This window comes from Adiantum capillus-veneris, chromosome 24 (assembly GCF_014529385.1).
Source record: "Adiantum capillus-veneris isolate H3 chromosome 24, ASM1452938v2, whole genome shotgun sequence".
NCBI classification, from domain to species: Eukaryota; Viridiplantae; Streptophyta; class Polypodiopsida; order Polypodiales; family Pteridaceae; genus Adiantum; species Adiantum capillus-veneris.
The window spans coordinates 112,678,468-112,750,556 of NC_140954.1; positions in this window are offsets into that span (position 1 = coordinate 112,678,468).

Here is a 72,089-nt window from a genome sequence, read left to right on the forward strand (position 1 = left end):
CTCAAAGGCATATGGCATCATGCAAGTATTTGACATGAGCAAACTAAAATGGCTATTCAAGGGCTCTTTTAAAAAAAATCTTTTTGTTTGAAAAATGTTTTGGTCAACATGTACACCATATTTAAATGTAGCCTTTTGGAATGCACTTATGTGGCCTTTGGCACCCCCATTCTTAGGGGTTCTTGCTCTTTGGGGTCACTTTCCAAGGAGGCAAATTTACTATATTTACATTAAACTTAGATTTTCTTCGAGCACTCAAGTACACAATGCTTCTTTCAAAATTCTGGAAAAACTACCTATGAGAATTTTTAGAGGCAAATTTATTGTATTCGATGGTTTTAACACTAAATTTTTCTAAACTTTGTAGGAGTTCTTACCTTCAAATCTATTATCTAGAGGTAAATCTCAAAATTTGTAGGTTAGATTAGACTGAATGTAGGTTTTTTTTTAGCATTGAGATACACAATACTTTCTCCCAAAAACTTGGAAAACCTATATATGAGAATTTTTAGAGGCAAATTTACTATATTTGTAGGTTAGATTGCACTGAATGTAGGCTTTTTTTCAGCATTGAGATACAAAATACTTTCTCCCAAAAACTTGGAAAACCTACGTATAAGAAATTTTAGAGTCAAATTTACTATATTTGAAGGTTTTATTTTGCAGGTTGGATCACATTAAACGTAGGTTTCTTTTTAGCACTTAAATACACAATATTTTTCCCAAAAAACTTGAAAAACCTACATACGATTACAGTAAGCGTATACTCAAATACATTTCTAGGTGGGATTGCACTAAACCTAGCCCTTTTTAGATTTTTAGTAGGGAGAGGAAGGTGTTTCAATGTCTTATGCATTATTTGTTGAAGGTGTCATTGATCCAACATCTAATGATGATGGTGAAGAGGGAGAGGGAGATTATCCCTCATCTAGACCTTGCAAGATGTCTAACACATTAATACTTTCTTGAAGTGTTGGTTTGCGTGAATGTGGGATGTGTATGGAGATGATCCATTGAAGGATAGCGGCCCAACAACATGCTTTGATGTCCATAAACCATTCTTCATCTCTTTCTACATCAAGTTAGGGGCCAATCCCATGGACTCGAGAATGTCGAGTCTAATGTATAAGTCATCCAATGAGCAAACATGAGCTATGCTTCTATTCACCTCTTCTAAAGGCTTGGAACTATCCATCTTTAGCATACCAGCTCCATGTGAGTGCAACCAAGTGGTGATGGTACTCCTTGTTGGGGTATAGATGCCTGTGCCTTGCCCGGCCGCCCAGAGTCTGGGCGCCCACTGACTTGTATACCTTATACATAGCATAAGTGTATAGGGGGTTGCTCACTCTTTTGAGTCTCCCCACCCATATCTGTGTCGTGTGTCTCCTTCTCTCTCTCACTCTCCGTCTGTGGTGCTCCCCGATCCCCTTCAATTGGTATCGGAGCGATAGGTGTGAGAGCGTAGATGGACGGCTTCGCGATGAACTCGTCAGCTATGGCGGAGAGGTCACAGATCTGAGCAAAGAAATAGAGGAGGTTTGTGGACAGCCATACAGAGGCTTGCAGGAGAGCTCTCAGGAGCTTCCTAGTGCTCACAGATCAGAGTTCCTCTACAGATCAGCCCACAGTGTACATCATTTTCCCTCTTCGGGCAAGCTTTGCAACGGCTACATCGGCGACAGGTTGGATCTTGGAGCTTCCATAGACATGGAAGCATTGTGAGATTGATGCATTCAGCTCACACATCGAGGTGGGAAGTGAGTTTGAGCCTTTCTATGAGCTCAAAGAAGCACAAAAGAAAGTCGTTCAGTTTTTTGGCAGTTTGACAGCAGTCTACTGTTTTGCTCATAACTTGAGCTACAAAGCTCCGTTTCCAAAACTTTTTGGTTCAAAACGGAGCTGGCTTTGAGCTCTACGACTTTGTAGAAGGAATTGTTTTCTGATTCGGAGTGCAGGTGGGTCTGAAATTAAAAACACAGAGACTGTTTTTCATGACAGTTTTGGGCTCTGTTGTTTTCTTTGCTGCAAACAGCTTACCCGTGTACACTGCAGGTAGCAGGCACATATGAGGTGTTACAAGATCGGGTTTGACTCCCAGGTACAAGTTGAGTCTAGTACTCCCACAGGTGTTGCCAGTTGCAGTTGAGTGGTTCTTCTGTAGTGTTGTGGCTTGCATACATGGTGTTTGAGCGGGTAATGCTCTATGTATGCTTATGTGGTGAGCAGTAGATCTTGTGAGCAAGTGCAGAGGTTGGTTATGGATGACATGTATGATCACCTGTGGTACTCTTTGTGAGCATTTGTTGGACACAGGTTTGCAGAGCTTATGCATGTATGTTGAGTGTAGTTTGATGCGCATTGATTGCTCATTGTATTGAGCTTGCAGGACAATGGTTATTTTGTGTTGATAGCCATTGTGCGTCGAAACTCTGGCAAAATTTTCCCAGGAGTTTTATGCGCATCATTTTTGCGATCTAGGTAGAGATTGCGGGTTGCACTCAGCATTTGTGTGCGGTGTTCTCTACAGGTGGGAGATTTGTGCGTGTGTATGCATCGATACCGCACAGTGTGGGCTTGGTGATTAGCTCACGGGTTTGACAGGCGTACATTTATCTTGGCACACTCACAGGAGTGAGTATTGTGATGTATGCTTGTGTGGCTACGAGCTAGGTAGCCAGATTCGAGCACTAATGGCTTGAGGTTTTTCAGCAGGTTTCAGCTACAGGTTTACAAGTTTACAGGCAGGTTTGAGGGCTTATTTGGGTGCTAAATTTTCAGCCATTGTTTCCTCTTTGCAGGTGTCCATGTATGGCTCAGTTGTAGGCTGATCTGGGACACGTTTGTGACTTGTTTATGCAGCTGTTTAAGAGCTGAATTTTGGGGCTGATTTGCAGCCATATTTGCAGACTTTTGTTGATGCGATTCGAGCCAGTTTAGGGCTGATTTGGTTGACATTTGGTACTCATTGTTGGTTGCTCTTTTGCGAGCATTATGGCTGATTTTTCATTTGACTTCCAGCGTTATGGTCTGACACAGTTTGATGGTGTAGATTTTGTTGCTTGGAAGGAACATATGCTTGTTGCATTGACGGATTTGGGGCAGGATAAACCCTTGCGTGGTTTATCGGCAAAGCCCAATTCTATGCGTGATGATGATTGGCAGGATCTTGATGAGTTAGCCATGTCTACGATTTGTTTGCATCTGGTTGAGTCTGTTTACTGGCAGGTCTCGAGGGAGACTACAACTCATGCTTTATGGCAGAGTTTACATGCTATGTACGCGACATCCATGTCTACAGGGAAGTCTAGTCCCACTTCTATGTCCATGGGAGAGATTGATCCCACATGCAAGTCTCGACGGCTTAGAGACTTGGCATGCTGGCATTGTGGACATAGAGGGCACATTAGGCGTCGATGTTTCAGGCGTTTGAGACTACGGAGGCGACAGATGCGTGATGCAGATTTGGGCATGACAGATGCTAGTGAGATCAGTATGGTGGTTACTGAGTATGCTTGTGACGGCGATGTCACATTTACATCTAGCTTGTCTTCAGACGATCTTATGTCTACGGATTACATATCGGATTGCACATTGTCTTCACATTGGTTACTAGATTCAGATGCTACTTTCCATGTCACGTCGCATCGTGAGTGGTTTAGCACGTTTTCTAGTGGGAGACTTGGTTGTGTGCACATGGCTGATAGTGTTGTGTATGACATTGAGGGTGCAGGAGACGTATGTTTGTCCTTGCCCATTGGTATGAGATTTACCCTGCGTCATGTGCGTTATGTGCCAGATCTGAGACGGGATTTGATCTCAGTCACACAGTCACGGGATAGTGGATGTCAGATTTCGCTACGAGAGCAAGATTTTGTGATGCATTTGGGTTCGCTAGTGATTGCGAGAGGTGCCAGGAGTGGTACAGACTGAGACGTCAGCGATTATGCAGTCATTCCTTTCTATGCTCGACAGTGAGCATGGGGATATAGTTGTGCAGGATATGTCTTCCAGCAGACATCTAGAGCAGCTGGTTTGCTCTGAGGTTGCACGACAGGTTGATGCGTCTTTTGCGAACAGTCAGGAGATGCATGTGGCTGACACGCCTTGTTAGTCAGAGATGCCTATTGCCAGGGATATATATGTTGATGCATGCTCCGTAGAGCTAGCAGGGCCCGCTAGCATTGCATCGGCATTCGGTGGTCTCATGTATGAGATGTTGATCTTGAGATCGGATATCGCAGCTGCAGTGGGAGCATTTGCAGTTGGGGTTGTCAGTCGTTTGTTGACTGATGATGGCATAGTGCACGAGGGAGATATGCAGGTATTGCGTACATACTTGCAGTACGTGTGCGGTATGTCTGGTGGTGTATGGACTTACATGGGAGCAGGACAGCCGGATGCACACGATCACAGCCAGCCAGTGGGCATCGGTTGAGAGCGGTTTTCTCTCACCTTTTGTAGTCTTTAGACTAGGTTCCCTTGCTTAAAGGCACAGTCGCCTTTAAGTGGGAGGTTGTTGGGGTATAGACGCCTATGCCTTGCCCGGCCGCCCAGAGTCTTGGCGCCCACTGATTTATATACCTTATACATAGCATAAGTGTATAGGGGGCTGCTCACTCTTTTGAGTCTCTCCACCCATATCTGTGTCGTGTGTCTCCTTCTCTCTCTCACTCTCCGTCTGTCGTGCTCCCTGATCCCCTTCACTCCTCACAAGATGGGCTCATTGGGTGGCAATGACACTATACATATTCTTCACTTCCATGGCCAGCTGCATCTCTCAGACGTGGTACACATAGGTATGATCATCTTCCATCTTGACCAAAAATGTGCAGCAGCTCCTTTGAGCTAATTAAGGTTAAATTCTCCGTCATCATGGAGATAGCAGGCCTTGTGTAGCTCTCTTTTTTCTTAGACAACTATACTCTCTCTCTCTCTCTCTCTCTCTCTCTCTCTCTCTCTCTCTCTCTCTCTCTCTCTCTCTCTCTCTCTCTCTCTCTTTGTGTGTGTGTGTGTAGCATGCTGCTTAACAAGAAGCGACTTCTATTGTATGACGAACACCAAAAGTTGGAGACTTCATGAATTGGGAGAAAAGCTCAAGAAAAAAGTGTAATGGCACTTACAAATTTTGAAACGTTACCTCTAAATTTTAAATTAGAAAGTAAGAAAACCTTCAAAATATGAAGGAATTTAGTATTTAAAGTTTTTCTGGGCACTGGGGAGGGATAGAAAATTAAGCAACTACCACCAACCCAGAGAACTATCCAATTAAACAAAGAGAAGGGAGGAGGAGGAGGAGAATAGAAATATTAATCTTTGTGTATGTGTGTGTGTGTGTGTGTGTGTGTGTGTGTGTGTGTGTTCTCTTCAATAGCAACAAAGAACTTAAATCCATTGAATAAGGGCTAGAAAATCCTATGTAATGTGTGAGAACCTACCAAGCTTGGTATTAAACGAATATTTGTTGCCTCTTACATGTATATTTTTATTTGAGAATCCATAGAGAGATGTCGTGAATCAGAAATGACTATCTTCCAGCCCAAGTCTCAGAAATGGCTGGGACTGCCAAATACAACCAAGTATGGCTCCACAAATGCGTACAATGGCAGTTTCCACAAGTAACGTACAACCCAGTAGACAATGCGCTCAAGCAGGCGCTAAATGATGCATACCCACAACTGCAAGTGACATCATTGCTAGTATATCACTGTACTCCAGCTACCTGTACCTATGTGAATCACCTGTACCTCTACCTGTGTGAATCACCTATACCTGTACCTGTCCCTGTAACCTCTAACCTGTAACTTGTAACCTGTAATCTGCCACCTGCAACCTGTAATCCCGAATCTCGAAGCTTGAAGCTCGAAGCAGAAGGTACTCGAAGAAGATCCTCCGTGGGGGCACCAAAAGAATGTGGGCGGGATGGAAACACACAGAACGCCTCTATAACGACCCGACACACACTCTTGGAAGGATACACACACACACTATGGGGCACCACTCGGCTTACACAACACACCTGGCCGAGACAGGGAACACACCTCTGGAGTGAGAGGAGAGAGACTATCCACTTGCCCACTCCACACAAACACACACACACACACACCCAAAAAAATCAGCTCAAAAGAGGAGAATTTCTGATGTTTAGATACAAATGAGCTTGGGCCAACACCAATGGGGCAAACAGCTCACACAATATGGGTAAAAGATACCAGATATAATCACAAACTGGAGCAGAAACTTCGCTCATAGGAGAAACTTACACAGCCAAAACAGCAGAAAAAGAGGGAGGAATTTGGCAATATAGACAGCGCCATCGCGTCCGGAATGGCCCAAAACCCCAGTCTACAATGTCAAAGTGCTCAAATCCGATCTCGGATGAGCAGTTTACGGCCAAAACAGGCTCCAAAATGAGCAAAAACACAGCTGCGGCTGTTCCTCCTCTCTTCTCCACATTTTTTCTGGTCTTCTCTCAGTTTTTTTCAGTTCCCACACTTAGCTTTATTAGTTGGGCACCCTTGGCCTTTTAGATGACCTCAAACGGACCCCGAACAGGCCAAAAACTGACCTCGCAGTGCATAGTTGTCACCTTTTTGCATCATCCGCACACCTGGCACTCATTTCTTTTCAATAATGCGTCTCGAAACCACGTGAAGTGGCCCCAAAAAGTGGTCCTAATGCTGACCTTTCTGCATAACTCTCACAAGAAAACACCCACATTGTGTTCGTCCTCATCCACGTGCAAATATTGACCTCGTTCGCCCTCCTGACGCCACTAGATGCCATCTGACGCACCTGCTTACCTCATGTCGTCGGCCCGTAGATAGCTTCCTCGAGAAGTTTTACGCGCTACCAAGTCCTCCTTATTGTAGAAAAAACGCAGTGGTACTGGTAATAGTGAAAATCGATGCACTATGTACACCCTGTCCTACCTGTACACATGTGGGCCCCACGTAACCACCTGGCTCTGAAAAATGGGCAATTATTTATTTGATGCACCATACATGTATATGTACATATGCGCAATCCCTTGCTCCAAAAAGCTCCTGAGAGCGTTACATAAACTTCCTCAAATATGTCACCATTCCAGAAAGCAGTACAACGTCTGATTGATGGACATACCAACCAAAATGAGTTGCCAATCTACATAGAAAATTCACAGTAGTCATACGACAAGTGGGAGCAAAAGTCTCTTCCTAATATATGCCTTTTTGTTGTTCATAACCCTTTGCAACAAGTTGAGCCTTGTAGCAATCAATCTCACCATCCGGCTTGTGTTTCAACTTGTAAACCCACTTCATACCAATGGCCTTTTTTCTAGGAGGCAAATCAAATTAAAGTCCATGTTTCATTTTCTATAAGTGCATCATATTTTGATTGCATGGCAGCCATCCAATTTTTTGAATTATGTGTTTCATCAAAAGACAAAGGTTCCTTGACATCATGTGAGCTAGACACAGCCAAAGCATAACAATCTGATGCATAAGATGCATGGCAAGATCCTGAACGAGTGCGACTAGACAAAGATGCATCCAATTTACTGTCACGCAATGTATGCACCATCCATTTGGCATACCTCTAGCCTGCTCATTTTCAGTCTTTTCCTCATCACGTACATCATGTACATCTGCATCAGTAATAGGCTAATCTGTAACATTTTCAAAAACCCCCATAGGTTGTACATTTTCCTTAATGGAAATTACATTTGAACTTCCACCATTGAAAAGAGGCAACAAAGTGTCATAAATGTCATGTGAGCTTACATTACTGTCTCTAGTACATGACAACAAGGCTGATCTGTAACATTTTCAAAAACCCCCATAGGTTGTACATTTTCCTTAAAATAGAATTTACATTTGAACTTCCACCACTGAAAAGAGACAACAAAGTGTCATAAATGTCATGTGAGTTGACATTACTGTCTCTAGTACATGACAGCAAGGGCTAAATAGAATCCACAAACACAACATCTCATGAGACCACGATATGCTTTTTTTGCGGATGACACAACCTATAACCTTTTCTTTCAACACTATAACCGACAAAAATACATCTGACAGCCTTATCATCCATTTTTTTGCGTTGTTTTTGTGGCACCAAAGCATATGCCAAACAACCAAAAACACGCATGTGCTCAATAGAAGGCTTTCTATCATGCCATGCTTCATATGGAGTAATAGACTGCAAAGATTTAGTAGGACACCTGTTTAGTACATAAGTGGCATACATGATGGCCTCAAGCCAAAATGAATGCGGCAAAGGTTGACTTTTGACCATTTGTCGTGCCATTTCCGTAAGTGATCTATTTTTCCTCTCAGCAACACCATTTTACTGAGGCGTATAAGCCACTATACATTGGTGTTTTATCCCACGACTAGCCAAAAATGCATTAAATTCATGAGACATATATCCCCCCCCCCGATCGAAATAAAGGGTGCCCATAGTACATTTCGAGACATTTTCAACCATGGCAAAAAATTGTTAGAAGCACATAAAAACTTCGTACTTTGCTTTAAGCTGATACACCCATGCATGCCTGGAGTAATCGTCAATGAAAGTCACAAAGTAAAGGTAATTGCCCAAGGACGGAGTTTGCATGGGTCCTCAAACATCACTATGCACAAGCTACAACCTGCATGTAGTCCTAACTGAACCATCCTTTGGAAACTTCAAACACTGCATCTTACTCAAAATACCACCTTCACAAACATGTTTGATAGGTGCTTCAAGAGGCAGCAAAGAAGCAACCATATGAGTTTTTTGCAAACGCTGCAAACTGGCAAAATTCAGATGTCCAAATGTGCATGCCAAAGTTTTGGATCTCAAATAGCCTTCGAGTCCACAACCGTACATTTGCAAAATTCTGCCCACATTTATCATACAAAGTGAGATTATACAGCCCGTGGCATAAAATGCCAGATGCAACAGAAAAACCGAGATCATGTACTGTACATCTGTCATCCACAAATTTGACTACAGGACCAAGTCTAGCAAGTGCAGATACAGACAAAAGATTTTTCTTGATCCCAGGTACATAAAGTGCATCAACGAGTGTGAAAGAACTGCCATTTTAAGCACAATATTTCCATCTCCTTGAACCAGATAAGAGGCATTGTTGGCACAAGTAACTGAATTCCCATGAATGACAAACTCAAGAGAGGTGAACAAATCATGATGTGAGGTAATGTGCTTTGTAGCACCACTTTCAAAATTCTACACATGTGAATCTACAACAGTTGACATACATGCATCATAGGCAACACGATTACAGGTACACTCTGCACTAAAAGCCCATTCTGCATCAATGTCAGCATCACAATCTCCTTTCATAGAAGAGTCAACAATAGCTGCATTTGTAGTGGAACCAACACTTGCAATGGAACCACCCTCTTTCTTCTTAGCCTCTTTGGCCTTCAACTTAGGACACTGCTTGATCAAGTGATCATTAGCTTTACAATAATGGCAACGCATCTTCTTTTTTCCCTTATCACCAGAATTTCCATACCAATTGCTGCCAGAAAAAGCATTAGGAACATGTAATTTTCCACTCGCAGAAGAACCATGAGAAGTGGCTACATTACTGTTACCACCTTTTCTTTGAGCATCAATAAAGACATGTTCACGTGCAGTCTAGTCCTGTTTTTTTTATAAAAGAGACTCTTGCAATAGCAATGTTTGTAATTGCATCAAACTTGACAACTTCAATATTTCCTTGGGTCATAAGTCTCCAAGTACTAGCAAAAATTTGGTAAGAATATAGCAAGGCATCAAGAACATTTTGCACAAGGAAACTTTCTAAAACGATTTCACCTGTAGAAATAAGTTGCTCATTGATATCCTTGACAACAAGGAAAGTTTCCATATCATCTTTCTCATGCATAATCTTTGACTCCAACTCTTTACGCAGCAATGCAATTTTTGCATCATTTCAACTTGCATAAAGACCAGCCAGAATATCCCAAGCCTGTTTTGCAGATTTCGCTGAATGAATGTGAGGAGTAATAGTGCGCTTCACAGACAACGCAATCAATGCATGAGCCTGTGAATCTTTTACATCCTAAAGAGTTCTGTCGTAGGCAAAATAACTCTAACAGCATCAATCCTTGCAGCAAGACCTTCAACATCCTCAACATCGCCTACATCCTCCAAACGAGGACATACATCAATGCCTTGCACAATATTCCTGACACCCTTTGACACAAGAACATGTTGCATCATGTAAGCCCAAGGGTAATTGTCCCTATCCAGGTTGTTCTTAGCAGCAAACATCTTGAACACATCTGTGTTGTTGTCGGCCATGGCAAATGCCTGCAGCTGATGTGAAAACTGCCCCAAAAGAGGAGAAAGAAAGCGGGAATAGCACGAACTGTAGAAGACTATAAGCGACATGTTATGCAAAAAATGGCACTGCCAAAAATTTTGAACAAAATGACGAAATAGCCTACGCAGCACTGCTTGTAGTGGAAATAGAGGCCGAAATGAGCCCAAACCAGAAATATCAGCAGACTGGGTTCTTCTTGTTCATCTAGAATATTTATCTACCTGCGAACGCTCGCCAAAGCTCACAGAAATCACAGAAAGTGAGGAGGCATGTGCTAGAGCTGCTGGCGACTAAGCCCGGTAGGATGCAATGTGCTTTGATACCAATTGTTGGAAGTAGGGTTGCAAGAAAACACAGACATCTTGGAGAAGACGAAGGAAGCTCAAGGCACATAACAGATAGTTTATTACTTAGGGTGCAATGGAAAGACTAGTTAGCCCTAGAGTGATCGGCGTATATACAATGCACGGGGAAAAAAACTCCTAGTGAGGGAAAAAATGCCCCGGGCGTGGTCCTGAGTGTGTTCACACACATCGCTAACACATGTATATGGTAACATTCCACATAGTTGTCATTGTCATAAACTTAAGTGTCACACCAGGAAAAGTAATGCCTTTTCATTGTGAGCGCATTTGGGGATTTGGAATGTAAGGTTTCTCTTCTCCAAAGTTTTCTCCTGTAGCTTGGTATCCACCTGGTCACAAATCATAACCTCCTTTACCTCCTCTAATCTTTCTCCTTTGTTGCTCTTTACCTAATTCACATTCCCTTTCATTGTGGTTTCCTTACCATGGACATGGTTTCCGTTCCCTTCATGTTGGACTTGTGTTGTAGGATCAGTATTCACTTTAGCTTTCATGGGGTAATCCTTGGCAAATTTTTTATACTCAAAACGGGCCCAAAGTAGGTCCTAAAATTGAGGGGAATACTTATCAGCCTAGCTTCGACATTGATCACCATGCTCGAAGGTGGTGTCTTAGAGACATTCCATCCTATACAAACCCAGTTAGAGGAACAAAAACAAGGGGGTGCCCAATTGGCTGGCAAGAATCCTGATATTATCCCAAAGCTAGCTCGACAATCCCACAAATGCGGCCTAGATTGGATGAAACCCTTGGAGGGATTCTACCAAGTCAAACACGGGCTCCCATGGCACCACAGAGACAATAGTCCTGTTAAAAAAGAGGGGGCCTTTATCCAGGAACTTTAAGATCCAAGAACTTCAAGACATCGGAGATTTCTTTGAATCTAATTGAACAAAAACCCTTGGCTGGGTACGAGATATATTCAATTTCACCTCCATGTCCAAGAATTTGCGGTCCCTGAAGCCACTGAGTCAGTTCATACCTGTTTGGGACTCTCCCGATGAATCCAAATACTAGTGTAAGCTTCCCGATGAATCCAAATACTAGTGTAAGCTTAGCTTGCATGGCCAGCTTCTTTTTAATTAGAGTTGGTGGAATCGCCATCATAATAGCATCTGCGACCTCAACCTGTTGTGGCAAAAAAAAAAAAAAATCCATAAAGGCCCTATCCCCCAGTCCATCTTCAAAAACTCCACTACTTTTTTGCATGTGAGCAGGTTCTTTTGTTGCCATTAGGGGCGATCTCAATTTGTCTAATTAACTTCTTTGAGTTGTTCAAGTTGAGCCTTTCCATTCTATAGTTTTTCAAGGTCTCCCTCACTTCATGACTAAACTAATGTGATTTTGTCGCCGTCCTTCAAGACAGTACCCTTCAGAATGTTGGCGAATGAAACTATTTGCTTGCGAGCAGATGCACTTGCCATATTGTTACCATTTACACAAATTGCATATTGGGGTTCGTTGAACTTAAGGGTCTTTACCTCAAAGTTGGTCCCTTGAGTAGACCAATCGAACGGTTTTTCTTTATCATCAGCAAAGGGAGCCTTTTCAGGCAACACAGTTTTGTTATCCCCCATGAGTGGATTAGTAGGCGAAGCAACAACCGTCATCACAACATCGTTCGATGGTCGCAAGTCCGACCATCCCTTTCTTCCATCAGAACCATTGCTTCATGCAAAGATAGTTTTCTATTCGTGAGTATTTGCGAGAACATGAAGATATCCTCCTCCATTAGTAGAAACTCAATTTCCATGCTAAAGCCACGTAGGATGCAACCTTTGCGACAAGGGGAGTGGTGGCAAAAGGAGAGGAAAGTGGGGCTTGATCGATGGGGCAAAAGCTTAAGACAAAAGGTTATTGCAAGAGAAAGTTAATAAACCAAAGCTATTAATTGTTTAAATAGGATAAGCTGTGGAGGGAGGAGGAGTAAAGCTTAGCTTTTATGATAATAATTTTTTAAAAAAGATTAATAGACACGATCAAAATGGATGCAGTAGGTGATACAATCTTTAAAAAAGAAAAGAATGGCGAATCAAGGTAGATGCCTCAGTCGCGCCCGGAGAGAGAGAGAGAGAGAGAGAGAGAGAGAGTGCTTCCATGGCGTCATCGCTTGGAGTCCATGGCAGATGCGCAGACTCAGCAAGTGGCAGGCTACAGCGTAGAAGGGAGGGGATGCAGCATGCAGAGCCGACGAAAGCAGGATTTGTTTTTTTTTTTTAATTATACTCCAGGCTCTCTGGAGCAGGGAAGTCGGGCGTTGAAGTGGCTACGGGAACAACAGTAGGGTATTTGGTATATTCGTGGGGGTTCAAAACCGAAAAACCCTTTTGTAAGGCTAGTGAAGCTTTCACTTGAGAGGAGCGAGTAGGGAATCTCAGAGAGCATCTCAGCAGTAATGAATAAAATAAAATATGGTGTGGGTGCAACGAAACCACAAACGCGATTCTGATGAGGAGGTAGGCAGACCTGACGCAAGTGAGAGAAGTACAGTAAGGCTAACAAAAAATAACGTGCAAAGCAAGGGATGCAAGGCTCTGGGTAGCCGATGCTAGCCGTTGCTGGGAGCAAAGGGGGACTGATCGAGCGACAGCTTATTGCAAGTAGCAAGTAGTGGAGCAGACGCAGGAGAAATCGACAGGCTTTCAGACAATCTACACTCAACTTTACTTCAAGAAGAAGAAAAAAAGACAACGAAAGCTGGAAAGATAGACCATGAGCATGCACAAGGGTGGCAACCCCTCGTTATTAAATGACACTTCCTTTTGGGAGGTGGGATCAATGGCTCACGATCACCGATTGAATGTGATCGTTGGATTGCCTATGTAATGCAAAAGATTTCCGCTTTTTTGGATCCGGGACTTGAACCCACTACCCTCTCCCCCACGGAATTGACTCTAACCACTAAGTTAGCGCGAGCTCGTTGAAAGGTGCGTGTGTGGTAAGTTTATAGATCACGACGTCGTAGACACGTTTACACCTGGTTCGCACCGAGTTCGCATTGAATTCACACCAAATTTGGTGTGGTGTGCAGACCCTCTGCAGTTCATACTTAGCTCACACCATGTTCACGTTGAGTCCCCACCGAGTTCACACCAGATTTGGTGTGGTGCACATACCTCCGAGTTCACTCTTAGTTTACACTTAGTTCAAATGTTGATCGGACGGCCTAGATTGCACCCGCCTTGCGATGCCTATTGTGGGCCATTGATCCCACCTCCCTAGGGAGGTGTCAATTAGTGACGAGGGTCACAACCTCCATATTAGAAAATATAAAGCCTTTTGACTTTTCCATAACCTTAAGTCTTTTGAATTTCTAATACCTTATGACTTATCGTCTCTTCACCATCACCTTCCAAATTTGCATGTAGTTTGATATGTCACAAGCTTTTTCATTAAATTTTCAGAACGGGATTGCTCCGAGATGGATTCATTTCATTAAATTGTTTTAGAATGATGGTGTGACCCTTATATGTATCTTTTTGTCCTGCAAAAGGCCATCTAGGAGGATGGTGGAGCAAATGGTGCAATGTTTTATCCACTGAGATAGAGCTTGCTGATGGTGGACAAATGCCCTCTTTGGTTAGAAATGAAGGATTTCTAGGAAATAAAGTGTGCATTTGTTGGGATATTCGCAAACCTCCTCTTGAAAGCATGGTGATCAATGTAGAGGCAGGCCTGAAAGTGATCTCTCTTAGGTTTGATACATTTTTTGGAGCATGTTTCAAGTGCAATGGGTTTGGTCACTTTGTTAAATACTGCCACTTGAATGTCTCTAGAGACGGCAAAGAGGACAAAACAGTACAAGCACAAGCGATCGCACTCAAAGAAGCGACAATTTCCAACATGGATGTTGAAGCTATAAAGCAAGGGGATGATGAGAGCAATAAGGGTAATAGGTGCTCGAGTCCGACAAGATGGCCACCCATAAGGATACCCTGCTTAAGCATTTGCTGGTTGAACTAGGTATCAAAAACCAAGCCTCACCAAGCTACTTCCCATAAAGCCGCGTCAAAAAATTGTCTTGCCCACAGCCCCCCGGAAGAAGGCTGGCAGTATCGTCATCAAGTGCAAGCAAATGAAAACATTGGCACGAAGCAACTTCCAACGCAAGGAGAATCCCTCAGATCATCAAGAAGCCCCCATCAATCTAGTCAACGTCTTTGAGGTGCCTCAAGATGGGAACCTGGAGGGGTTTCTTACCTCGGAGATGTCCGCCAGTTAAATGGGGCAGAGGAAGACAACGTAGGGGAGGCGACAAAGCATGTTCTTTAGACGTGGAGCAGTTTGTCCCACTATCCCCCTGATGGAAGATTTACATATTCAGTCCTAGAATGTGAAAGGCATAAAGTCTGCGAAAAAAAATCACTCTATTCTGGAAGGAAGTTAGAAAAGAAGCTATGAACTGTTGGCTTATTTAGGATCACCACCTTGACGCTTCTTGCTCTAGGTAGTAGGTTGTAGGTAGTAAGCTGGTTTCTATGGAGATGGCGCTTCAAGGTTTAGTGGGGTGCTCTCCATTTTTTACAGGGAATTAGAGTCGTAGTTTGTGCTTAATCATGCCTCAGGTAGAGTCCTTGGGGTAAGGATCAAGTGGGCAGGCCAGCCCGTCACCATCATAGACGTCTATGCTCCCTGTGATGCTAAGGGGAGAGCCAAAATCTGGTTGGACCTCAGGGATCACCCTATCAAAGGTGATTGGTGCATCATGGGAGACTTCAACATGGTTGAAGCTCGCAAGGACAAGATGGGATTGGCTAGTATCTAGGCTAGTTCTAAAAAACTCCAAATGGCAGGCACTATGCGAGAAATGGGCACTACTTGATTTTTGGAATGCAGATTTGTGGAGTAGCTCTCTTGGCATGACATACACAAGCCTTCAATATGCCAACACAGTATCTCAGTTGGACAGATGTTACGTCTCCCAACAAGATGATTGTTGGCTTCCCTTGTCTGCGATGCTATGTGTCGATACCTCCAAAAGCATCTCGGATCACTTTCCTCGTAAGCTACACATAGCAAGGGCCAGTAAAGACGCATGTTCCTCAGAGGGGAAGAAGAAAAATTTAGTATCAAGGAATCATCTCTTTAAGGACCCCCTCTTTAGGTCGTTAGCTAAGACGGCCCTTTATAAATTAAGGCAAAATTTGGGGGCCATTGACCCTAGAGCCTGGGGATAAAACAAGCAGGGCCCAAAGTGAAAAAGGCTCAAGAGGATGCAAATAGGGAGCTGAAGAAAGAGGTGGAAGAACTAGCCAAAAGAAAGGAAGAAGGAAGAGTTCTTCAGGAAGAGCACAAAAGATGGCTGGAGGCAAAAGCAAGTCTGGCTAATCTGCAACTGAGGAGATTAACAAGACCCGACTACTAGCCAAAGAGCTTGCCTTCAAACCCAAGCTCAATACTAGGCACATTTCTTTAGAGATCTCAAAGTCAGAAGAAGAAGGGACACTATTACTGCAATTAGTAACGAGAGGGGGAATGTTGTAAGAGACCAGAATGCTATGGCCAAGCTTATGCTCAACCATCCCATTCAAATTATTGATCAACCAGAAGACTGCACTCAGGTGATCGGGGAGGCTAGAGCCGTGCTGCTTGGTATGGTCAATTATGACCTACTACCTTACTACTGAAGAAAAAACATTGGAGAGTCATATCGATGTCGATGAATGATGGATTGCCTTACAAGCTATGGGGAAAGAAAAGTCCCTTGGGTGGGATGGGCTAACTGTCGAATTTTTCTTAGAGTTCTGGGAGGATATTAAAATCTCGATAGCGAAACTAGCCAACAGGGCTCTACTCGAGGGGCATTTGGATGCAAGCCTAAAAAGAGGGTTGATCAAACCTATCCCCAAGTTGGTTTGCTGCTCTTTGTTGAAGCATGGCGGCCTATCTCTATGATGACAGTTGTGTACAAGATCATTGCTAAAGTGATTGCTCTATGGCTGGCTCCAACTTTGAATAGAATCATCACACCCCACCAGCATGGATTCATAAAAGGTAGGTCAATCTATGACAACATCTTGGCTACCATGGTTGGTATTGAATGTGCTTCTTTCACCAAGCAAGGCTTACAATAGAATATCATGGTTTTACATTGAGGCAGTAGTGAAGGCTCTGGCCTTTGTACCTAGAATGTGTGCGATTGTCCGAACGTTGGGGGAAGGAAGTTACTGTGAGCTCCGCTTCAACAAGATAGTGGGAGGGTTTGAGGTCAAGCGCTCAATCAAGCAAGGCTGCCCCGCTGCTTTTTTATATTGACTCTCACCGGTTGGTGATTGCGTTGAGGACAGTGCGACGAAAGGGGAAATTCAAGGTCTTTCACTAATTGGAGGAAAGAAACTAAGAGCCCTTCAGATTGCCCAAATTTTTTCCACTACCTCCGGCTCAATGTGCAGTATTGAGAAATCAGAACTGATATCTCTCTCAAAAAGCGACACCTTCGACATCGCGGAATGGTCCAGAGAGGTAATAGGCAAGGGCAGTGTGTTCAAGCACCTAGGTGCTCCACTTGGAGTGGGTATTATAGATAAATAGAGAGTTGACTGGACCTTGACTAAACTTAACAACAAAATGAGAAGATGGAAATTTGTGCTCCTTCCTTTCCATAGTAGAATCACGGTGATCAATGCTTTCATGATGCCATACATTTCATTTGTATCGATGTTGCTTAAAATGAGAAAATCCAACTGGGAAGAATTTGTTAAGCCTATCAAACGGGTTTTATGGAAAAGTAACATGAAAGCCACAACCCCTTACCAATGGGGGAGATGGAAATGGGTAGCAAGAGCTACAAATCAGGCTGGCATTGGGATTATTGACCCTATGGTACATGCAGAAGCTTTGTGTGACAAACTCATGGTTTCTTTGACGGACCATAAAAAGGAGTGCGCTATTATAGCCTATGATATGATGGACAACACAAAGTTTGCCACAAGAGGGGGCATATGGAAGATGGCCACGGTGTCGGACAAGATTCTTGCACCTTGCTGGACATCCCTCAAGCTTGGTGGCTACACAGGGGAACTAGCGTGGAACTGAAACAAAGGAGCCTCGAAACTAGAATGGGGAGAGAATTTTAGGTACTTCGAGGATTCCTCCCGCAATTGGTCCCCATGGCTCTCCAAACTTGAAAGGGGCTCCTTGGACCCTTTTTGGAGGGAAGTTGCACAGCAAGTGAGCAATAAAGGAATCTATAATCTTTCGCAGCTTTGGGATGACAAAGGTTATTTTTGTAAGGATGGGGATCTCATGGTGATGGAACATAAACTGGGGATCTATGAAAGGATTTTGATTAGTAGACTCTTGGAAGTGCTAGCATTCGCATGTCCTTCTGTTTGCAGATCAGAAATATATTGGAGAGCTTGGCATTGGCCGAAAGACAAAGTGTTATTGCTTTCCAAGACACGGAGTACATATAATGTGTTGGTGTACCAAGCTAATTGGTTTGCCCCACTCAAAAAAATCTGGAAGAAAAATTGGGCAGATGAACGCTGGCAAAAGAGGGTTACTACCATCTAGGAGACTAAAGGGCCGGACTACATAACGGTATTCATTTGGAAGGTGATTTGGGCAGCTTTGCCCATTGGGGTTAAGGTTCAAGCTAGAGGTTTCAGCTCAGGCACTTGCTCAGGCTGTAAGACAGCCTTGAAAGACCCCCTTCATCTGTTTTGTAAGTGCCCTACTTCGTGGGTCTAGCCGCCAGAGTGTGCAAGCCGGTAAGAAGGACTTGGAATATCACCTCTTTTATGGATGACCTGATCTTGGGAGGCCATGGTATCCAAATCTAGGTCATTACGGTAAGCACTCAAATGATCAGATTCTACTACCTAAACCAAGTATGGAATTCCAAGAACCTTTGAGTCTTTGAGGGCAAAGTGGAGGTAGCTCTCTTGATGATATTGTGTGATTAAGCATTGAACTCATTCACATAGTAGGAGCAAGAAGAGGGGGATGGATGCATACTTTGAGCTATTTAGAACACCCAAGAGGATAGGAGTAACACATCTCGTAGGTTTTCTCTGTGTACAAGTCTCTGATCGAACACTAGCCCCCTCAAGGCACATGTAGTTCTTCAAGGATGCTGTATTCTTATCGGATTAATATAAATTCTCTCAACTCACAATTGTGAGTATGGCCAAGAAAAAATTGAAGGATTTCTAAAAATTACATTTTCCTTTTATATTGTAAATGGGTATTTCCACCATTGTAACTTGGTCTCTTTGTTTAAGACTCATTGAAATGCGCCCTCTTCTGGAAGGAAGTTAGAAAGTATAAGGAAGTTAATTGTTGGACCATCCAATATTTGGATGCTCGCAGCAAAATAAAACAAAGAAGTTGGTCAAGCCCTCGGATGAAAAAGGTTTGGGAAGCAGCTTCTCTAACTTTAATAAAAGCTAATGGGATGGCCTTCGAAGAAGAACACAAAAGGTGGTTGGAAGCTAAAGCCAAGCTAGCAATGGAGTCGCGGATATGTCCACTCACTCACAAATGAGAATGGGAATGCTACGCAATACCAAGATGAAATGGCTAGGATGATGCTTGATCATCGAAGCCAAATCATTGGACAACTTGAGACCCACTCTTGAGAAGTGGAGGAAGCCACATTGAACTTGCTCAAGTGTAACATTTAATGGCCTAATAACTTGTGTGTAGCGGAAACGAGCATGAACATAGTGGGCATTTCATTAGAATAGATTCCTAATGAGAATTACAAGAGTGCTTGGGTGGAGGGAGCAACAAAAATCATAACACCTAGTTAGATAGCATCGGCAATACTTTCAAAAGAGAGAGAAATTAAGCTAATGACAACAGTTGAGGACCGGATTTGCATGGAGCCGGTCCCCCCTCCAAAAGGCTTTGTATTATGGTTTCTCCCATCAAGAGAGACATTGTACAATACAATTCTTTGTGTTCCTTCAAGACTAGCTAGTGCATTAATGAAGATGAAAGCTTCATGCACTAAGCAAACACTTAGCAAACACAACTTGAATTATCCCCGTTCTCAGACCCAAGACCTCACACACCTTCGAAGATGGTGAGAGCTAGTAGGGTATGAGAGTAGATTGAGAGGAAGAAGGAGTATCTTACGAGAAAGATGTACATCTCCTCACATAATCACTCATATTAACATATCTTAGCTTAGTAATTAGCTTGGTAGAGGAGATGAGCATGCATTGAAGCTTGGCTCTTGGTTGGATTTGCATCCACATGCCAAGAGAGTGTTGATGTAGGCTTCTATCTCACAAGCTTGGAGTAGGTGATGAGTTTTCCATTAAAGCTTGGGAAGAGATAGTCTTCTCTTTCTTCACACATGAGCTTGTGTGAGTGTGTGTGTGTGATAATGCCTTGCAAAAATCAGCCCCCTCTCTCTCTTGGGCGAGCCCTCTTGCTATTTGCTCTTGCTGAGCCCTTATTGGCTCTCCCCAAGTCAAGCCAATGACAATTAAGCAGCATAAGTGATAGCCTTCTGACATGTGTCCCCTTTCCCCTTTTGTGAGAGCTTTAGGTAATTAAATAATTAAACTAAACTCTCATTGGACCCCTTTGCCTCCTGGCCAATAGGAATCAGGCAAGCCATTGGGCTCCTGAACGCTCATTGGACCCCTTGGGAGACTGCCCAATAGTCTTCTAGGAGACTTAATTCTCATTGGTTTCTTTTATTAAATGTTTTTAAATTAATTAAACTAGATTTACTCTAGCTTAATTCTCATTGGTCCACTTCAAGGGTCATCCAATAGAAACTGGGCACACCTTGTGGGCATCTGGCCTAGGGAGCTGACATGAGTCCCTCATTCCCTTTGTGTAAAGGGAGCCTGTGTGTGTGTGTGTGTGTGTGTGTGACTTTCTCTCTCATCCCCTAGAAGAAGGGCTCGCCCCCTCCCATGTAGGGATATGCATTGACTTTGGAGAGCACACAAAGCATCCAATTCCCCTTAAGCTTTAACCCTTTGGACACAACCTTTGAATTTTGGAACCTTAGCATTTTGGAAGTCTTAATGGGCTGAACCTTAGGGTCTTTTTAGCCCATTGTTGCACATGGCTCTTTTGCAGATGGCCCCCCTTTGGATCCCTATTTTCCCTCCTTTTGATCCCTACTGTGGCCGTTCTGCTAGCTTAACCAATATTCTAGCTTTTTCTCCCCTGGCACTTCCCCACATTAAATGATCAGTTTAATATGAGAAAATCATTTAGGAGAATTAGATATTGATTATTATGACATTACCTCTCTCTTGAAATCATAGTCGTCCTCGACTATGGTGTAGAGAAGATAAAGCATATTCATGAGTCCTTTTCTTAGCGGGTAGAGGATCCCTATGTTACCCTACGACATCATTCCACAATGGATGACTAGTCCATTTGGCGCTTGAGAGCCTGAGGCTGCCGTAAGCATGTCTGTACATTAGTCCTATCAGTCTTCCATAGTAGAGTGACAAGCTCTACTTGGTTTTTGGGAGACGTCGTCTCCACAAACTTGATCTAAGAATGCATACTACTTCATTTTTGTGCACAATAAAGAAAAAGAGAGTCTTATCAGACAAAAACTTTGTTCATTTTTAACATTTTGTACATTTGCTTATTCTTGGGAAGCATTGTAAGCATTGACAAGGTTTAGGTTATCCTTTAATTGTATGCCTTGCATCCATCTAGCATCTTCAAAAGGATAATTCTTAAACTTAATAAGATATCATCGCATAGTCTTACCGCCTCTTAGTACCTTGTCTTCATGTCGGAGAATGGACTCGGGCTGCAGCACCTCCTCTTGGTCCTCGATCTCCGGTGGGTCTTCAATAGTTGGTTCTTGAGGTGGCTCTCCTTTGTAAGGCTTTAATAGGCTCACATGAAAAGCATTGTGTATGAGCCAATGATTGGGCAACTTGAGTTGATAGGCCATCTCATTGATTGGCCTAAGAATCTGAAAGGGACAATAGTACCTTTTTTCTAGTTTAGCATAGTACTTTTGGTGGCCCGTAGGATTCTTGCCCGTCGTGTGCCTTAATCGAGCCTTGGGAAACTTTAACAAGACCCAATCATTTTCTTTAAAGGCTTGGGCTCTTCTGTGCTTGTCAACAGTAGCCTTTTGCCTTTGCTGTGAGATAGAGATAGCATCCTTAATCTTTTGGAAAGATTCTTGTAGGTCTCGGCTATACTCATCTGCAGCGAAGATCTTTCCATGTACCTTAAGTAGCAAGGGACTTTTTGATCTTCCCTCAATTACCTTGAAAGGTGCTTTTCCCCTGGAAGTATGTACAGTCTTATTGTAAGCATACTCCACTAAGGGTAAGTACTTCTCCCATTGGGATCTTTGATCTACTTCCGTTACATAGGTTTTTAGTAGATCGAGAATTGTTAGGTTAGCTATTTCACTTTGGCCATCCGTTTGTGGATGATAGGCTGAAGAGAAGTTTAGCCTTGTCCCTAAATTCTCAAAGAGACCCTTCCAGAAATTACTGGTCATTCTAGGATCTCTATCCGACACTATGGACATTGGCGAGCCATGGTACTTGAAAATTTGTGAAATGAAGAGGGTTGCCATTTGATGGGCTTTGATAGTCTTTTTGACAGGTATAAAATGAGCTTGTTTACTGAACCTGTCTACTATCGTCCATATTCCCGTATTCCCATGGATAGACTTAGGCAATCCAAAGATAAAATCCATGGATATGCTCTCCCATGGTGAATTAGGGATTGGCAAAGGTTGAAGCAATCCAAGTTGCTTCCCTCTATCAAATTTTGTCTTTTGGCATACCACACATTTAGAAACATACTCTTGTATGTTCACTTTCATGGTAGGCCAATAGAAATATGTTTCAATTCCCTTTAAGGTAGACTGAATCCCTCTATGCCCCACATAAGGTGGAGCATGAGATTCATACATTACTTTCTCACGTAGTGAGTTAGTAACGCATAGTCTATTGCCATAGAGGAGATAACCATCTTGTAGGGTAAATGGTTCTTCTTTCTTCCCTAATGCAAGGGCTGAAATCACATCTCTAAAATCGGGATCAATAGCATACTCATCTATCATTGAAGATAGATCATTGTGAGTTGCTATGGAAACCGCATTCACTCTCGGCCATCTTGAGAGTGCATCAGCTACTTGATTATGCTTGCCAGCAATGGGAGCAATATGAAAATGAAATTGCAAAAGGAAATTTGCCCACCTCATTTGTTTGTCGGAGAGATTGGTCTGCGTCATGAAGTACTTAAGACTTTGATGATCCGTTCGTAGAATGAAAGGAGTCCCCAATAAATAGTGCTTCCATGAGTCTAAGGCCTTTTTAAGAGGATTTCTCGCTTGTGCTGCAATCTGAATCCAATCGTCTGGAGGTGGCCTTTTTTTAAGAGGATTTCTCGCTTGTGCCGCAAGCTCTTGGCAAGGAGAAGTCCCCTGGATGGGAAGGTCTAACCACTAAATTCTTTAGGGAGTTGTGGGATGATCTAAGGTCTCAGTCACGTATATGGATAACCAATATTTTGTAAAGGGGTCTTTGGATCCAAATGTGAAAAGAGGGCTGGTCAAGTATATCTCAAAATAGGTTTTCTGCTTGCATCTTAAGCATTAGCTTCCCATAACTATGATGTCTGTGGCATACAAAATCATTTCCAAGGCAGTCGCACTTAGAATTTCCCCCCTCTTGGATAGAGTCATGTGACGATATCTTGGCAGCAATGGTGGGCATTGAGTATGCAACAAGAATGCATTTTTCTGCAGCTAGACTAGACAAGGCGTATGATAGGATTATGTGGTCCTTCATTGAAGATGTCATGAAATCAATGGGCTTTGGGCCTTGCCTTTGCCGACTTATACACACTCTGGGTGCAGATAATCAATCTGAGCTCTTGTTCAATGATAGAATTGTGGGCTTTTTTGAAGCCAAAAGATCTATTAAGCAAGAATCCCCCCTAGCCCTTCTTCTCTTTGCCATTGGGTTGCATCCTCTAAAAATAATGCTCAAAGCTGTTGTGTGGGGTAAAATTCAAGGTTTTTGCCCGACAATGAACAACTCTTGGTCAAGATGTTCGTGGATGACTCCTTCCTATTCTTGAAAGCCTGTCCTTAGGTACTCAAGAAGGCACTAGAGTTTGTGCGAACATTTGTTGTGGCTTCAAGATCAAAGTGTAGTATTTAGAAGTCTAAACCGATTTCCGTAACAAAAATGACTCATTTGACCCATTAGTCTGATCCGAGGAGATTGTGTCTAAAGGATGGATTTTTCAATATTTTTTGTGACTTCAAGGTTGAAGTGTAGTATTGAGAAGGTCAGAGTATGTGTTGCTTCCCTTCCCGAGTCTGATCAAAGTAATCAATTCATTTATGCTTCCTTATCTTTCTTTCACTAGCCCGCTCCTCAAAAGAGCCAAATGTAACTAGAAGGAGTTTTTGAAACCTGTTGAAAGATTCTTATGGAGGAACAACAATAAAGCCTTGTCACCATGGCAATGGGCTAAGTGGGAAATTATCGCTTGGCCAATGGTCCAAGGTGGCCTCAGAATTCTCAACCTTGCTGTTCATGTAGAGGCCTTGGGTGCCAAGTTTGTGGTCTCAATCGCAAAACAAGACCATGCTTGGGCTATCATGACCAAGGATATGATAGACAAGGAAAAACATTTCTTTGAAGGTGGTCAGTGGAAAGGGATCAAGGTGCACGACAAGCTATTAACCCCGAGGTGGTCTAGCTTGAGACTGGGTGGCATCACGGGAGAGCTGGTCCAAAAGTGCAATAGAGTGATATGGGTACTCAAATGGAGGGAATTAACTAGATACTTCTAGAACTCCCATCTTGCATTGGTCCCCTTGACTGTCTTAAGCTGCAGGTGTGATTCTAAACCCTTATTGGGAAGAAATTGCAAGAAGGATAACCAATACAGGACTCCAGGGGTTGATCCACTTCTAGGATGGAACCAGTAAGTGTTGGAAATCCTCTGAATAGTTGGCTACCTAGTTTCAACTCAATGACACTTAGAATCTACCTATGAATAGGGCTATAGAAGGCCAAGACAATCTTCTAGAATCTACCTTTGAGTGGAAAGCTTGGAAATGACCCATGAGTAGACAAATTTTCAAACCTCATACCAAGGGCATCTACCAAGTGCTAATGCACGACAGGAGTTGGTTCACCCCTTTGAACAAACAATGTTGAAAGCTCGATGGGTTGAGGTTACAAAGAACATTTGGAATCCACAGTGACTTTATTTTATGAAGGTATTTTTGTGGAAGGTGTTGTAGGGGGCTTTGCCTATAGGCGTCAAGATTTAGGCACGTAGTCAACTTCGATAGATGTTCAAGGTGCACATTGGAAAGCAAAGACCGCGCCCACCTTTTTATGGAATGCGTGTCTATTAGAGTCCTGCTAGCGAAGGTGTGCAAATGGATACAAAGAACATGGAAGATTAGGTTTTTCAAAAAGGATATGTGCCTTGGTGGAAAATAGTTTTGAGGTCCTACAATTCTAAGCCCAAGTTTTCATATATTGTTTCTTCAAAATATTTGGAAGGCTAGGAACTACCGTGTATTTGATAGTGACCTCTCTGTGACCAGCTTCTTAGAGATTGTACAAGAAAGTAAGGAAATAATTTATGTAATAGGTAAAAGGAAAAACTCGGATGATTGGCTTACGGAGACCCTCACCATCTGATCAAGACTTGCTATGTAAATTACTAGGCTTTTGGTAATATTTTGTTACTCGATACTTTTGTTGTAACCATCTGCCCCTCAAGGCTCGGATGAGCTTGAGGCTAATCTATAGTTTTCTTGGTGGCATTCTAATACAATCACTCACAATTGTTAGTTTTTAAAAATAAAAGGCTCATTTGGCTTCCTTTTTGGCCTGCTAAATGCCTTAGTATCCATATGGGTTAAAGTCGTTCAATTCTTTGTCTTTTTTTTTGCAAAACTCACAATGTTGAGTAGATTAACTATCATAACCAAAAAATTACAAATTCTTGCCATGCTCGTGACAAGCTATGACATCTTCAAAGGATCATAGATACATCAGTTGACAAGGGAGCCACCCCATAACAATGGATGAGCCCACACCTTTACCCATGCCACACCAGTCATGGTCATGGTCATGTTCCACTCATTTGAGTTCATCTATTTCCCAATGGCGATGATTGCCCCCTGCTTTCCTAAACTATCTCCATGAACTTAGCTGTATCCATGGTTTTCTCAAAGATCCGATAATTCCTTACCTTCCATACATGTTTAAAGTACAAAATTTCAAGATTTGTGCTGCAATGAGCAATGCTTGGCTCTTGAGCACCTTTCCTCCTAGGAAGAGATCATTACCTTGAAGAATCCTTTTTTCCAGGTCTTCTCAAAAAAGCCTTAAAAGTTTTAAGGAGAAAGAAATCATGTACTTTCAAATGCTATTATGCATCCATTAAAAAAGCTTTAGAGAATAAAGGATTAAAGAACAAAAATTTGGTTCGATTGATGCTTGGGGTGTAGGATAGCTAGCCAGCATCTATCCCACCTATTCATGGAATTCCAGTCGATCAGGGGCCTGGTAGGAGAAAATAGTTTTGAAGTCTTACAATTCTAAGCCCAAGTTGTCATATATTGTTTCTTCAGTAATATTTGGAAGGCTAGGAACTACCGTGTATTTGATAGTGACCTCTTTATGGCTAGCTTCTTAGAGATTACAAGAAAGTTAGGAAATAATTTATGTAATAGGTAAAAGGAAAAACTCAGATGATTGGCTTACAGAGTCCCTCACCATCCGATCAAGACTTTCTATGTAAATTACTGGGCTTTTGGTAATATTTTGTTACTCTCGATACTTTTGTTGTAACCATCTGCCCCTCAAGGCTTGGATGAGCTTGAGATTAATCTATAATTTTCTTGGTGGCATTCTAATACAATCACTCACAATTGTTAGTTTTTAAAAATAAAAGGCTCATTTGGCTTCCTTTTTGGCCTGCTAAATGCCTTAGTATCCATATGGGTTAATGTCTTTCAATTCTTTGTCTTTTTTTTTTTGCAAAACTCACAATGTTGAGTAGATTAACTATCATAACCAAAAAATTACAAATTCTTGCCATGCTCGTGACAAGCTATGACATCTTCAAAGGATCATAGATACATCAACTGACAAGGGAGCCACCCCATAACAATGGATGAGCCCACACCTTTACCCATGCCACACCAGTCATGGTCATGTTCCACTCATTTGAGTTCATCTATTTCCCAATGGCGATGATCGCCCCCTGCTTTCCTAAACTATCTCCATGAACTTAGCTGTATCCATGGTATTCTCAAAGATCTGATAGTTCCTTACCTTCCAAACATGTTTAAAGTAACAAAATCTCAAGATTTGTGTTGCAATGAGCAATGCTTGGCTCTTGAGCACCTTTCCTCCAAGGAAGAGATCATTACCTTGAAGAATCCTTTTTTCCAGGTCTTCTCAAAAAAGCCTTAAAAATTTTAAGGAGAAAGAAATCTTGTACTTTCAAATGCTATTTTCCAAAGATGCATCCATTAAGAAAGCTTTAGAGAATAAAGGATTAAAGAACAAAAATTTGGTTCGATTGATGCTTGGGGTGTAGGATAGCTAGTGAGCATCTATCCCACCTATTCATGGAATTCCAGTCAATCATAGGCCTGGTAGGAGAAAATAGTTTTGAAGTCCTACAATTCTAAGCCCAAGTTGTCATATATTCTTTCTTCAATAATGTCTGGAAGGCTAGGAACTACCTACCGTGTATTTGATAGTGACCTCTCTGTGGCTAGCTTCTTAGAAATTGTACAATAAAGTAAGGAAATAATTTATGTAATAGGTAAAAGGAAAAACTCAGATGATTGGCTTACGGAGACCCTCACCATCCGATCAAGACTTTCTATGTAAATTACTGGGCTTTTGGTAATATTTTGTTACTCGATACTTTTGTTGTAACCATCTACCCCTCAAGGCTCGGATGAGCTTGAGGCTAATCTATAATTTTCTTGGTGGCATTCTAATACAATCACTCACAATTGTTAGTTTTTAAAAATAAAAGGCTTACTTGGCTTCCTTTTTGGCCTGCTAAATGCCTTAGTATCCATATGGGTTAAGGTCGTCCAATTCTTTGTCTTTTATGAATGCAAAACTCACAATATTGAGTAGATGTATCATAACCAAAAAATTACAAATTCTTGCCATGCTCGTGACAAGCTATGACATCTTCAAAGGATCATAGATACATCAGCTGATAAGGGAGCCTCCCATAACAATGGATGAGCCCACACCTTTACCCATGCCACACTAATCATGGTCATGTTCCACTCATCTGAATTCATCTGTTTCCCAATGGCAATGATCGCCCCCTGCTTTCCTAAACTATCTCCGTGAACTTAGCTGCATCCATGGTATTCTCAAAGATCGGATAGTTCCTTACCTTTTAGACATGTTTAAAGTAACAAAATCTCAAGATTTGTGCTGCAATGAGCAATGCTTGGCTCTTGAGCACCTTTCCTCCTAGGACGAGATCATTATCTTGAAGAATCCTTTTTTCCAAGTCTTCTCAAAAAATCCTTAAAAGTTTTAAGGAGAAAGAAATCATGTACTTTCAGATGCTATTTTCCAAATATGCATCCATTAAAAAAGCTTTAGAGAATAAAGGATTAAAGAAAAAAAAAATTGGTTCGATTGATGCTTGGGGTGCAGGATAACTAGTGAGGATCTATCCCACCTATTCATGGATTTCCAGTCGATCGGAGGCCTAGTAGGAGAAATTTTCAAGTGGGTCCAAAGGTCATGGCATATCACTTTCTTCAAGACTGATTTGTTCCTTGGTAGCAAGAAGTTGGGAAGTCCTGCTCTTCTCATCTACACTCAAACTTTCAGGTACATCTTCTTTCACCATATATGGTAGCCAATAAACCACCGTGTGTTTGAAGGAGATCTTGATGTGGCAAGATTCTCAAAGATTATACAAGAGAGCAGAGTGGTGGTCTATATGCTTGAAATCAAGCAAGACATGGAAGACTCATCTAGGGTTATACATGTCGTGTTGTCAACCTGAGATAAGTAAAAGCTTAGTACTATAGGTCACCTACTTTGATAAGTTGGTGATGATAAGCCTTGTTGAGCTTGAGGTGGTTTTATAACTTTATACTGTGCTTAATACAATTCACTCAAATTGTGAGTTTTGATTTTTTTTAAAAAGAATAAAGGATTAAAGAGTGTATTCATTGGATTTTTATTAAAGGAAGGTCAATCTATGACAGCATTCATCCAACAATGGTCGGAAATGATTATGTAGCCTTCAACAAGCAAGAGTGCATCCTCCAACTTTACATGGACAAAGCCTCTGACCATATCACATGGTCCTTTATAGAATATGTCATGAATTTGGTAGGCTTTGGCCCATGAATATGTCGGTTGGTTCTCACCCTTCGTGTTGGAAGCCATTTTGAGCTTCTCTTCAATAGTAGAATTGTGGGTGATTTGTAGTCAAAAGATCAATCGAGCAAGGTTGCATGTCAGCCGTGCTACTATTCACCATTGACTCTCACCCTCTGGTTACAATGCTTGAATCTAGTGCTACAAGGGGAAATTCAAGGCTTTCCCTTACCCAATAATGACCAAGTCCTAGTGAAGCTCCTCGCAAACGACTCCCTACTATTTTTGAAAGCCTGTCGTTAGGTGATCAGGAAGGCCCTAGAAATTTTGCAAACTATTTCCACTACCTTGGGATTGAAGTGTAGCATTGATATGTCAAGAATGATCTCACTTTTAAAAAATAATGCATTTGATCCGTTTATGTGGACAAGAGAAAGGGTGAAAAAAGGAAACATCTTTCAACACTTGGAAGCCCCACTGGGGTTGATGTAATGCACACAAAAAAAGTTTTCATTGGGTCTTAGACAGAGTAAGGGGCAAGATGCAAAGGAGGGAGTATGTGCTACTTTCCTTTTCGAGTAGGGTTAAAGTGATCAATTTGTTCATGCTCCTGTATATCGCCTCCATTGGGCCAATCCTAAAGATGGCCAAGTGCAACTGGAAAGAATTCTTGAAACTAGTAAAAAGGCTCTTTTGGAAAAAGAACACTAAGGATTCTTTGCCCTGGTAGTGGGCCAAAGGGGAGTTTCTTGCTAGCCCAATGGAGCAAGGAGGTATCAGGATACTCAATCGTGTTATTCATGCACAATCCTAGTGGCAAATTTGTGGTATCAATCACCAAGCAAGACCAGACATGTGCTATTATGACAAAGGATATGATGGACAAAACTAAGCTTGTCTCCCAAGGAGGGCAGTGGAAAGGGATAGAAACTCATGAAAAAACATTTCCCTCTAAATGGTCCACCTTGTGACTAGGTGGCACACTAGGGGAGCTAATGTGTAAATGTAACAAAGCAATGGATTCCATGGAATGGGGAGGGTTAACTAAATACTTCCAAAATTCCATTAAAAAATGGTCCCCTTGTCTATCTAGAGTAGGTGTTGCACTCTTGAACTCATATTGGAGAGAAATAATCGGAAAGATGAATAGAAAATATCTCAATGGTTGGCCCGTTTTTGGGATGTCAATAATAAGTGTTAGATAGAAGCATACCAACTAGCTATTCAATTTCACTTAAATGACAATTAAAGACTATTAGTGAACATGATTGTTGAAGGTTTGGGAAATCATATGATGTAAGAAGGCAAGTAAGGACCTCTCTCACTTATTTAGGGGATGCTTGGCAATCTGTGGCCTTGCAGGAGAGTTATGTAAATGGGTCCAACGGACCTAGAAGATAGGGTTCTGCAAAGAACAATCTGTTTTTCAAGATGGTGATATAAACAAACGATACTAATCTACAAATAAACAGTTAGATTTTGCTATTTTCATCATATTTGGAAGGCCTCTCTCTCTCTCTCTCTCTCTCTCGTAACCTAGCCTCGCGCCTTGTCTTCTTCTCGCCAAAACACCTGCATGTCTCCCCTGGGTGAGGGCGGCCTTGTGGGGGGCGTTAAGCCACAAGCCCTGCAACTTTTACCAAGCACGGTGTCCGACTTGCCATCACCCGTGACCTGCAGCTTGTCCATAGATCGCCCACAACCTGCAGCTCGTCAACATACAGGAGGTTCAAGAGACTCTCTCTCTCCCCCTCTCTCTCAGCCCGTAGAGACCAAGCATCTGCTCGCTTTATTTCTCTCTACTCGCTTCTTTTCTCTCTGCTCGCTTCATTTCTCGGCTATCTCACCGACACAGGACATGGCAATGCTTTCACCCCAAAAAATTTAAATCAAACAAGAACCTGATCCCACGCTGTGTGTTTCGACAAGAATCCTCCCTTTTGCAGCCTGATGTCGTCGTCCTTTGGTACTCCTACTGCACGCAAGAGCTTTCTTGCGGTGGCAGCGGCACCGAGAAAGGACCCCACCGCCCGCCAAGAAGCACGAATCACAGCTCTTGAGGCTCATATTCAAGACCTCATCAGGAAGAATGAGAGACTCAAAGATTGCTTACGAAATCTTGAAGATGCAAAGGAAGTAGAGAGCCAAGCTCTGTTTGAAAAAGAACACGCATTCGAAGCCTCACTCATCAAAATTGTCATGGCTGCACAGAAAGAAGCACATGCAACAACAGATAAAAATATTGACACCAAGATACAGATGACCTTACAAGAATCTCTTGGCCTCAAGGTCAGGATTGGGGGACTATACTCACCGTGGTGTACCTTGGAGGACACCCTTGAGGAAGCAATCATCAAGCTCACTGACATTCTTCAACCTATCTACATCAAGCCCAAAGATGTTGCTTGGATCAACGATACACATATAAGATATGTGCCACCCAAGCATTGCATACTCACTTTCAAGGACAAAGATGAGCGTATGAAGCTACTATCTCAATCTCGACTTCTTAAGGGCAAAAAGCTTTGAATTGCAGAAGAACTGACCATGAATCAACTCAAGAGTAAAGCGAGCGAGCTCAAGAAGATGTATGAAGCACGTCAACAAGGTAAATGGACAGTCTACCAAGGTGGCAAAGCGATCATACAGTCTCCCCTCAGTCGGTGACCCTTAGGTCTTTGTTCTCTCTTTTTTCCTACCCTACCCTCTTGATGGACCCTAGTCCTTAACTGATATGTATCAGCCCGCACTGAGAATGCATCGTTATGATGTTGTGCTTTTGGTCCCATAGGTCATATATGACCTCCGTGGATGATAATTCAATATATCAATCTCTCTCTCTCTCTCTCTCTCTCTCTCTCTCTCTCTCTCTCTCTCTCTCTCTCTCTTCCATTGAAGATCCATTTCATTCTGTGATGACCATCCCAGTCCAACAAACTCGCAATTCACTATGCAAGCCCTCCGCTCCCATTCCCAATGTTGCCATTGCTATCATCTGGCACCCATATGTTATCTTTCCATTTGTCCATGCATCATGTTACTCTCCCTTGTGTAGACAGTTGGCTTTCCTAGGCTCTAGTACCCCTGTTTCTTCCATCTGGCTAAGTTCCCTTTCAAAATCAAGGGATCTAATCAGATTCACTTCAATTTGCATCGCCATGGAGGCAGGCAGAGAGAGAGAGAGAGAGAGAGAGACAGAGAGAGAGAGAGAGAGAGAGATTTTATTATCGTCCGTGGAGGTCAAATATGACCTACGGGACCAAAGTTACATGTGATGTAGTATGTATATGGCTGATGAGTGACTCTTGATGCTCCAAAATTGTGGTGATGAGAGTCGCAATGGAGAGCCCACATTGTGGCTTGGAGAGGAAAGTGTATAGGTCTAAGTCATGGCTGAAAATGTAAGATAAGCAAGTTTGGATGTGACCAAAAGCTGAGCATTCTAGTAGTGTGTGGTACTCAGACTCTCAAACTTGTAGTGAGCATAATGTGCACAATCGATTTGACTCTTCTCCATTGCCCCAACTCCTTGTCTTGCATCAAAGGAAATGGGAGCTAAGCCAAATGGTTGTGATAGTGCGTATTCCTCTTTTAGTGAAGAACATGGTTTTGCAGTTGGGGGAAATATGGGTGGTGTAATGTATGAAGCGTGACCCACCGGATTTCTCCTAAGCCGTAATACATTGGCATTGTAGAAAAGATTCATTCACTTGGGAGTCAATTGAAGCATCATGTAGCAAGTGTAATGCATCCCATCTCCCAAACCACTTCTTTATATCTTGCATCCATCCCATGCTCAAGATTTTGCTTTTATGCGTCTTTTGAACTTTTTTGCTTGCTTTCCATGCAATTGTAGGAAGTGGATGTGAGGCGTTTTGACACATCTTTATCTTGTACTCCACAACCCTTTCCATCCCCATAACCTCAATTGTAAGAGATCCCGACTCAACAAGTAGGAGCATATATGGTGCTTGTGTCTTAACTTGGAGAAAGTTTGTAATAATAAAATGCTTTTGGACATTCTCAAACTCTTTCTAAGTAGACTTTGAGAAGCTCCTGCCCCACACTTCAACTCCATAAAGAAGAACCGGTATCACCAATGCATCAAAAAGATACTTCTTGAGAACCCAACACTTGATGTTTCCCACATTACACATGTTCTCAAATGCATAATATGCTCTCTTTCCTTCTTCCAAACGACACATAGCACATTCATGCCACTTGTGATCGGACGGAACCTAAAGGTCTAGGTACTTAAAGCCTTCAACAACTTCAAGCATCTCATTGTTGTACACAATGCATGGCTTCTCCTTATGGTTGGTTTTCACAAGCATAACCTTTGTTTTGGATTCATTCACAATCAGCCCACTATGCAAGAAAAAGTTATCAAGGACAACCATAAGCTTTTGTGCATCTTCTAAATGTGTGCTAGAAGCACTACATCATTCGCATACAACAAAAGCATGATTACCGCATTGCAAATAGTGACCTCTTCAATGCCTTCTTCTTGCATAAAGTCATTGTTCCAATTGATCGATGCATAGACCAAAGAGAGTTGGTCACAACGGACATCCTTGTTTAACCCTTATATTGCTTACAATTTTTTTGAAATTTCTCTTCACATATGAAATTGACAAAATCACCTTCTCATAGATTTGAGAAACCGCAAGCATAAACTCGCTTGGCACTTGTAGTTCTTCCATCCTTCTCCACAAATTGTTACATGGAATCATATCAAAGGCTTTCTCAAAGTTTACAAAAACCAACAATACAATCGCTTGCCTTTCAACCGACTTTCCTCCATGAGAACACGAAGTGGCATTGACGAAAACCAGCTTGTCCATTTGCACGCTTGTCATTCTCTTCAACCCAATCATATAATTTCATCTCCATTATGCACCCAAACAACTTTGCCATAAGAGACCCAATCATTATAGTCCGCTAGTTGTTTACATTCTTTACATCCCCTCCTTTATGCAAAGGCTTAACCCAATTAGTACTCCAATCATAAGGTATACCATGTTGAAGTGCAAGGTTGAACATATCACACATCCACTCATGGGTAAAATCTCATGTCCATTTGATCATCTCCGGCTTGATACCTTGAAGATCTCCCACTTTGCAAGTGGGCAACTTTTCAAGGCCACCGCATACATCCTCAATAGTAAAAAAAGAAGGCGTCCATTGGCCAAACATAAAACTCTTTATGCGATACATGATGGCTTTGGAGAATAGCATATAGTCAATCACACTGTCCCCATTATGTTTCCTACATGTAAGTCCATTTGTTCCACTCCACAAAGATACATTAATGGACGGCTTTTCAAAGCCAAGGCCGCGGAAACAAACCATGTTTGGGGAGCTTATAATAAACAAAACAAAGAAAAAAAACATTTTTTATTGTTGCACATGCCATCGCCACCCCTCCCATGCTCATACGCTCATAGTGGGCCGCCCCCCTTGGCACCACTCTCTCCTCTCCTCCATTATCAACCTCCCTCTCTCTATCCTCCATGATCACCAGCTACCAAAGGCCCTCTCTCTCTCTCCTTCGTCAACAAAAGAGGGCCGCCATCTCTCTCTCTCTCCCTCTCATCCATTATCGACAACAGGCAGCCCAACATATTTCTCTCTCTCTCTAAACACACAACACACATAGTCTCCATCTCTCTCTCTCTCTCTCACACACACACACACACATTTCCCTACAGACACCCACACACTCTCTCTCAACCTCTCTCTCCCCATCTCTCACACCTCCCTCTCTCTCTTTGTCCCTCGTTTAGCCTCCCTCTCTCTCTCCCTCATTCCTGTCGCGACAGCGAGTTCAGAAAACGTCTCTCTCTCTCTCATTATTTACACACACATACACACTTACCTACACACACTCTCACCCTCAGACCTCCTCTCTCTCTCTCTCTCTCTCTCTCTCTCTCTCTCTCTCTCTCTCTCTAGATGGCCTTGGCCATCCCGACATCTCTCTCTCTCGTTCCCACACTCTCCATACACACACACATACACACCACTCCCTCACCCGCTCTCTCACACAATCTCTCTCTCTCTCTCTCTCTCTCTCTCTCTCTCTCTCTCACACACACACACACACATTCAGCACCCCCTCTCTCATTCTCTATGTAATAAATCACTCTCTCTCTCTCTCTCTCTCTCTCTCTCTCTCTCTCTCTCTCTCTCTCTCTCTCTCTCTCTCTCTCTCTCTCTCTCTCTCTACACACACACACTCTTACCATACACTCACATACACACATTTACGCTACACACTCACAAGCACGCACACATTCAAACAAGCACAAGCACGCCATATGCACACACAAGAAGAAAAAAATGAAGGAACTCAACATCAATGCCCAGAGCAACGAAAGAGGACGATCAAATCACGCGATGGTGACAACCAATCACGAGATGATGCTGAAGGCATGCCCCAGCTTTCGGGCCCGAAAGTGACAAATGTGCTACATCGACGCACCAGCAAGGCCCGCAATTCACCGCGTATCTCGTCCACGATGCATCTCCACAGTAAACATTCGTAGGGTAATCTATTTTTTTGTTTCAAGCCAAAACCTTGTATAAAAACCCATTGTATATTGCCACCTCTCTATAGGTGATGGTCACAAAGGCCCACCTAGGAGGATACCATTTTAAAATTCTCCTAAAACAAAGCAAGGGTCAACCATTTGGGACCCGGATCCTTGCTTTGTCTCTCCTGATTAGGGGCCTAACCTAATCAGATTATCCTAAATTAATGCAGCCTGCACCTATAAAAGAACACTGAGAGGTCACTATCAGGGCAGTGATAGTCAGAAATGACATGCCATATGGGGTGGCCTCTACACCACACATAGCATGAACATCCCCAAGCATCATCTCGGGATAGGAGTTATCCTATAACTATAGAGGGGAACCACCTAGCATAAGTGCGGCTAGGACATAGACATAGATGACCAAGGGTAGCAAAAGTGAGATTCCATCTAGGTGGCCAACATGAAATGATGATGTAGCAAACGTTTGGATATATAAAATGCCTAGTCAACAGTCAGGAGAGTGTGTACGAGAGAGATATGTGACAAGGTCAAAATGGAGCAGGACTAATTTGTGATGGCACACATGATGAAGCACAAGAAAAGTGATATATAAGAGACGAATCATCCCACGGATATGGGGAAAACAAAGCTAAGGAGAAGAGAGGATGGACTTAAAGATCATGATAGCATTGCACACTTTTATTGATGATGATGATACTTACAAACGGTGGTCTTGGCTGTTACCAACCTTGCTTTTGGCACCGGGGATACATGATGGAATGCGAGCACCATATGGTGCATGGCGAACATTTGGAGCTAGCGGGGTTAGCACGTTAGCGGGAGATTAGTTCATGAAAACATCAAGATGATGCAGCCACCAACAACGTCCATCACTAGCACCAAAGTGACCCGGGGTAGCATGGTGTCGATGAACTCAATCCTAGCATGCTTATGTTGCCTTGCGGGGTGATAGGGAGTGCCTTATGTGCATGGGGTGGTCATGACTAGTAACTTAACCATGGCATGGGTGGAGATTGGTGATGATGGTGATGTTGCTAATGCTAAAATTCCCATGCTTGCAACAAAGCATGATACCATGAGCTCCCTAACTTGGGAGGTGCATTATGTGCTTAATGGTGCACATGGAATGTAGAGTGCATGGAGCCTCGATGGTGCCTCTAGTGTCTTCCCCTCTTATATCTCCCATTTGTGCTTAGTGGAGTCCTCTTTATATAGGCAAGAGAGGTGGTCCTTACCTAATGGTCCTTGCAAATATCCATTGGTCACTGTAGAGAGTCTAGATGCCTCTCTAGTGAGAGAGAGAGAGAGAGAGAGAGGGAGAGAAGGTAGAGATAGAGCGAAGGGAGGTAGGAGTGGGGTGGGGAGTTTTTTTACAATCCACTAGCCATTGGCTAGGTTATTAGAGAATATTGGAGATTATAGCATTTACAATGGGTTTTGTTGACGGTTCAGGTGCCCGATGGGAGGTTAATGTTAGGAAATATGACAAAGCTAAATAGATATTTGAGTAGATTTCTTAATGGAGAGAGATAGATTTCACACACAAGAGATTATAGAGCAAAGAGAGAGAGAGAGAGAGAGAGAGAGAGAGAGAGAGAGTACACACAATATACATGGTTCACCCAATGTGGGCTATGTCCACGGGAAAGCAGCCACTCAATGGCTTTAGTACTTCAAAACAAGAAGTAGTTTACAAAGGTATTATACCCTTAATAGAGCTCTCGCCTTGCTTCACTCTCACCACCTCACACCCACCTTGTTGCATCAACTTCACACTATGAAATTTGAGTAGAAATGGCCTCGTTTTATAGGCCAAAAGGGCTGCCCTCTCTCATGAGAGGCAGCCATGTGTAGCCGCCCTTGTGTAGATAAGTCCAAATTGGACCCTCCAATCCGCCCATGTGTGGCCGCCCTTGTGTAGACAAGTACGCTTTTGAATTGGGCCACCGACCCACCGGCCATTGACTTCCGACCACCGGTCGTTTTCCGACCACTTTCTGGCCGCCGTCCAGCCATAATATTCCGACAAAAAGGAATATTCCGGCTTTCGGCGAGTTATTTTTCTTCAAGCACGATGGCTTCTCCTCATATGGGGGCCTACCAAATGTGCATTTTTACCATAGAAATTTACAAGGGGTAAATCACGCTCCATAGTTAACAGTTAATATTGCCAGATTGGTGTTTTTTTGTGTGATGCCGAGATGCTACACGTTTGTCCGTTTCTGGGCCAATCGGGGCATGCCTTCGGTGTCACTTCTTAATCCGGTGTTGCCTTCTTGTGCTTTTGGTGTTTCTTCTTTATCGATGTTGTGGCGCTCATTTCCTTTTTTTTTACTTTTTGTGTGTGCGTATGATGTGCGTGCATTTGTGTGAATGGGTGCATGCGAGTGTAATGTACTCGTGTATGTGTAAGTGCTTGTGAATGTGTGTGTGTATGTATATGGGGTTGTGTGTGTGTATGTAGGTGAGTGTGTGTGTGAAAACTGTGTGTCGATAAGTGTGTGTGTGTGTGTGTGTGTGTGTGTGTGTGTGAGTGAGAATGTGTGTGTGGGAACAAGAGTGTAATAAGATTATATATAACTATATTTTATATTCTTTAATCTTTTTCCTGGCTTGCCGGCTTGCCGACTACACAGAATGAGGGAGAGAGTGAGAGAACGTGAGTGAGCTAGGGTAAGAGTGGGAGGGAGAGGGTGAGACAGTGAGTGGATGTGTGTGTGTGTGTTTGTGTGTGTGTGTATGTACATGACAAGAGAGAGAGAGAGAGGTAGGCTTCTACACTGCTGCGGGTTGGTGACTACCGACAAAGGTAGGACAAGAGAGAGAGAGAGAGAGAGAGAGAGAGAGAGAGAGAGAGCGTGAGTGAATGGGTATGTGGGAGGGTGGGTGTGTGTGTTTGTGCATATGTAGGTGGGTGTGTGTATAGAGAGGGAGAGAGAGGTTTTTTCACTGCTACTCGCATGGAGGCCCGCCCTGTACACGGGAGAACAAGAGAGAGAGAGGGCTGTTGGAACGAGGCTATGGGGGATGCAGCCTAAGGGAAGCCATGGCGTGGAGGAAGCACAGCAGAAGGCGAGAGAGAGAGAGAGAGAGAGAGAGAGAGAGAGAGAGAGAGAGAGAGTCGACACGCTGAGACAAGAAAAATACACACCATTCTCTTTTGTGAATCCTTACATATATAGGAGTCTAGATTGATTTTGACCATCCCTTATACATGCAATGTCCAGTAGCCTTTTCATGCTTTAAGAGTATGTTCCCATTTGGGCTTGACACCCAACAATCCCCCCCTCAAGCCCAAACTAGACAGACCGTCTCATGATACCTTGAGTTTTTGGTGTACTCGTCAACCGTGAGTTTTAGGTTTTCTCACAACCAAGGATTTTTGGTTTATCCATAACCTGGTGCTAGGTCAGTAACCCCCCCTTGAACAGATAGGGTGTAGGTCAAAACATTAGCTACCAAAAGTATTGGAGTTTTTGGTTCACTGCCAAACCTTGGGTTTATGGTGTACCCAGTAACCTCATGAGCGTGCAAAAATGGGCTGAGAACTGATAAAATGGGAGGTCTTACCATTTATGGATGGCAGTGTCTATATCCCGTACAAATTTTTATCATGGCATGACTGACAACAGATAAACTAAAAGAGGCTTTGACTGAAAATATGTTATTGTGTTGACAATTGAAAAACTTATGACATTGAATTGGTAAAAACAATTGTGATCCTATTGTTCAAAGAGTTGCCATATTCATCAGTTCTGGCATTGGTGCTATTTTCCATGCACTGATCAAGTAGGTACCTATAAAGCTTGGTTGCATCGAGCTTGACCCCAAAAATGTTGCACCTAATGTCGGCATCACAACCCAAAACTTGCATCTCTATGGTTGAGAATTTTGGAGACCAAGTATTTGGTACAAAGTTTCCAAATATCAATAAAGCGTAGCTGCTCTGCTTGTGTATTTGATCTTGATGTACCACACAACCCACAAAGTTGGCTTTGAAGGTGAGAAGCACCTCTTGCATAGGGGGGCATCCAAGAGCAGAATGGGCGGACATGCTCAAAATAAGCCTTAGGTATGAATGCTCATGCAAAGAAACACTCACAAAAAACAAGTTCATCAGTTGTGCCTGAGTTGCTTGATTGATAGCGAGTTGTAGAAAAGAATCTAGGCTGTGTTTTGTGATGAAAAAATGCTCCACACGCCACCACAGTAGTCTAGGACAGCGTTTTAAAAGTCTTTGTCTTGATCTAATTAGCTTATTCACAGCCACAGCTTTTGATCATAGCCTTGCTTCAGCTTTGTGAGCGTGTTGATAGGCTTGCTGGCTGCGCTATATCTTCAACGCCCTAGCCGACCTCCTGAGCTCTGCAATTTCGCCGCCTCTAGCTGGATATGAAGGCAGAACGGGGGGTGGTGTCTGTGTCAAGGACTGCTTAGAGCCAAGCCAGGCGTTGCCCGTGATGCAGATGTTGCTTGATATTGAGCAGGTTGGCGATATTTTTCTCTCAATTGCAAGCGCTGGTTCTTGCAATTATCTTCGACCGCAAGCCCTCGTGGCTCTGATACCAGTTGTTGGAACGAGGCTATGGGGGATGCAGCCTAAGGGAAGCCATGGCATGGAGGAAGCACAGCAGAAGGCGAGAGAGAGAGAGAGAGAGAGAGAGAGAGAGAGAGAGAGAGAGAGAGAGAGAGAGAGAGAGAGAGAGAGAGAGAGAGAGAGAGAGAGAGAGAGTCGACACGCTGAGACAAGAAAAATACACACCATTCTCTTTTGTGAATCCTTACATATATAGGAGTCTAGATTGATTTTGACCATCCCTTATACATGCAATGTCCAGTAGCCTTTGCATGCTTTAAGAGTATGTTCCCATTTGGGCTTGACACCCAACAATGGCAAGTATGAGTGAAGTGGGGGAGGGGGGGAAGAGAGGGTGAGAGAGGGTGTATGTGAGGGTGTGAGTGTGGTGGGGGTTAAGAGAGAGAGGGCTTTATCTGTGCTGCTACAGGCTAGTGACTCCAACAAAGGCAGGACGAGAGATCGGAGAGCAATATAGTCAATGGGAGCAAGAGAGAGAGGGAGGGTATGGACGAGAGGGGGAAAGAGAGCTATAGCGGGTCAGGGAGAGAGGCTGAGTGGGTAAGGGAGAGGCTGAGGTGGTGGGAGTATGTGTGGGTGTGAGTGGAGAGAGAGGGGCTTAGCCTACACAGAAAACGAGAGAGTGTGTGTGTGTGTGTGTGTGTGTGTGTGTGTGTGTGTGTGAGAGAGAGAGAGAGAGAGAGAGAGAGAGGAGTGAGAGAGAGCTAAATAATAGATGAGAGGGAGAGAGAAAGAGGGTGGCGAAGGGAGTGGGTGAGGGAGTGGGGTGGCGATAATGGAGGGGAGAGAGGGAGTGGTGCCAAAAGGAGGCGTGGCGGCCCATTGCACACACGCAAGCAAGGTGAAGGTGGTTTTGGCAGTAGTAATAAACAAACACTTTTTTTGTTTTTGTTTTTACCTCCTGCTCCCCAACTGGGGTTGATTCCCGCGGCCACGGCTCCAAAAGCCGATCGAGTTCAGTTTTCTCCCGGTGGCTAGAGGGCGGTGTGGCGAATACGGTAACAATAGCCCTCCCCCTAAGGTTAGGGGCATTTATGCCTCTAACTCATTTGTTTGATCATTGTCATTGAAGGCGGAGGTTGATGGTGTATCTTTATCAGGAATGTCGATAGGTGGAATTTGATCAAATTGTAGAGAATAAGGTTTAAACTGCCAGCCATTGACTCTAGTCTTATGAAGCTTACCATCAGCTTCCATGAGCTGGTAACTACCATTGGCATATTTCTTTCTGATGATGAAAGGGCCTTCCCATTGGAGTAGGATCTTCTTATCTTTGCGTGTGTCGAAGAGATTGTCATAGCAGAGCACCAACATGCCCTTCTTTAAATCTTTGCACCGAAGATGTTGATTGAAACTAAGTCGTCTGTGTTCTACCTATGCTGCATAATAATTGATGCCTTCTTCTATATCCAATTGTAGTCATTCCAAGTCACATTAGGAAAATTTTGAACTCATTTTTGGGCCTTTTAAGAGTGCCACATCATCAAAGTTGTACAAAAGAAAGCAACCCGGTAGACCCCTCTAAATATTGCTTAGAACCCCATGATATGACCTATCATTGGAAAGTTCTTGAAAAATGGATTCTAAAGAGCCAAGGTCCGAAAAGTTTGGATGACTTCTATGAAATTTATGCCATTTTTTTTCAATCAGCCAGGTTTTGTTACCATTACGGTAATCTAGAATCACCTTTTTCTAGATCTACATGAAGGAAATGTCCGATACATGCATGCTATATATCAATAGATAGCATTTGAAGATTAGATTCTAAATATCCAACCTCCGACAAGTTTGGATCTTATTTGCAAAAAAATTTGTCGATCCCCACTTTTTGAAAGCTATGCCACATCAACAATTCTTACAAGGCCCATTTTTGAGTCCAAACTTTTCCTAATGAGGATGTGATCTCTCAGATGCATGTTGGGTTGTTGAAAATGGCTTGCCATCACTGTGAGACTTTCTAGTTGCACCTCAATAGATAAGATTGTCTCTTTGCCAAATACCAAATGATATGGGGTGAACCCAAAAGATGTACGGAATGAGGTTCGGTAGGCCCACAAAGCTGGGAGTAGATACTTATCCCAATCCCCAGGATGATTGTTAATCTTCTTGGTGATAATTTTGCAAACCATTCCATTCACTATTTCAACTAAGCCATTACATTTGAGGGTAATATGGTGAGGGGTATCTCCTTGTAATGCCTAGTTTTTGCATTAACTCTCCTACCAAGTCTGCTCTGAAACCTGGCCCTCTATCAGAGATGATTTCTAATGGTGTGCCAAACATGCAACATATGTGCTCATAGATAAACTTAGCTACTTCCACAGTTGTGATCCTAGTTGTGGTTGTAGCTTCCACCCATCTAGCCATATAGTCGACTCCCATGATGATATAGAACCTCCCTGAGCTGGACCTAGGCAATGGTCCTATGGCATCAATACCCCATTTTTCAAATGGTCCATATGAAAGGATAGGTGTCTGTGGTTCAAGCATGAGTGACCTAGTGCTAGCCTTTTGACACGACTTACATGTCTTACACCAGTGGTTTACATCACGATTGAGGCTAGGCCATACAAAACCAGCCTACAATATTTTCCTACTTGTTATATCTAGGGCAAAGTGACCACCACAAACACCATCATGACAACTGGAAATTACCCCCATAATTTCATTAGAGAGAGGGACCTTCCTGAGCATTTGATCCTTACCCTTACCGTACAAACCTTCATTGATACCTTGTGGCCTTTCTGATAAGCCATTGCTTCTGCCCTTTGGTTAGGTCTGGTGGGCATTCCCCTATTGCCAAGAAATGCATGATGTTGGGTAAGGTGTCACTACCTTGAAATAGAGGAAGCTTTAGCTTTATAGCCCCAACCACCACTTCTTGCAGTCTTTTGCTTGCTAATGCATCGGCTTCATGGTTTTGAGCCCTTGGGATGTGGTGTAGTTGAACTGCTTCAAATTTACCCATCAAAGTTTTTACACAGCTTAAGTGAGTCCTCAAGCTAGGATTCTTCGATGTCCATACTCCATTTACTTGCCTTACAAAAGTAGAGCATCCCCAAACACATTAAAGCATTTTACCCCTTGTGAGATGCACCATTGTAACCCCTTGGTTAGTGTTGCATACTCAGCTTCATTGTTAGAATGTGATTCTAACAAATGGCCAAGCGAAAATACCTTGATGCCTTTGTCATCAAAGACCACTATGCCTGCAGAAGCTGCTTTGTCAGATGCTCGCTTGTAGGCTCCATCAAAGTAGAGAGAGTGTGCTTTTTTTACCATTGGTGGCTCTAGAATTGGTTGAATTCCTTCCCCTTTAGATTGCTTTACCTTCTTCTCAAAGTTTTGGTAAGTCATGAGTCCCCCCAAGCTTGCCCTTGTCGTGCTTTCCACCTGTTCAAACTCTTGCAGACAAACTAGCCATTTAGTAATCCTAGCAGAAACATCCATGTGTTGTCCCACATAGGGAAACATTCCATCCATGGTTAAGATTAAAAATTGCCTAGGCAGCAAATATGACCAAAAATTTGTAGTTTCAAATTTAAGAGCTAGTATTAGGTGCTCCACATGGGTGAAACCTTTCTCTGCCGCTGTCATCATTCGCCTGGAGAACTATATTGGCCTCATGAAGGATCTCATTGCATCTTTTTGGAGTAGTACAACCCACAAGGATTCATGACCCACGCTTGAGGTGACATATAACTTTTCATCCCACTTAGGCGGTGAGATAGTTGGTAGGGTGGCTAAGACCTCCTTTACCTTGTTGTAGTGATGTTCGCTCTCCTCATCCCATGTGAAATTTGTAGTGGTAGAAAAAGTTGTAATAGTAGATGTATGAATCTACTCAAGTATCTCACCTTTTGTAGAAAAGAGACTAGTTGACGTGCGGTTGTTGGTGAAGGTAGTGAAATGAGTGCGGGCACCTTACTTGGGTCGGCATTGATACCTTTAGCTGAAATTTCATAGCCTAAAAGAATGACCCTACTTTCCCCAATGTGGCACTTGTCTACATTTAATTTCGTACCTAGGCTTTGTAACCTTTCCAAGCCCTCAGTCACCTTTTCTAAGTGTGAAATGCGAGGGCTATATATACAAAAATCATCCATGAACACACTTATAGATGTTTCAAAGAACGGTTGGAAGACATATGTGACATATCTTTGGAATGTGGCAGGTGAATTTGTGATACCAAATGGCTTAACTCTGTACGCAAAATAACCCCATGGCGTAATGAAAGTGGTTTTTAGCTGATCTTCCAAGGCTATGCGTATTTCAAAGTACCCGGAATACCCATATCACACAGTGTAGCATTTGAAACCAGCTACTTCATTCAGAATTTCATCCAAGAAAGGGAGAGGGAAGTGGTCTCTCTTTGTGGCTGCATTTAGTGGTTTGTAGTCGACGCAGACCCTCCACTTACCATTCTTCTTAGGCGTCACTACTACGGGTGACACCCACCCTGAGTTTTCCACAGGATAGATGAACCCTACTTCCAGTAGCTTCCTTACCTTGGCAAGGAGTGCCTTTTCTTGTATAAACCCCAGCCGTCGTAGCTTTTGCACCACTAGTTTTACCCCTTCCTTCAGCTTAACATGATGCTCCACTACTGTAATACTTGTGATTATTTCATAATTGTCAATGAAAAGGTCAAGAAATCCCATCAACATTTGCAAAAATTTATCTTTCTCTTTAATTGTTAACTCCATAGACAGCATACTCTTCAACCTACTTTCTCCCAAGCCATGTGATTTACTTTCCTCTTCATTGTTTTTCCCTTCTAAAGATGGGTTGCCAGTGGTGCTTACCCTTAGTGGAACCTTCATGATGATACCCATCACATTGATGGAACTGTCACTTTCATCGGTGGAAGTGGTCTCTTCCTCAGAAGTGGAAGACTCACTAGTGGTCTCATCTGCTAATGTCTCTAGGTCCATTTGTTTCTCGTTGCCGGTCCTCGTGCCGTAGTGGATTGTTTCCCCTTTCTTACCACTCATGCAAAGAAGACCAGTGCCCCAATCCTGCTTTGTCTTCATGGCCATCAACCATGGCCTTCACAAGATTAATGGGTAGCCCTCCCCTTTAGTTGGCATTACAAAAACATCTACTTCTACCTCAGTGGCTTTTACCTTCACAGCACTTACCACACCCACACATTTTACTTTTGTGTTGTTTTCCATCTTTGCCTTGCATGGAGGAGGCTTGTAAACCTCAAGCCCTAGCCGAAGCATCATAGCTTCACTCATCACACAAATTTGTGCTCCACCATCAATGTAAGTGTTTCCAACTCTCTTACCCTTATGTTTGTTAGGAAATAATTGAGTAGATTACTTAATGGAGAGAGACAGATTTACATACACGAGATTATAGAGTAGAGAGAGAGAGAGAGAGAGAGAGAGAGAGAGTACACACGATATACGTGGTTCACCCAATGTGGGCTACGTCCATGGGAAAGCAGCCACTCAATGGCTTTAGTACTTCAAAACAAGAAGTAGTTTACAAAGGGATTATACCCTTAATGGAGCTCCCGCCTTGCTTCACTCTCACCACCTCACACTCACCTTGTTGCATCAACTTCACACTATGAAATGTGTGTAGAAATGGCCTTCTTTTATAGGCCAAAAGGGATGCCCTCTCTTATGAGAGGCAGCCATGTGTAGCCGCCCTTGTGTGAATAAGTCCAAATCGGACCCTCCAATCCGCCCATGTGTGGCCGCCCTTGAGAAGACAAGTTCGCTTTTGAATTCGGCCACCGGCCATTGAATTCGGCCATCGGCCACCGGCCATTGACTTCCGACCACCGGCCACCGGCCAACCAACGGTTGTTTTTCGACCACTTTCCGGCCACCGTCCTGCCATAATATTCTGGCGAAAAGGAATATTTCGACGAGGAAAAAAAAGTCTCGGGGGCTTCCGCCCCCGAGGCCCCTAAAGTTGCCCCTGATTTTTTGTCGTGAAAATTTTGGTTTCCGGCGAGTGATTTTCCTTCACGCACAATGGCTTCTCCTCATAATGGGGGCCTTACAAATGTGCGTTTTTACCACAGAAAATTACAAGGGTAAATCAGGCTCCATACTTAACAATCTCCCACTTGGAGACTGATCTCCAAACCAAACCTAGGTCTTTGATGTCCTGCATGTTAGCACTTGCAATCAACATGTCATCAACATACAACATTAGGATTATGAATTTCCCATCTCCCAAATTCTTCGTGTAGACGCAGTTATCCGAGTTGCATCTTGTGAATCCATGATCCAACATCCATCGATCAAACTTCAAGTACCATTGTCTTGATGCTTGCTTTAAACCATACAAGCTCTTCTTTAATCTGCAAACCATTTTCTCCTTACCTTTTACTTCATTCCCCTTTGGTTGAAGCATGTAGATTTCCTCCTCTAAGTCACCGTGAGGGAATGCCGTATTTACATCCATTTGCTTGAGATTTAGATCATGAGCAGCCACAAGGCTTAAAACAAGCCTAATTGAGTGCATTTTTACAACAAGAGAAAATATTTCATTGAAGTCAATACCTTTCTTTTGAGAAAAACCTTTTACCACAAGCCTAGACTTGTACCTTTTCTTCCCACCTTCTTCTTCCTTCACTTTGTACACCCATTTGTTTTGAAGTGCCCGTTTACCTTTAGGCAACTCAACCAACTCCCATGTTTGGTTGCGATGTAGTGGGTCCATCTCCACTTGCATGCTCTTCGTCCATTCTTCTTTGGATTCATGTTGCATAGCTTCTTCATATGATTGCGGCTCTCCAGAATCTGAGATCAAGAGATGGTTGAAGGAAGGAACAAACCTTTCTAGAGGTCTACTTGCTCTTGTAGATCTTCGGGGAATAGGTTGAGGCTCCTCATTTGGTTGACGTTGTTGCACATTGTCACCGTTTGTAGTCCTTGAGTCTTCACCGTCCTCAAGATCCATGTACTCATCACCTGTTTCTTTTGTTTGTTTTCTTTCCAAGTAATCTTTGTACATATTTTGTTCGTTAAAAATTACATCCCTACTCCTTAAGATTTTACCATCTTCAGGATTCCATAGGCGATACCCAAAGTCACCTTCTCCATAGCCAATGAAGAAACACTATTTGAACTTTGCATCTAGCTTTGATCTTAGGCTTCTATCTATGTGCATGAAAGCCTCACACCCAAACACTTTGAGAAATGCATAATTCACCGATTTACCTGTCCATGCCTCTTCTGGAACTCCCCCATCCAATGCCGTTGAGGGTGATCGGTTGATTAAGTACACAGACGTACTTACAGCTTTCGCCCAAAGCTCAAGCGGTAGGCCTGCATGTAGCCGCATGCTTCGTACTCGCTCCATGATTGTCCTGTTCATCCTTTCCGAAATCCCATTTTGTTGAGGTGTCCTTGGGGTTTTCCTTTGCCTCCGAATGCCATTGCTAGCACAAAAGCTTTCAAAAGCTTGGCTGCAATATTCACCTCCATTGTCGGATCTGAGGCATTTAACCTTGGTACCTGTTTCATTCTCCACAAAGGCTTTTCACCTTTGAAATATGGAAAATACATCGAATTTATTCTTCATGACATAAACCCATGTTTTTATAGTCACATCGTCTATGAATGTTACATAGTACAATGAGCCACCAAGTGATGGTGTACTTGCAGGACCCCAAACATCAGAATGAACCAACTCAAGTTTTTTATTTTTTCTTTCATTTCCTGATTTTTGAAATTTTACCCTCTTTTGTTTACCATAAACACAATCTTCACAGAACTCTAAGTCCACTTCTTTCAAACCTGGTAAAAGCTTCTTTGTTTGAAGGATTTACATTCCTTTGGCACTCATATGCCCAAGCCGGTAGTGCCACACTGCACTATCAACTTCTGTAGTTGCTGCACAAGCTGAAGGTTGCATGCTAACAGTACACAAGTAAAGTGTACCGACCTTTTCTCCCTTGGAAACCACCAAAGATCCCTTTGAGATCTTCCACCGTTTGCTTCCGAATGCAATGTTGTGACCTTCATCGTCCAATTGTTATGTCGAGATTAAATTTTTGCGAAGAGAAGGAACATGCCTAACATCTTTAAGCTTCCATTCATTTCCGTTAGCAGTTTTGACAGAAACTGTACCTTTGCCGACAATCTCACAAGCTTCATCATCTCCCAAGTATACATACCCAAAATTACCTTTGGTGTAGTCTTGGAAATGTTGCTTGTGTGGTGTCACATGGAATGAAGCCCCGGAATCTACTATCCAGGAATTAGAGAATTAGAGCATCTTGCTCTACTTTACCTGCCACATTGGCCTCTGATGTTGGCTTGTTGTCTTGAGATTCAGTCTCCTTCTTCTTGGACCAGCAATCCTTCTTGACATGGCCCTTCTTGCCGCAGTTCCAACATTCAAGAACTGACTTTGTGCATGACTTGCTCCGTCTTGAGCGATCACGACCCTTTTGGTTTTTGAACCTCTCCTTAGGCCTTCCTCTTGTTTCCACTGACAGTGCAGCACTTGATGATTCTCCTGTGCTTCTCCTTCGTATTTCCTCGCTTAGGAGAACACCCACAACATCATCAAACTTAAGAGTATTTGTGCCAGAAATAGAATTACTTATAGCCATGACAAGGCTGTCCCAACTATCCAGTAGAGATGATAGAATAAGAAGAGCTCGCACTTCGTCATCGAAATTGATTTTCACCGATCGAAGTTGACTTATGTTTGTGTTAAAGTCATTTAGGTGTTCTGCACAACTGAACCATTCTCTGCCATCTTTAGATTGAACAAGCGCTTCATAAGAAATACCTTATTGGATGCCGATGGTTTCTCGTAGAAGTCGTCAAGTGACTTCATCAAGTCCTCCGTGGTCTTCATCTCCAAAACATTGAAGGCCACCGTTGACGCCAAGCTTAACCGGATTGTTCCCAGTGCCTTTCGATCAAGGACAATCCATGCTTCATCTGCCATTGTTGTGGGCTTCTTCGCAAGACCGCCTAGTGGAAAATAGAGGTCCTTCTGGTAGAGATAGTCTTCAATCTGCATCTTCCAATGTTGGTAGTTTTTGCCGTTGAACTTCTCAATCTTGAGCTTCCCTTCCTCCGCCATAACTCCCACTCAATTCAAGGAATCCTTTCCTTGAGATAATTTAGCTACAAGCAAACCTTGCTCTGATACCAGTTGTTAGGAAATAAGACGTAGCTAAATAGATAATTTAGTAGATTACTTAATGGAGAGAGACAGATTTACATACACGAGATTATAGAGTAGAGAGAGAGAGAGAGTACACACGATATACGTGGTTCACCCAATGTGGGCTACGTCCACGGGAAAGCATCCACTCAATGGCTTTAGTACTTCAAAACAAGAAGTAGTTTACAAAGGGATTATACCCTTAATGGAGCTCCTGCCTTGCTTCACTCTCACCACCTCACACTCACCTTGTTGCATCAACTTCACACTATGAAATGTGTGTAGAAATGGCCTTCTTTTATAGGCCAAACTGGCTGCCCTCTCTTATGAGAGGCAGCCATGTGTAGCCGCCCTTGTGTGAATAAGTCCAAATCGGACCCTCCAATCCGTCCATGTGTGGCCGCCCTTGAGAAGACAAGTTCGCTTTTGAATTCGGCCACCGGCCACCGGCCATTGACTTCCGACCACCGGCCAACCGACAGTTGTTTTCCGACCACTTTCCGGCCGTCGGCCGGCCATAATATTCCGGCGAAAAGGAATATTATGGCCGGCGAGTGATTTTTGGCTGTGAAAATTTTGGTTTCCGGCGAGTGATTTTCCTTCATGCACGATGGCTTCTCCTCATAATGGGGGCCTTACAAATGTGCATTTTTACCACATAAAATTACAAGGATAAATCAGGCTCCATACTTAACAATGTTGATGTCAACGATTGGAAGGATGTCATCCATGTTGCAACATAAAATTTCTCCCACTACCTTTGCTTTAGAGCGCCTTGTACTTACCATTTTGGACCATTGCCCCCTTATCTTTGGTGCGAGACGTAGCAGCTATGGCTATGTAATCTTTGGTCCTTGCTCTGCCACATCCAATGTTAGATCATAGGGCCTATAACTCTCCCCTAACTGAAAGTCGTTGATGCCTATTTTTTGTCGTGGACTTAACGGCCTCCTGCTAGTCTCTCCTTTCATGCTTCTCTCATCATCAGTTTGTGCACTTTCCCTCCTAGCTCTCTTTACAATCATGGCTTCAAATGGTTCTTCAAAGGTTACCTTCTCCTTATCTTTATCTCTCTCCTTTACTTTGGGTGGATCCACTACTACATCCTTTCCTTTCTCCTCTAACCTTATGATGTTTACAGTGTGATCAGGTGGTGATGCCCATGGAAGAGGTGGAATGGGTGCTTGTGGTGGTGCCTGGGGTGGACGTAGAATTTGTGTTCGTGGGGTTGGTGCTTGGGGTAGAGGTGTGCTTTCTCTAGGTGAAAGGACATGGGGAACTGAACATGCTCATCACCACCCAGCCATGCCCTATATAGGCCCTTGGCCTTCTAAATATAGGGACCCCCTTGACTGCATGTCCGTCTTGGCCCTTGGCCCTGGCCCTTGGCCTGGACTGGTCCTACCCTTGTCCTGACATTACTCCCCCCTTGGAGAAGCGTTTTCTTCCGCAAAAACACAAGTGATGGTATCTTCATAAGAACACTAATGTTTTCTACCGTAACGTCCCACATGGATCCAACGGTTCATTTGAGCGGAACCCGGTTCAGTAGGAGGTTCAATGAAACCAAGAGTAACATATTGATTTTCTACATTGTTGTCCATTTGTAACCATCTGATGGTACCGGTTCCTATCTAAACATAGTGTGTAGACTCCATTTAGAACTCTCATGAGCATAGTAAACGAGTTTATCACAACATAGGTGTACCAAAAAGAGTACCTCTTGTCACTTTCCATGAAAGTAACTTGCTGACATAACTAATCAACCAATTTTAAGTCCTTGACTTGGCCCTCTTCTTCATCATCAGTAAACAACCCCACCCTAATGAGTGGCCAAGGTTGAGAACCTGAGTTATACATGAAGAGACTACCTAGTCGCAACATGCGTTAACTGATAGTAAGTAAACTCCAAAAAGAGCAATAGATGCTTATGAAGCTAATGCATGCACTTTGCATATCCTTTAGCCCAAGATTACACTTTGTAATCTGTCAATCCCCTTGGATACTGACAATACTGAGGTGTGTTTCCCCCACGGTTTACAGACAGTCTTCCCAGATGGCAGGTAAACGGGAAATCACTATAGCGTATAACATTGTTGAGGAATCAACAATGTGTGGAATAACCATCGTGGTTAACTTAAAAAATTCACAAACACCCAAACCGAGCCATGACCTCTATTGGTGATTAGTAGACTTAAAGGTAATCTCATAGAGATAGTGCACATAAAGTGCAAAATGCTTCATAAGCAACAACTTGAGGAATATGCATGTCGTTCCAAATCAGCCTTTGCTAAACACTAGGGCCCATAACACCTAGTGTGCATGCATTTAGCAAAAAACAGATCCGAACCTGTATTTCCGTGGTAATTCTTGCCAATACTTATGGCAAATGTGATGCGCCTAGCACACATTAACAGGAATGTAAATAGTTCTGAAAAAGAAACTAAATACTTTCATTTGCAATCTTTTGCAAGATTTGCTTAAATGTCTAAACCATAATAGAAGGTGAAACAGTGATCACTTCTAGATACAAACAATGAAACTTTTTCATTTGCTATATGTATAAATAGACCTCATTGCTTAAAATAAACATGTTTTGGAGTCCAGACATAGGCTCCATCGGAATTTGTATGGCTCTTACAAGGTGACAATAGATCATGAATGGTGGTGTATGATCAAGAAGGGTGTATGTATCACATTTTCCATCCACTTGGCCATAGTACAAACCGTCAACCATAAGTCCACCTCTAGCAATCTTGTTGTTAGAGGTGGATTTATCCCTTTGTGATTTATGTGCCTGGTACATGGCTTTGGTGCATTTCAAAATATAAAAGTCCTCACCTCCATCAGCTACCTTCACTGCAAAGCTGCCCCCAATGGAGAACATTTCACACATTATCTGTTGGTTGCCCTTGTACATTGGCTACAGTTGCTATAGTTGTCATGCTGCTATCATCCTCCTTGGCTCCCTCCTCTTCCTCACTATCTTGTCCACCTCTTGCACCGTACAATGGATATGTATTTCCATTCTTCAATGTATTTCTTGCTCTTGCATGTCCTTCATTTCCCAATTATGCGGAAATGTAAAAGTCATTCTTGTCCTTAGCTTCTCTAAAAACTTACTAAACATTGCATCAATGTCTTTGTGTGTATGACCCACCTTAAAAAAAACCCAACTGGATTGTCCCTCGTGCAACTAGCAATGACAAAAATGCAAATATAGTGATTTTTGTTTTCTCACCCACAATTATCCAATTGCAATAGTAATCTATTGGGCAATCTTTTGAAGCCATAGACATCACCATGCCCTACATCTTCATTTTCACATCTTGATCCTTGTGTGATCCCTTGATGTTGATCTAGTGCTTTCTTGGAATTTAGAGATTGAAGCACTATAGAAGAAGACCTTGGCATTCCATCTAGCTCAAGGTCACCCTTTTCATGACTATCCAATCTCTCTAGATTTCTTAAGCATAGAGATAGAGCCAATTGTGAAGTTTGGGTCATGTGGCCACAAATCAACTACAAAGTGACCATATCTTCCCTGCCCATGTCCATGTGTAATCATGCATGTCAAAGAGATTGGAAGTTGAAGAGACCTATCTATTTGCTTTACTTTGACCTTAGCCTTGGAATTGCAGTCTTTGTTTGGTCCATCTTGTTATGTATGATGCACAAGTTTGTTTGTGGTTCCAACTAAGATGCCAAGTGCCAACCATAGTAAAAATTTCTACATCTTTGTTGTTGTAGCATGTGAACTCGACACTTCCTTAAAAGCACATTACGCTCTTATAGACACTTTGTTGATGCCATTTTTTCCTTTATTTTTGAGCAAATAGCATATTTGGAGAACACGCTTGTTGTTGCAAGACTAACATGTTTGAACTCTATGTTCCATATCCGATTAAATGAAGATATTGACACTTTCTTTCTTCCAACCTGTTGCAAGGTCTTATTCACTTATGTCCATATGTCTATTTGTTTGTAGATGTCAAGGATGACTAATTGCGTTTCACGTGTTCCATCATGCATTGTGCGGCATTTTCTCTACATTCTTCTCAACAAAGTCTCTAAGAATTTTCTCTTCCCATCTCTGTGTGATCTCGACTCACTCTTATTGTCTCTTTGTTTCCATGAGTTGCCCTCCTCACACCTTGCTCAAATTGAGTTATGTACCTACTATAAAAACACGCTCTTGGTATACCATGCATCTTGTACCATGATTTTCCACATACAACCTTCCCACTAAGCACAAAGATGTACTTCCTTTTGCCAACACCATCAACTCAGCAAGACGAATCAAGTGTGGCATACACATAATTTGTACGTTCCTCCAATTGCAAACCCCAAAAATATGTTTTCAAGTTGAGCAACACTTCTCTATTTGAGATTTGGCAACATTTATCTAGACAATAATCAATGGTTTCAATTCGTGAGACAGCTCCCATAGACATCCTGTCCTCTAAAGCTTTAAGAGAAATAATCCTAGGCTTTCTATTAGCCATACGGTAAGTTTGCTTGTGTACAAAAAGTGACCTTGTCCCTGCAACAAAATTTGTAACCGCATAATCCACATTGTCCATCTCCTTGCCTGTGTCTTCATCCACAAATTCTCTTCCATGACACAAAATTTGACCTTACGGACAAATTTTTGTACCATGTGATGACTTGATTATTATGTGTTGGAGAAAAGTGTGCTTTAGCTTAACCTTGAGCCGGTTGAAAAACCAAATCAACCGGTTGAAGAGAGGGGGAGAAAGGGAAAATCCGAATTAAAAATTTAAGAAAAGCGAATCAACATATAAAAAAATTCTTATAGCATTTAATGGTCTAGTAACTTGTGTGTAGCGGAAAATAACATAGACATAGTGCTCATTTCATTAGAATAGATTCCCAATGAGCATAGCAACAGTGCTTGGATGGAGAGAGCAACAAAAGCAAAACACCTAGCTAGAAAGGCATGAACAATACTTCAAAAAGAGAGAGAAATTAAGCTATTGACAATAGTTGAGGACCGGATTTACATGGAGCTGGTCCCCCCTCCAAAAGGCTTTGTATTATAGCTTTCCCCCATCAAGGGAGATATTTTACAATACAATACTTTGTGTTCCTTCAATAACTTTCTGGTGCAATGAAGATGGAAGCTTCAAGCACCAAGCTCACACTTATAAAGCACAACATCAATTCCCTCACGGTCTCAGACCCAAGACCTCACATACCTTCGAAGATGGTGAGAGCTAGAGGGGTATGACAGTAGATCGAGAGGAAGAAGGAGTATTCTTACGAGAAAGAACTATATCTCTTCAAAAAATCACTCATAATAGATTAGCATATATTAGTAATTAGCATGGTAGAGGAGATGAGCATGCATTGGAGCTTGGCTTTTGGTTGGATTTGCATCACAAAGCAAGAGTTGTTGGTGTAGGCCTCCCTTCTCACAAGCTTGGAGTAGATGATGAGCTTTCCATTAAATCTTCAGAAGGAGAGAGAGTCTTCTTTACTTCACACATGAGCTTGTGTGAGTGTGTGTGTGTGTGTGTGTGTGTGTGTGTGTGATAATGCCTTGCCAAAATCAGCCCCCTCTCTCTCTTGGTCGACCCCTCTTGATCTTTACTCATATTGGCATCCCATTGGACCCTGCAAAGCTTAGCCAATGATAATTAAGAAGCATAAGTGATAGCCTTGTGACATGTGTCCCCCTTTCCCCTTTTGTGAGATCTCTCGGTAATTAAATAATGCAATTAAACTCTCATTGGACCCCTTAGTCTTCTGGCCAATAGGAATCGGGCAAGCCATTGGGCTATTGAATGCTCATTGGACCCCTTGGGAGACTGTCTAATAGTCTTCTAGAAATCTTAATTTCTATTGGTTATTTTATCAAGTGTTTTTAAATGAATTAAACTAGATTTATTCTAGCCTAATTCTCATTGGTCCACATCTATGGCCATCCAATAGGATTTGAATGCACCTTGGGGGCAATTAGGCTAGGGAGCTGACATGTGTCCTCTATTCCCTTTGTGTAAGGGGAGCTTGCTAGAGAGTGTGTGTGTGTGTGTTTTTCTCTCTCATCCCCTACAAGAAAGGTTCGCCCCCTTCTATCTAGGGATATGTGAAGACTTTATGGTCTTCACATAAGCATCCAATTTTACCTAGAGTTTGACCATTGAACATTACCTTTGAATTTGGAACCTTAGCATTTTGGAAGTCTTAATGGGCTGAACCTTAAGGTCTTTGAAGCCCATTTTTTCACATTTCTCGTTTGCATATGGTCCCCCCTTTGGATCCCTATTTTCCCTCCTTTGGATCCCTACTATGATCGGTCTGCCAACCTAACCAATATTCTAGCTTTTTCTCCCCCAGTACTTCCCCTTATTAAATGATCAGTTCAACATGAGAAAATCATTTAGGAGAATTAGATATTAGTTTTTATGACACTACCTCTCTCTTGAAATCATAGTCGTCCTCGACTATGGGGTAGAGAAGATAAAGCCTATTCATTAGTCCTTTTACTGGTGGGTAGAGGATCCCTATTTTACCCTACAACATCGTTTTAGAATGGATGACTAATCCATTTGGTGCTTGAAAGCCTAAGTTGGTGCAAGCATTTCTGCGCATTAGTCCTATCAATCTTCCATAGTAGAGTGACAAGCTCTACTTGGTGTTTGGAAGACATTGTCTCCGCAAACTTGATCCTAAGCATGCATACTACTTTAACATTTTTGCACAATAAAGAAAAAGAGAGTCTTATAAGACAAAAAATACTTTTCTCATTTTAGACATTTTTACGTTTGCTTACTCTAGGGAAGCGTTGTAAGCAATAACAAGGTTTAGGTTATCCTTTAGTTGTATGCCTTGCATCCATCTAGCATCTTCAAATGGATAGTTCTTAAACTTGATAAGATACCATCGGATAATCTTACCGCCTCTCAATACCTTGTCTTCATGTCGGAGAATGGACTTGGGCTGCAGCACCTCTTCTTGGTCCTTGATCTCCGATGGGTCTTCAATAGTTGGTTCTTGAGGTGGCTCTCATTTGTAAGGCTTTAGTAGGCTCACATGGAAATCATTGTGTATGAGCCAATGACTGGGCAACTTGAGTTGATAGGCCATCTCATTGATTGGTCTAAGAATCTGGAAGGGGCCATAGTACCTTTTTGCTAATTTGGCATAGTATTTTTGGTGTCCCATAGGATTCTTTCCCGTTTGTGCCTTAATCAAGCCTTGGGAAATTTAAGCAAGACCCAATCATTTTCTTTAAAGCCTTGGGCTCTTCTGTGCTTATCAGCAGCAGCCTTTTGCCTTTGCTGTGAGATAGAGATAGCATCTTTAATCTTTTGGAAAAATTCTTTTAGGTCTCAGCTATGCTCATCTACAGCAAAGATCTTCCCGTGTACCTTAAGTAGCAGGGGACTTTTGGATCTTCCCTCAATTACCTCAAGAGGTGCTTTTCCCATGGAGGTATGTACAGTATTCTTGTAGGCATACTCCACTAAGGGTAAGTACTTCTCCCATTGGGACCATTGATCTACTTCCGTTACGGCTTTTAGTAGATCAAGAATTTCTAGGTTAGCTATTTCACTTTGGCCATCCGTTTGCGAGTGATAGGCCAAAGAGAAGTTTAGCCTTGTCCCTAAATTCTCAAAGAGACCCTTCCAGAAACTACTGGTCATTCTAGGATCTCTATCCGACACTATGGACATTGGAAAGCCATGGTACTTGAAGATTTGTGATATGAAGAGGGTTGCCATTTGATGGGCTTTGATAGTCTTTTTGATAGGTATAAAATGAGCTTGTTTGTTGAAATTGTCTACTATCGTCCATATTCCCATATTCCCATGGATAGACTTGGGCAATCCAAAGATAAAATCCATGGATATTCTCTCCCATGGTGAATTAGGGATTGGCAAAGGTTGAAGCAATCCAGGTTGCTTTCCTCTATCAAACTTCGTCTTTTGGCATACTACACATTAAGAAATATACTCTGGTATGTTTGCTTTCATGGCAGGCCAATAGAAATATGTTTTTATTCCTTTTAGGGTAGACTGGATCCCTCTATGCCCCACATAAGGTGGAGCATGGGATTCATACAATACTTTCTCACGTAGTGAGCTAGTAATACATAGTCTATTTCCATAGATAAGATAACCATCTTGTAAGGTGAATGGTTCCTCTTTCTTACATAGCGCAAGGGCTGAATTCACATCTCTAAAATCGGGATCAATAGCATACTCATCTATCATAGAAGATAGATCATTGTGAGTTGCTATGGAAACCGCATTCACTCTTGGTCGTCTTGAGAGTGCATTGGCTACTTGATTATGCTTGCCAGCAATGTGAGCAATATGAAAATGAAATTGTGAAAGAAAATTTTCCCACCTCATTTGTTTATTGGAGAGCTTGGTCTGCATCATGAAGTACTTAAGGCTTTGGTGATCCATCCACAGAATAAAAGGAGTCCCCAATAAATAGTGCTTCCACGAGTGTAAGGCATGTAGAATTGCGAGGAGTTCCTTTTCATATATGCTTAAAGCTTGCTCAACGGGTCGAGCCTTTGACTTTTGTAGGCTATGGCGTGCCCTTCTTGGAGCAAAAAATCTCCAAGGCAATCACCACAAGTGTCACATTGGACCTCAAATGGCTTTGAGAGATCCGGCAGTGTAAGCACAGGTTGAGAGATAAGCTTTTTGAAAGCATTGTTCTCCTTGGAAGACCATGTATACCTAACTTTTTCTTTGTTAGGTCATGTAATGGTCCCACGATTTGTGAGAACTTTTTTATGAAGCGTCTATAGTATGCACAAACACCTATAAAGCTTCTTAGTTCATGTAGATTCCTTGGATTAGGCCATACTTTTATTACCTCTAGCTTCTATGGATCCATTTGAATGCCATCTTGAGAGATAATGTGACCTAAATATTGAATGTCTTGTAAGAAAAACTCACCTTTCTTTTGATTAATATAAAGTTTATTCTCTCGTAAGACTTGAAATGTTACCTGGAGGTGTTGCTTGTGTTCGTCTAGTGAATTAGAGTAGATGATAATATCATCAAAGAACACTCCAGTAAAGGTTCGATGAGGCCTGAATAGATTCTCCATCAAGCAGTTAAATGTGGTTGGTGCATTGGTCAAGCCAAAAGGCATGACAATGTATTTGTAAAGACCAAACGTAGTGCAAAATGTGGTATTTACAATATCTTGATCAACGATTCTTATTTGATGGTAGCCACTTTTTAGGTCAATCCTACTGAAGTAGGTCGACCCTTGTAGCTTATCAAATAGTTCTTCTACTCGTGGAATGGAAAACCTATTCTTGATAGTGATCCTATTTAGTGCTCTATAGTAGACACACATACAATATGTGTCGTCTTTCTTTTGCACTAATAACATGGGTGAACAAAATGGAGATGAGCTAGGCCTAACCATGCCCTTCTCAACTAACTCATGCATTTGCCGTATAATTTCCTCTTGTTGAGCTTGAGAAACTCTATAAGGAGGTTTATTAGGCGGTGAACTTCCTGAAAGGATTTCATTGCATGGTCATCATTGCCTCGTTTAGGAGGTAATTCACAAGGGATGTCGTCAATAAAAACATCTTGAAATCCCTTGAGAAAAATGGATAACTCTAGTTCCTTGTGATTGTTTATATTTTCTTTTGCTAAAGTATTAGGTTCATTTTGAGAATCTTTAACAAAAATCATGTACACGGAAATAGAGCTCTTTATTGACTTATTGAAAGCTTGTGTATGTACAATGGGTATGGTGTTACCCAACTCCGTAGCATCTATGTACACATCTTTTTCCTTGAACCTAAACTAGATTTGCCTTTTAGGGAATTTAACATTGGCAGCCATGCAATCAAACCATGATGCCTCTAGGATTACATCCTCATGCTTGAGAGGACAGATAAAGAAGTCCTCTTTGTCCACATAGCTTTGAACATAGAGCCTCAATCTCCCAATTAAGGGAGTGACTAAAGCTTCTTGCCCCTTGAAAGCACCATCGGAGGGTAGGACATCTCTCATCTCATAGGGGCTTGTTGAAGCCTAGAAACAAGGTAGTTAACAAGCATAGGGACATCATTAGTAGCCTGCTCATTCGCAAAATCAAAGCTATCAACATTAATTTCACTCTCTTTACTATTGTCAGCCATTCTAACAACTTTTAGGTGTAAAATTTTTTAGGTGTACTTTGGCACTTCAAGCCCTAGTTGCTACTCCTCTTAACCCCTTTAGAAAACGCACTCAAGCTCCTACACCCGTGGCTTGAATAAAATTAATTGTAAAGAATCAAAGAGAGAGTCTTTCAACACCAAAATAATATCGGCTCCTGTGAAGCTTCTAATATCTCAATAGTGGTGTCGTAGGCAAGCCCCGTAGGACTCCACTATTAAGATCATATCTCCCGACGGTGATGCCCCGCTATCTGCATGAAGCAGGCGCATTGCAAGGCTGAAAAATCCCTATTTTACTTACTCAATTGCAATTAATAATACCAACCATTTATAGTTAGCTTGAAGACCTCCCTTCTTGAGCAAGAAAAGAGAAACATTGTCCTCTGATACCAATGTAACATTTAATGGTCTAGTAACTTGTGTGTAGTGGAAAATAACATAGACATAGTGAGCATTTCATTAGAATAGATTCCCAAAGAGCATAGCAAGAGTGCTTGGATGGAGAGAGAAACAAAAGTATAACACCTAGTTAGATAGGCATGAACAATACTTCAAAAAGAGAGAGAAATTAAGCTATTGACAACACTTGAGGACCGGATTTACATGGAGCCGGTCCCCCCTCCAAAAGGCTTTGTATTATAGGTTTCCCCCATCAAGGGATACATTTTACAATCAGTACTTTGTGTTCCTTCAATAACTTGCTCATGCAATGAAGATGGAAGCTTCAAGCACCAAGCTCACTCTTATAAAACACAACATCAATTTCCTCACGGTCTCAGACCCAAGACCTCACACACCTTCGAAGATGGTGAGAGCTAGCGGGTGTGAGAGTAGATCGAGAGAAAGAAGTAGTATTCTTACGAGAAAGAAGTATATCTCCTCACATAATCACTCATAATAGCTTAGCATAGATTAGTAATTAGCATGGTAGAGGAGATCAGCATGCAGTGGAGCTTGGCTCTTGGTTGGATTTGCATCACAAAGCCAAGAGTTGTTAGTGTAGGCCTCCCTTCTCACAAGCTTGGAGTAGATGATGAGCTTTCCCTTAAAGCTTGAGAAGGAGAGAGAGTCTTCTTTACTTCACACATGAGCTTGTGTGAGTGTCTGTGTGTGTGATAATGCCTTGCCAAAATCAGCCCCCTCTCTCTCTTGGTCGACCCCTCTTGATTTTTACTCATGTTGGCATCCCATTGGACCCTGCAAAGCTTAGCCAATGATAATTAAGAAGCATAAGTGATAGTCTTGTGACATGTGTCCCCCTTTCCCCTTTTGTGAGAGCTTTAGGTAATTAAATAATGCAATTAAACTCTCATTGGACCCCTTAGTCTTCTAGCCAATAGGAATCGGGCACAAACCATTGGGCTGCTGAATGCTCATTGGGAGACTTTCTCCAATAGCCTTCTAGAGAGCTTAATTTCTATTGATTCTTTTATCAAGTGTTTTAAAATGAATTAAACTAGATTTATTCTAGCCTAATTCTCATTGGTCCACCTTTATGGCCATCCAATAGGATTTGAATACACCTTGGGGGAAACTGGGCTAGGGAGCTGACATGTGTCCTGTATTCCCTCTATGTAAGGGGAGCTTGCTAGAGAGAGAGAGAGAGAGAGAGAGAGAGAGAGAGAGAGAGAGAGAGAGAGAGAGCGTGTGTGTGTGTGTGTGTGTGTGTGTGTGTGTTTCTCTCTCATCCCCTACAAGAAAGGTTTGCCCCCTCCTATCTAGGGATATGTGAACTTTATGGTCTTCACATAAGCATCCAATTTTACCTAGAGTTTGACCATTGAACATCACCTTTGAATTTGGAACCCTGGCATTTTGGAAGTCTTAATGGGATGAACCTTAAGGTCTTTGAAGCCCATTTTTGCATATTGCTCTTTTGCAGATGGTCCCCCCTTTGGATCCCTATTTTTCGTCCTTTGGATCCCTACTGTGATCGGTCTGCCAGCCTAACCAATATTCTAGCTTTTTCTCCCCCGGTACTTCCCCATATTAAATGATCAGTTTAACATGAGAAAATCATTTAGGAGAATTAGATATTAGTTATTATGACATTTTTGTTGTTTTTAAATTTTCCTCTTTGAATTTATCCTAAAGGAAATTTTGTACATATTGAGCTATACATGATTCCAAATAGCATCATACATTTCATATGAAAATGTTTGACCATGTGTTCAAAACAAATCCCATTGTGTAAGTGACCATGCTATCTTGTCCACATAAATTTCACTATTTTCCATATTGAAGAATTCTATTTACACTTTTGGCCAAAAAAAAAACAGTTTCGGTGAAAGAAACTAGAGAAGTACTGTAATTTCAAGATCTAGGAATGTTTTACTCATATGGATAAATCTATTCAAGGTTTGATTGCAAAACATTCATTTGTAAGCCAACGTATCCATCATGACAAAACAAAAAAACTTGTGATTGAAATAAGCTTTGGGGGGGGGGGGGGGGGGGGCGGGCATAATTTAAGTGTCTACAATTTGTAAGCTAAGTTCACCTCTTTCCAATACCACCAAGTAGTTTAATAGAAGAACAAATTCAACATCAAAGATTTTATCCATGTGGACAAATCTCACACTTTTCTCCCTCTCCTTCCATTGAGTTTTGTCCATGTCTTTCTAGTTCTCCCCGTAACTCTCTCTCTCTCTCTCTCTCTCTCTCTTCCACAAAGTAGTATAATATCATAACATAATAATGTCCAAGGTTATTACCATGTGGAAAAATATTATTGTCTACTCTCTATCTCCCTCTCTCGCTCAATCCTTGAGTTTTGTCCACATGGTCAAAATTCTTTCTCCCTCTAATTTCTCTCTCTCTCTTCCTTTCTCCCTCTATCCTTGAGTTTTGGCCACATTGTTAAAACTCTTTCTCTCTCTTCCTTTCTTCCTATCCCCCTTTGTCCACAAGGTCAAAGCTCTCTCTCCCCCTTTGTCTTTAGAGAGAGGCATTGTATAAATGTTAATAACATCTCTCTTTCCATCCCCATGTTTTTTCCACATGGTCAAAACTGTGTGTGTGTGTGTGTGTGTGTGTGTGTGTGTGTGTCCTCCATACATCCCTAAGTTTTGTCCACATGGTCAAAACTCTATCACCCACCTCTTAGTTTTACCAATGGCCTCCTCCTCCTCCTCATTCTTTCTCTCTCATCCCTCAATTTTGGCCACATGGTCAAAAATGTTGTAAGAATGTTTTTGCATTATCTCTTAGTGAGTGTGGTTTTTTCCACTTACTCAAACCTATGTGAATGAATTTCGTCATCTCAAACATTCTCTCTCCCCCTTTCTCCTTCTCTCCCTTGTCTCTAGAGAGAGACCTTGTATAAATCAATCTCTCTCTCTCTCTCTCTCTCTCTCTCTCTCTCTCTCTCTCTCTCTCTCTCTCTCTCTCTCTTTGTTCCTAAGTTTTGTCAACATGGTCAACACTCTCTCTGTTTATCTCTCCCCCCTCTCTATCTTCCTTTCTCTCTCTCCTCTCTCTCTTTGGCCCTAGATTTCCCATGGATTTGTCACTTTGCCATTGATTTTCTCCACATTGTCAAAACTCTCTCTCTCTCTCTCTCTCTCTCTCTCTCTCTCTCTCTCTCTCTCTCTCTCTCTCTCTCTCTCTCTCTGTGTGTGTGTGTGTGTGTGTGTGTGTGTGTGTGTGTGTGTGTGACCCCAAAGTTTTGTTCACATGGTCAAAACTCTATCACCCCCCTCTTAAGTTTTGTACTTTCTCTCTCACTCTACTTGTTTTACCAATCGCTTCCCCATTCCTCTATCTCCCCTCTTTATCCCCACTTCTGGCCACATTGTCCAAACGATGTTTTTACACTCTCTCTTAGTGAGGGAGCTTTTTCCACTTGGTTGCATCTATGTGAATGAGTTTGTTCCTCTCTCTCTCTCTCTTCTCTCTCCCTCTCTCTCTCTCTCTCTCTCTCTCTCTCTCTCTCTCTCTTTGTGTCCCTCCCTCCATCCCTAAGTTTTGACCACATGGTCAAAATTTATCACTCCCTCTACAAGTTTTGTAATCTCTCTCTCACTCACTTAGATTTCTCATGGCTTTCTCATTCTTCCATTTTTTTATCCACATGGTTCTCTCTCTCTCTCTCTCTCTCTCTCTCTCTCTCTCTCTCTCTCTCTCTCTCTCTCTCTCTCTCTCTGTGTGTGTGTGTGTGTGTGTGTGTGTGTGTGTGTGTGTGTGTGTGTGTGTGTGTGTGTGTGTGTGTGTGTCCCTCCCTCCATTGTTAGGGGCACACAGCCCTAACAGGTATTCAATGCAGGAAACATGCAGTTTATAGGAATCAGAAACTGTAAACTGAGTATTTGTACACAATACTGCAAAGTAAATAAGCAAAGAACACCATAAGGAAGAGGAAAAGAGACTGCCATCAGAGTATATTCATCATCATCACCCAATTACAGAGCATAAACAGTAGTACGAGATCAAGAGAGAGAGAACTGCATCGACAGGAATGCCCATAACTACCCCTCATCATTAGATACCTTGAGACACATTTACAAGTACCCAAAAATATAAGTACTAATGTCCACATATCCCTAAGGTTCAAAAGTTAAAGGTCTTTAGTTAGAGTTCAAAATATAATATCATGAATATCCCGAATGCCTTGACAGATCAGGCACTAACACTTGGCACACCTGGAGGGCAATGTTTCTCAAACATTGTGAGAACCCACAATATCCCTTGATCAAAAATTCATCCACTAGCTGATCCTTGAATTCAGTCTGTTGTGAGACTGCTGCTGCAGTTGGAGTTTCTTTATCAAGTTCTTCAACCTCTGCATCCACCTGAACTGTAACTGCCTCCTTAGTACTTTCAGTGTCCTGACAGAGTATCTCATCCACAATCATTTGCACTGGATCATTTAAGTTGTGAATTCCTCCTACAGGTTGTGTGTCCTCCTCTGCAACATCTTTAGCCTGTCCTGCAGCAGCTACACCTTTCCTTGTGTCTTCAGTAATATGCTCCTAAACTCCCGCTGGCACACGAGTTCCTGCAATCACTTCAGAATATTTATTAGCAAACACCTGCTCAGATTGTTGGCCTCCTTGTTGCTGCAACTGCATCTTCATGTCCTCAAACTGCTCTTTCAGGCCAGTATACTGCTGCTTCAGTTCAACATTCTACTTCTCCATAAACAAGTTTTCCTCTTTCATCTCCTCCTTTGCAAACATCTGATATGGTTTACTCACCACATCATACACCATGACTTTCATTTTCTCCCAAACTCCCTTCATGTACTCCATCACTTCAGTCTTCATTTTCTCCACATTTGTTGAATTGAGATACCTTCTACAAAGTAGAAAACTCTCCTCTTCTTCAAGTGATTTCAGGTCTTTAGGCCCATTTTCATATTCAAGTGAATATCCAAATTCAGTAGCAGGTTTACGTTCAAGGTCATGTTCATGTTCAGCTCTCCCTTCAAGAAGAATGAAGAAATATTCAAGGTAGGATGTAAACTTTGCAACCATTAGACACTGCCTCTTGAACACATCCAATATCTCTGTATGTAGATGCAACACTCGAAGACCTGATTTAGACTCCGCATGCCAAAACAATTGATTTCCTTGAAAATCTTGATTCAAGAAAAACCAAAATTGATCTGCTTCTTCATCAAAATGATTTGATTCAAGGCTTAAAAATAACAAAGTGAACTCTTCTTTACACATAGAAAACACCACCAAGATGGCTTGTTCACATTTGTCCTTGAAAATAGAAAAAAATCCACCTTGTCCAATCAGTGATATCTCCCTGAAACTGAAAACTTTTGACTTTTGCTCCTTGAAAAACTTCCCTTATGTCATCAAGCATGAAGATATAAAACCAATGAGATATAAGAATATCAACATCATCTCCTCCATTAGCAACATCACATAGAAATGTAGAACCATCTTCAAGAAAACCCACTTCACCATCATCAGGAACTTGAAAAATACTTGCATAATCATCAGTCAAAACCATCTCCTCAGCATCAACAAAACCATTGACATCAGAAACTTGGTATAAGTCATCAAGAATATCATCAGTAAACTGAACTTCACTGGAAAAAGACCGACTTCCAATATCCATGACTGAATTTGTAAAAGCACCAACATAATAAAGATCATTGATAACAACATCATCATTCAAGAAACCTTCTGTAACATCAAGATTTGAAGAAAACTCCACATTCTTGATTTGAGTAAGTTGAAACTTCAAATCCTCAATTTGATTATCCTTGTTCAGAACAACTTGCTTAAGAGCAACATGAACTTCATAAAAATAAGAAATATGCAAGTCGGCTTCAGTTTGAACCTGAGAAATCTCCATCATCAATGATGTCTTTTCTTCTTGAAGTTGACTGATTTTGAAAAGCGCTTCATTTGCTGCAACCATACTTGAATGCCTCTCATTCTCTAGCTCTAATGAGAGATTATTGATCATCTTCACTTGAGAAAGAAAAAGACTTTGAAGTTCAGCAAGTTCAGGTACATAACTTCTTTGCAAATCAAGAATCTGCGGATCAGGGACCTGAATTCTGAAACTTTGCAAATCAAGAACCTTTGGTATCAAAACTGGTAATTCAGGGATCTGAAATTGAAGATCCTTGTCTTCACAACCTGAATAATTCATATACACTCTCGGAAATTGGCTTTCGCTCTTCAAAACTCCACAAAACTCTTCTCCATCAACACAAACACCTTCTGGACTGTCACCTGTCACATATTCCTCATCAAGATTCATCAAAAACTGATTCATCACATCATCCTCATCATTAGCACACATTATGTCTTTATCTATCTTCAGCTCTTCCATTGCATTACGTTGAAATCTGATGTCTCCCTGAATTTCAACATCTTCAAAATTGATGTCAAATGTTGGTATATGGGTTTGTATGGGATATTGGTGGCTTCTTTGGCTCACTCCCACTTGTATTCCTTTCTTCTCAATCAGTAATTCTTCTTTTGGGCAAATCGCCTTCTCTCCTTGCAAAGAGGAGAGTCTCTTCGATGTGAGGTTTGGGGATAGCTGGCAATCCTCTTGGCTCCTTTGGCTCATGAGTTTCTCCTGGCTTCCTCCTTCTTCCTTCATCATCTTTTGGACTATATCTCCCTTGCATTGAACAAACTCTCCTTCTTGAATCAACTTCTTCTCTTCAATAATCTGAGTATCTACAACTTTGATGCCATATTCAAAAACATCAAAATCAGGTTGAAAAACTTCAGGTGCTGAAAATTCAAATTCAGGCTTTGAAACTTCAGTTTTTGAAACTGCAGGTGCCTGAAAAATTGTCGGTAGTTCAACATTGTGCAAACCCTTGAGTCTATTTGGAGTGTGGTTTTGGGATACTAAGTGCTCCTTTTGGCTTCTTTGGCTCTCAGGATGCTCCTTTTCTTCTGCCCTTTCCAACATCACCTTCTTGACTTCTTCAGGTTGGCTTTGTGCTTGAGCTTCTTTCATTGATTTCGGACTTACACCAAGTGCATTTGGAGAAGTTAAACATGATTGTACCTGATTTTTCCCAACCGAGGGAAACATTGGTGTTGTAACTCCCCATTCATCATCACTTTCATCTTCCTCCTGAAACTAATCTTCATACTTCTCTGTCAAGACTTCAATTGCTTCTTGTAACACCTGTATCCTACGCATACTAGAGCATGACTTTCTTCTTTTTCCTTCACGACCTTCATGCCAGTCTTCCGCCTCGTCAAGAAGATTAGAAAAATCATCCAAATCCTCTTGTGCATCACATAGTTCCTCATGATCTGATGCATCTCGAAAAGATCTGACAATTCGATACAACTTCTTGCACAGTTTATGCATACAGTATTTGACACATACATCTTCCTTTTGACAAGGCTTGCACACGTAAGGACATTGCTTTGCAGAGTGCCCATCTTTTTGACAAATAGTACACTTTTTCTTCTTCTTCTTTGCCATTAATCACCCATCAAAAGAATAGAGAGCATTTGTACCTCTTTAAACCCTGAAACTGCTTAAACTGCATTGCAAACTGAAATACCTGAAACTGTAGTCTGTAAACTGAAAGACTGAAACTGTATTCTACAAACTGAAAAATTGAAACTACATTCTGCAACAAACTGCACATAATTTGCACAGAAACTGCACAGAGACTTCAAAACTGTTTGGGCTAACAATACATTGACCAATGGTCCCAAAAGTGGGTCTGATGTGGGATGAGTTGTTTGTTGGCCTTCTTGGTTTGCAGGTAGGGTTTCCTGCAGCCTGTTTTTAGGTTCATGCAGTTCAGTCCCCTCCCCAACAATTTCTGCCCCTGCAGCAAGTTCTCCTACTGGTTCTTGTTGATCATCACCATCTAACTCATCTCCTTGTCTTCCTCTTGCAAAGAACTCCCTTCTTAATATAAGCCTTGTTCCATAATTTTGTGGTACATTGGACCCCTACCCTGATTCACTCATGCATTGTTGCTTCTCCCTTGTCTAGAATATTGTACTAGCATTCTTTGATTATGCACATTGTAGTTTGAAGGTAAATTACAGGCTCCAAAGGGTAACAGTTTTGTAACTACCTTTTCGAGAATGAGAATTCTAACTTTGCTGGGCAGTTGTGGGTAGAATTCTTTCAAGAATTGTGATGCATACTCCTCAGACTCTTCCCCCGGTGTTCTCCAGTTCGCAAAATCCCGCAAATGGTCACTATCAGGGAACAGGTCGCCGCTGTGATTCATTCCTTAGCACCCATATGGTTTTAGGCGAAATTCGAACCCATTGCAGGATCGTCAAATGTTAGGGGCACACACCCCTAACAGGTATTCAATGCAGGAAACATGCAGTTTACAGGAATCAGGAACTGTAAACTGAGTATTTGTACACAATACTGCAAAGTAAATAAGCAAATAACACCATAAGGAAGAGGAAAAGAGACTGCCATCAGAGTATATTCATCATCATCACCCAATTATAGAGCATAAACAGTAGTACGAGATCAGGAGAGAGAGAATTGCATCGACAGGAATGCCCATAACTGCCCCTCGTCATCAGATACCATGAGACACATTTACAACTACCCAAAAATATAAGTACTAATGTCCACATATCCCTAAGGTTCAAAAGTTAAAGGTCTTTAGTTAGAGTTCAAAATATAATATCATGAATACCCCGAATGCCTTAACAGATCAGGCACTAACATCCATCCCTAAGTATTATCCACATGGCCAAAACTCTATCAATCCGTTTGTAAGTTTTTTACAGTATGTGATTTTTGTCCACATGGACAAACATTAAGCAAGTACCTAGGTATATCCAAGTTACAATAATGTGGAGTAATGTGGACTAATGATTTATTTTTGTATGTTTGTATAGACTCCCAAATGGCAAAGAAAGATAAAGCTCCAAAGAAGGAGCTTGAGTTGATTGATGGGGTTGCTGAAAAGTTTTCATATTTATGGTATATTGATGTCTATGATCTACAAGGACAATTACACTCTTATTCACAAAGAAAGGTGAAACATTAGGTTTTGAACAAAATGGGGTGATAGACAATATTACAGAGGGGTGTGCTGGCAAGAAGGGGTTCCTTGTAATGAGATTATGTTAAGGGACAATAATATGTGCTACAAGCTTGACCCCATGGCCTTTGATGCTACACGGATGCGTGTTGAAGACAACTTCTCTCTAAAAAAATATGGGGTGGGATTTGTGTGAGGATATCTCCTGCACAGGGGATATTGCCTTGGCGTTTCAAAACGTTCAACACAATGAAGAATTCCTCTCTTTAGAAAAAGGAGATGGTGCCGCTTGAAGAAAAGGCAGAAGCTTCATGCATTGCCTCGCGAGGACAATACTAGAAAAGAAACCCCTGTGAACACTATTAACTTGAAGGGTCGAGAATCTTCCATGGAAAATGCACTTGTTATAAATGTGGCCAACACACTTGTTAATGGCTCTCCCACATCCTCAAGTCTTGCAGTTTTGAACCCCAAACCACTTGTTACTCTTTACATCAAGGGTGTAGAGATGACGTTTGGTTCCCCGGGGTCAATCAACAAGAAGGGAAAGCAAGAAGAAATGGGGTTTCACATGTTTGAAAAGTTCTTTCCATTTGGGTCCACTTCACAATTTGCCAATCCCATTGGTAAATGTGAGGAGGCACCTCCACTTTATACAGATAGAACCCTTGCATGGGATTATGTGGAGACATTAACAAAACTCTTTGTTAGTAATCCTATGGCTCTTGCCACCTCAGCTTACCTAATGCCTTACATTAGGAAAAATGGGGAGTCAAGACCACTTACGAGCAATGAGGTCAAGGAATCCATGTTGAGTACATACTCTTATTGGATTATATCAGGTCTACATGCAGCAAAATTCTATATTCAAAGCACAATAGCACGTTGCATGGCAACCAAACATTTATATGTAGCACGGAATGCTCGAATACTTGTGGAATGTCCAGCATTGATGTGTATAGAGTTATCTCGCATGACAAACAAAGAATCACATAATGTCATGAAGAATGCTTTGAGCAACTCAAGTAGTTGAGAGACCAATGGATGTCATTTGGATCTCCATCAAAACCTCAACAAGGAATTCCCAAGTCTAGCACGATACGGCTACCTTGGCAGGTAGAGCATCACACATTACCTTTTTTTCTTTTATGAAATAGCACATTTGTTATGTTTCTTACAAAGTTGTTGTCTATATATGTTTTCAGGGTTTTGTTGATTACATTGGGGATAAGGCATCAAGGGACTATTAAATGATAGTAAGCTCCCAACAAGTATTTGATGGATGGGTTTCAATAATGAATTCCCCCTCCATCCTTCATTTTTGTTCATGGCTCTCTCTCTCTCTCTCTCTCATTTTTGTCCACATGGTCATAACATTAGTGAGGTTATCTCTCCTAGTGCTCTTCACTCTCCCTACGTAAGCTCTCTCTCTCTCTCTCTCTCTCTCTCTCTCTCTCTCTCTCTCTCTCTCTCTCTCTCTCTCTCTCTCTCTCTCGCTCTCGCAAGTGTGTCCCTTAAGTTTATGTACTATTTCATACTACAAATTGCTTTGCAATACATCTTAATGGGTCTGTTCTTAAAAAAGCGTCTTAAGGTAGTTGCTCCAATTTGTTGTTAACCATAATCACATGGCAATAAAAGCTAAAATGGAAACTATTGCCTACGAATTCACTTTTGTTTGTTTCATACCACTCAAAATAGAGAGTTTTCTAGGATTCAGTGGCTTAAGTTATATTTGTGCAAGTGTTTTATCCATTTACTTAAAAACCCACAAGCTGAAGAAGTGAAACTGAATGATCTTGTCAAAAGCGTTCAGATGAATTTCTAACTGTATTTCAAATAGTATTTTTCAAATATCAAATTTTTTTAAGGTAGTGAAAAAAACTTACCACATGCTCAAAGGAGAATGCAACAACAGGTAGATATAAAGACATTTGATTAGCCATATTAGGTATATAAGACATGATTACCTCTTGTAGTCATGGTGACATGTTAGTTTTGACCTTATGATCAAATTCTTTTACTATGTTCAATTGCAATCATTGTTTCTTTAAATAATCTCCTTCTCACAATCATAAACTTATGATTTTACCAATTGAAAAACTCACTCATAGGTTTTGAACATGTGGAAGAACGCACTCACCTGGGTTTTGACCATGTGGAGAGAGTAGTTGCACTTCAAAAACAGAGTAGTTGACCGTGTGGAGAGAGTATCTATTGCACTTTAAAAAGAAGATACACTCACTCATAGGTTTTGAACATGTGGAAGAACACACTCACCTCGGTTTTGACCATGCGAAGAGAGTAGTTATAGTTCAAAAAGAGTGGTCAAAAAACTAAAGATAATGTTTAATAAAAATGTTTTACCACGTGTTGAAAAGCTAAGCAATTGCATTTTTAAATGCTCAAACCTCAAAAGAGAAACTTTCCCCCCAATCAGTACATGTGCTTGTTCTGACCACATGGTCAAAAACTAAGTGAGCAAGTTTTGTCCACATATTCAAAACCTAAGTGAGTGTGTTTTCAAGTGTTTAAAACCCAAATGAGCAAGTTTTCTCCACATTCTCAAAACCTACGTATTTGGTATTTAACCAAGGATTTGACACAAATTTCATCTTCAACGATGAAAATGGATTTATTTTTCAAATAGCGTGTTATACCTTTCTTTGTGTACGAGGTATGAGTTGTCAATAATCAAGCATGTTATAGACATCAGCAAGGTGCATTTGTATAAGTCTCCCTTGTTGAAGAATCCTTGGCTAGACATCCTTGACAAAGTACAAAATGACTTATGGACCATGACAGTAGCTCTAACTATATGCACAAATTATCCTTGGGATATGAAAAAGACATCTACTTGAGCAAATTTAACATCTAAATACATATCCGCCTTATTGTTAATGACCCCAAAGTTTAAAATATAATTGTTAAGGATAGAAGAGAGCTATCACCCCTCAAACAATTGTTTAAATGTGCATTGTTGAGTGAAACTATTTGGTTTTGCAAGGAGAAATTGTAGATGGTACTTTTTGTCAAGCATAAGCCTCCAAGAAAGATATGATTATGGAATTTTGACTAAGCAATGCTTTTTTGGGTTTTGACAGATGTAGCACATGGTATCATAACAACT